Source organism: Silene latifolia, chromosome 1, assembly GCF_048544455.1.
Source record: "Silene latifolia isolate original U9 population chromosome 1, ASM4854445v1, whole genome shotgun sequence".
In the NCBI taxonomy this organism is placed as follows: Eukaryota; Viridiplantae; Streptophyta; class Magnoliopsida; order Caryophyllales; family Caryophyllaceae; genus Silene; species Silene latifolia.
The window spans coordinates 53,328,168-53,400,256 of NC_133526.1; the positions used below are offsets into that span (position 1 = coordinate 53,328,168).

The window sequence follows — 72,089 nt, forward strand, 5'->3', positions numbered from 1 at the left end:
TCATGTAACATGTCACATATGTCACAATTGACAAATGACAAAAATAAAATGGACCACCATTTTACATGGTAACCGAAATTAGGAGGGGCATTAAGGGTTTGTGTTGTTTAATTTATTTTATTCAACAAACACAATGATAACCCTAGGGCATAGCCTTACAACGCTAAACATCTTGAGAAGATCAACCTAATAATAGGGTTGCATGCCTAGTCTCTTGTGAAGAGCAAAAATGAAAAACATTGGGCATGTTACCCAAGGCCACAAATTCGGCCACCCATAAGAGAAAAGAAAGAGTTTTTTCTTTCTTAGTCTCAATTTTTATAAGATGAAAAATTATATATTCTCTCTAGTTTTGATGAAAGCTTAAGAGCAAAAAACTTACACATTACTCCCTCTTGAACCGAAATTTCAAGAGATAAATAACAATTTATTTGTGTCATTTTAAGGTAGCTTTAGTTAATACTAGTCTAATATTAATTAAAACTATTAAGGGTGTTGCCTTGGTACAATCCTTGGAGAGAGATTCCACGCTTGAATCTTGTTCATCCATAAGGAAAGCTCAAGAACTAAGTAAGGTAGGTGACCTTACTAGTGCCCAAATATCGGAAATATTAAATGTAAGGAACCGTTTTTCTCCTTACTCTTGTACTTGTTTTGCATGCATAAGATCCTTAAGTTTTATGACTAAAACTTTAAACTATCATATGGGATATGTAAAATATGATTTCTAACAATTTCTAGGTGTATGACGGCCTGGTTCGCCGTCAAACTTGATTTAGAGAAAGCCTTTGACCGCCTTGAATGAGATTTCATTCGCGATTGCCTATTAAGCTCTAGATTCGATAATCACCAGCTTCCTCGTCATGAATTATGTCACCAATGTTACCACTTCTGTCACTTTGAATGGTACTCCTACTCCTCCTTTTCGCCCCTCTAGAGGCCTCCTCCAAAACGACCCCCTTTTCTCCTATCTGTTCATTCTATGCATAGAAGCTCTCTCCAAATTCACCCACCTTTCTTGAGTCCAACTCTCAATGGGCCCCTTCCCTCTTGGTAAGAGGGGTGCCACCTTCTCCTACCTTCTTTTCGGTGATGACATTCTCCTCTTTGGGAGGGCTTCTGAGACAAACCTTTGCGCCTTTCGGGACTACGTTCTCCTTCAATTCTGCTCGTCTTCTATAGTAAAAACAAAAATCAACACTGTCAAGAGCAAATGTTAATTTTCTAAAAGAACTTGTCCTCGTAACATCTCTCTTTTTGAGAACTCCCTTGGCATTAAGAAGGCGTCCAACCTTAAAACCTAACTTGGTTTCCCTCTTCTCCCTAGAAAACCAAACAAATCCGACGTCCAACCTATCATCAACCAAGTTCAGTCCAAATTGCCCAATTGGAAGTCTTAATTCCTCTCCCGCCCCGCAAGACTTTGCCTCTTCAACTCTACTCTCAATGCCATCCCGTCCCACCTCATGAAATGCCTCGAATTACCCTCTTCCACGATTTCCCTCGTTAAAATTAATAGATCCTTTCTTTGGTGCAGTCTTTTCTCTCGTAAAACCGACTCAATGTGAATCGAGTTAAAACTGAACCAAATTCAATAGTAATCGAATGATATCCGAACGTGAATATATCTGAACCGATAAGAACTTAACTTATCGATCTAACGACAAGATATTTAATTTTTTTCATAAAAAACTCATATTTTAGTTGTTTTTTCATTGATCCATTATTTGTTAATGGTATCATGAATTATTATTACATTCAAATTGAAAAGCATGAGCTACATTTAAGCTAATTTTTTGACCCTGTACTGAAAAAAAGTAGGACTAGAAACTCAAACGAACGAATATTTTTTTTGGGTGTTGACCAGGAGAATCCGCTACCGACAGCTGGGGCTCTCCTTCGGGGTACTGAAGGCAATTTAATGGGTTGACCCCTCCCAAGTTTGGCTTTTTCATTCGTAAGAGTCAAGACGAACCCCTGACCACTTGTTTAAGAGATGAGAGCCCTTACCACTCACACAAGCCAACTTTGGTCAAACGAACGGATATTGATGTGCTCTAAAATGTACTTGACTCGAAATAGTCAAAACCGATTAAAGTGACTAAGCGAAATGAACCCGATCAAAATCAAACTAAACTCAAAACTAAAATTAACCCTAGTTAAATTGAACCGAGTTAACCTATCTAAACTCAATAACCTGATTACCAGATCTACTTTCATAGTTTCACTAGTGTTAGATCAATTTTAGTTACACAAGGGTAAATAAAAAAATAAGGGTAGAAATTTGAAAACACATAAAAAATCATTATCACTCCAACTGGCTTCACCTATAAAAAAACATCTCTCCTATTCCTCGTGGCATAATTTATTATTTTACTTATTCATCAATAATCATTCATATAATTAATAATTACCCTATTTATTATAAATATTTAAATATGACTTGAGTAGCAAAGATAAGTGAAACGTCATCCTCAATTCCTCATACATCTGCACACCTATGCTATGCTCTTTCTCCTTCCTGTCTGTCATCTAATCATTCCAAACAACTAACTTTATAAACTCCACAGATTTATTTGACATTTTGTCAGAAATAAAAACACCCAAATCAAAATCCCTAATCTTTTTGTTCAGATCAAAAACAGTATGTCTAAACAAACATACAGTGTATGTTTCTGTTGTAGAAGGAGGTTTAAATTGGCTGTATCAGAAGCTCCTCAAGAAATTAAGAGTTTATTTAGCAGATACTCTGAAAATGGTGTTATGACTGTTAATCATCTTCATAATTTCATGGTTAATGAACAGAAAGAAGACAAGTCAACTGTTGAAGATGCACAAATCCTTATTGATAGTCTTAGACATCTTAATGTCTTCCATAAGTCTGGTATTAACCTTGAAGGTTTCTTTAAATACCTTTTTGGTGATCTCAATCCTCCTCTTTCTCCTAAACTTGGGGTAATCTTTTTCTCTCTTTTTAACTTTTCTTTCAAAAAAAATTACTGGTTATCTGGGTTTGGTTTATTTTGGCTTCTAAATGCTTAGAATTTGTTGGTTAATGTTGTTGTAACTGGTAATTTTGTCGAGACCACCGTTTGTACTATAGTCACCGGAAAGTCAGGATTAGTAACATTGATCATAAATAACTGAGCATAATCTAAAGTAAAAATAGAGACTTTTCAATTGGCCAGGGTGTACACACGGAATACTTAATTTTAAATTTACCTAGTTTGTAAATTTGCCGTATTTGGAAACCCGGTATTAGAAGCTATGTTTTGGGACCCACACAGTTTATGTTTTGGATTCTATAGTTGTAAAAACAATCCCATAAGACTGGATTTTGTAACTGCAGTCTTTATTCTGGTAACTATGTTTGTCATTCTGCATTAGGCAAGTTGAGAACATTCTGTAACATCCCTTTTTAATTTGTAGTTTGGTGTGTTTGTTGGTCTTGTGCTGAAGATACTTAGGGAATCATAGGAATATTACTTAGGGAGGGGTATGAAATGGATGTTGTTTCAAGTTTTAATCTAGAAATATGGTATGTTGAAAACGCGTATAACTGTCATAAGGTATGGCCATTGTCTCTTTAAGACTTAAGCATGAGTTTTTCATGTTTGATGCGAGTGTTTCCTTTGTAAATTTCTACATCTTTCCTTAACAATCTGAAAGCAAGATGTGTGGAAGTTTATTATGAATTTGCCTGCATTTGCATTTCGAAAGATCAGATCTTTAGGAAATGACCTTATGTTCCTGTTTCAAGGTTAGAATGTCATGTTTTTGCTTTGCTTTTTCATGAACCTTTTGCTTTATTTTGAGGCGTGGAAAGAACATATGAAATATCCTGATGGTTTATAAAATGTCATTTTTTTCCGCAAAATATTCCGTAATGGTGAGTCCTGAAAAGGGTTTTCCAATTAGTGGTCCTGGTAGGAAGAGTGTCTATGCTGTCATCTTCCTTTATGTATTGCAAAAGAAGTGATCTAGGAATCTTCAGATATAGATTGTGTTTGGCCTCAGCACTTCTTTTAACGGATGCAGTCTGATGACTTTTGTACCTTACACTTCCATTTTAAAAAAAGCTTTATCTTTTAATGCCGGTTTTGATGCTACACGCCTAAGTCTTGTATGATACCGTCTAACACGTGAGGCAAACCCAAATGCTTGTGTATAATGCGAGTTGCGTTTTTGGCTTCGTTTCACATGTGAGTCCATCTTATATACAGTGGCGGAGCCAGGAATTGACCCCAGCGGGGGCGAATGGGTAATGGTGAAAGGGAGATTCGAAAAAAGTTGGACCATTGCTTATATAAGTTATTATGTTGATGCTAGTGTAGTACAAAACACGTGAAAGTTGGTCTAGTGCTTGTTGCAGGAATTACTGTATTGCAAAGACACAGCTTTACTATGTTTGCTCCACAATTTTTTATTTTTTATTTTTCGCAGCTTGTCCTTTGATTTTGTGTTAGTTTTCATATCAGCTATTTAACTTGCATTCCAAAATTTGGTGATAACTTAATCTCTATTTTACTTAAAGCCTAGAGTGAAAGGAGTACACAGAAGTCCAGTTTTTCACATTATGCTTCTCTTTTTTCATTAATTACCGTATTGGTATGGTTAACACCTGAATGAAATCAGCTCTATTGTGAGATTCTATATGATGTAGAGGGTTTCACTGCTCATATGCTTTCGTATTGGGGTTTGAACTCTGCCTTGTTGAGCCGAGTCCAAAAAGACAGTCCCTATAGCTAAGTTCTGATGATTATCTTACTGAGATTGTGGTGTGCTTCCGTCTTATTTTGAAATTCAGCTACTAATTTTTCCATATTAGCATATATCTTATCTATTTCCTCCGTGCGACTTAGCCTGACCATTTAAACTATTACTTCCTGTTATTTCAGGTTCACCAGGATATGGATTGTCCACTGTCTCATTATTTCATATACACAGGCCACAATTCTTATCTTACTGGAAATCAACTAACTAGTGACTGCAGTGATGTTCCTATCATACGTGCACTGGAGAAGGCAGTGAGAGTGATTGAATTGGATATATGGCCCAATTCTTCTAAAGACAATGTTGATGTTCTTCATGGAGGGTATATATTTAAAATTTAGTTGCCAAAATGGTTGTCATGTTAATATAATTTGAGATCAACTCATTTATCTACAAACTACAAACTATACCTATTAACCCAATCAGACCTGAATAACTACCCAATTCGTGGGCTAGTCTTACCGTGAGACAGTCTTGCGCAGGAACCTATTCTTATTCCTCGGTATTGCCTTGCTGATTCTTACTCACCTTGATTCGTTTGTAAAACTGGTAGCAAATAAGTTGCTTCCCTTAGTATAAAATTTTCTAATTTTGACATTCCTAAAGCTATTACCTAATAGTCAAGCTCAGCTTTCTTTTTTTGTTTCTCCCGTAATGTTTTCTCTATTTGTTTTATAGGACAATGACTTCTCCTGTCGAGCTTATTAGATGTTTAAAGTCAATTAAGGAGCACGCCTTTTCTGCATCTGAATACCCTGTAGTGATAACACTTGAGGACCACCTTACTGCTGATCTTCAAGCTAAAACTGCCGAGGTAATTCCCTGGTTTTATGATACTCGTGATGTTCTGTACATCAAGTTTTGGATCCTAGTCTCTTTGTTGATGATATCTTTTGCCAATAACCCTTTGGTGGGCTATGTTATGCACAAGGTTGCTTAATTCGTAATACCCCAATACAAACATATATTATGAATACGCGATTCACTGGACTATAACAATAGACATTATACGCGATTTTGTAATGTGTGAATTTGGTAAGCCTGGTTACTCAGACTCGGTTCAAAGCTTCCAATGTACTTGCGTGTCCAAGGGTTGGAGTCAGCTACTTTGATGTACTTCGTCATGATTTTGGCATAAAATGAAGTGTCACCTGTCATATTCTTGTACGACTGTCCAATGTCTGACTTGCGAATGCTAGCTCATTTGAAGTGTCAAGCGTAAAATAATAAATGAGGATCATTTTTGAGATTAAAGGGCTACTGTTTTTGTCCAGATGATCACTACCACATTCGGAGACATGCTGTTTTTACCAGACTCAGGCTGCTTTAAGGAACTTCCATCTCCTGGATCACTGAAAAAACATATTATGATATCAACAAAACCACCAAAAGAGTATGATGAAGCTAAACTTGCGAGTGATGAGTCTCAGAAGAGTATCAAGTATTCTGGAGATGAAGAAGCTTGGGGAAAGGAAGTTCCCAGTCTTAAACATCATATTGAAAGTGAGAAAGTAAGTACAGCTATTTGTTTCAGTTGTTTTTCTTTTTTTTTTTTTTTAAAAAAAAAAAATTGCTCAAAATGCTGTAACACGAGGATTGACGTATGTAGTTTCATGACTTTGACGATGGAGACAATACTGAGGACAAGGAAGAGGATGATGACATTTCTGAGTCCCACAAGTTTGATGCACCAGAGTACAAGCGTCTTATTGCTATTCATGCTGGAAAACCCAAGGGTGGCTTAACTGCTGCACTGAAGGTGGATCCTGATAAAGTGAGACGTCTTAGCTTGAGTGAACAGGAGCTTGAAAAGGCAGTGATTAAGTATGGAGAGGCGATTCTGAGGTACTTAAATGACAGTTGGATATGTTCTTTTACACTCTACTCTCTAGTAAACTTTTAAATCGTGAAACAAATTTGTATACTCGGGCAACCAATTCTTTACATTTGGTTATATCTTTATTTTGTCAATAAAAAACTGAGAGAATATGTTGGTTGCTATGGTGGTACTGATTGATGAGCTTTGGTCATAGTGACCATCTTACTTGCTGAGGGATCATTAACAGAGTACTGCTTGAGACAGTTGATACTGAGTCCATTTTAATGCAGAGGCTGCTTCATTTTCTGGCTGATTCTTCCCTTTGTTTCTTTTCTTATCTTTTCCCTTTAATAAGTTTCAACCTTTGGAGGGGGAGCTACAAGATGGTATCATATTGATACCGGTGCTTCGTATGGGGATTATATAATACACACTCATCTCTTATGTTTGCCGGATGTTCATGTTATCTTATGTAAAACTTAACACTCCCACAATGATGTAGGACTTGGACACTTTATTTTGAGCCAAAAACATTAGGATTTTTATAAAATAGTTGAGCCCAACACTTGAACACAGCCTGTGTTGAATTTATCTTACCGAGTCAGAGTTATATGGCTTATTTCAAACTCAGATGAAGCTGGTTGGCTAATAACCATGCACTTCAGCGGCTCATAGTATATTAGCATGACACCTAGATTCTTAACAAGGTTTTCTTGGTAACAAAGGCTGGGTTAGGTGTGCCAAATTTAGAGAATTATGAGGCAATGATTTGCAAACCAAAGTGTTTCAGTAGGTTTCATGATAAAAGGATGCCTATGCAGATGTCGTAGGTAAGTGATGAAGTCATTGAGCAGTGGTATTCGTGACTTAATTTGAAACCTGTCAACCTCAAATCCTTTTGACTTAGTAGATTCGAGTTTATTTCCTTTCGACAATGCATAGTTGCACCTGTAAAGTGTGAAGACTATGAACCTCTTTTAATCATACATAAAATACTCACGCTTTTGAATTTTCAGGTTCACGCAGAAAAATATGCTTAGAATTTATCCCAAGGGTACAAGAATCAACTCATCAAATTACAATCCCCTCATTGCATGGACGCATGGAGCTCAGATGGTTGCATTCAACATGCAGGTTTGTCTTCCCGACCTATATTAACTATTAAGAGAAAGTGAATCCGTAACTATTTGTTGAGAAAGTGTACAAAAAAATAATTAATTTTTCTTTTGGTGACAGGGATATGGAAGATCCCTATGGTTGATGCAGGGGATGTTCAGAGCTAATGGTGGATGTGGATATGTTAAGAAACCAGATTTTCTCTTAAAGAGTGCTCCAAATGGTCAAGTATTTGATCCAAAAGCTAAACTCTCAATTAAGAAGACCTTGAAGGTGAGTAGCTTATTCTATAATTAACACTTTTGCATTTGAGACATTCCTCAGGTTGTTTGTCTTGATGAGGTGACTTTCATTATCATTTTGATATTTTGCAGGTAACAGTATATATGGGTGAAGGGTGGTATTATGATTTCAAACACACACACTTTGACCAGTTTTCTCCTCCGGATTTTTATGTCAGGGTAAGCTACATAACTTTGGTTATTATAATCTCCTTCTAGTTTTCTTTCTTTCTCCCCATCATACCCTATATCTTTATCATTTGCAATTTTGCATGGTAGTATTAAATTTAAGGTTTGACTCGACATTGTGACTTCTTTACAAAGGGTTTGCATGTTACGGCAACCGTATTTAGAGGATGTATCGACCACACATATGGCACAACAACCAATATTAGCGGGTGACAACCGATTGCGTGATCAAGAATGAAGCCGATATTTGTTATTTAATACCATGAATCTGTGATCATATCGGATCTATCTATTTACCCCCCTCTAAAGTCCTCACTTTCTGCATCCAAAATCCAACAAAGTTAGGCTAAATTTAGAGTTCTGTTGTCTATTTACCCCATCACTCTCTGTTGAGAATAAGTTCCAACCCATATGAGTTACACATGTTAGGATCCCACATTGGAGAATTAGAGAAGAGTATTCCAGTATATAAGGCAAGGGGCTACTCCCTCTAGTGGGACCTACTTGAGCAATTTCGTACTTATTTATGGTCTAAAGGGAATGTCCTCTACATTTCTTTGGTCTCCTAGAGTAGATTGAGAGGATTGTAGCATGAAAACGACGACAAACCCCATTAGATATCAGCACTATTTTATATACGTAGTAAGATTTATAATTTGCGTTTGTTTTTCCTTCTTGTATGGAGGTATTAGTATTTATTTGATTTTGTGCCTTCACAGATTGGGATAGCAGGAGTTGAAGGTGACACCGTAATGAAGAAAACAAAAACACTGGAAGATAACTGGATACCAGCCTGGAATGAAGTGTTTGAGTTCCCATTGACAGTTCCGGAACTAGCCCTGCTCCGAATAGAAGTTCATGAGTATGACATGTCTGAAAAAGATGACTTTGGAGGTCAAACATGTTTACCTGTTTGGGAGCTGAAGGAAGGTATCCGGTCTGTGCCTCTTTACAGTCGCGAGGGAATTAAGTACAGTTCGGTCAAGCTTCTTATGCACTTTCAGTTTGTTTCTCCCTGAAATTTTGAGCTCTGAGAATTCATTGTACCAGTCAGAGACGTGTTCTTTGTTTATAATGCGTTACAGCGGTGTGTGAATTTGGATTTGCAAACTGCAATTGTGGTTGTCACTGTAAATATGTTTCTCTGAAGTGAGGATTATGTTTTGAGAGTGCCGCCTTCATGCTCGGATCACGTTTGTTCTTATTTATAATCCTTGTATCCCAACTGTGGTTTTGCAAGTGCGAATAGTCTTATCTGAATTATCATGTTTGGTCTTATTTTTCTACTATTTATCTACGTTTACCGATCCACTTTAGCTTTATGTGGCATGTATACAACTATACATGATGATACAACATGTCGACGCTCTTGTGCTGGAAAATTAATCAGTGCAACAAAATAGCGGTGTCTGATACAACAGATAGATACTTGACATGCATCCGACTCTTGCATTTGCACCCAAGTTTGAGTGACACGGGTGAAACACTTGCCAGCGAAACTATACCTATCTTCTCCACTTGATTCACCATCCTTGTTCTAATCTTCCAATTCAAGTTTTTTTCCTCGAAAACTCATACTTGAACTGAAAAGAAAACCGACAACCTTTCAAATGTTTTGCCTAAAAACAAACTAAACCAATAGAATTTAAGTTGACACTTTATAATATGCCTAGATCGGTAGACACCATACTTGTACACTTTATTTAAGTTGAAATATGATCAGATCATTTCACCATAAAACCGATCTCAAGTCTCGATAATTCACACACATCTGTGTTCAACACTCGAAATAATCATACAAATACTCCGTTACAATTTCCTACTTTTTTTGTTACCCTTTTTATTGTTAGGGATGGAATTTTAATCAAGACCAAATAAATGATTGAAACGAAGACAGGAGTCTAGTTGTTAAAACTTGGGTGAAATTTCCAACCCTTCTCAAGAGCAAAATCTTGTGGAACATTCTTGGCATGAGTCACTCATGCCTAATAGAATTCGAGAGTGTCACCCTCGGGTGACTTACCTGTTATACGTATAGTTTTACAGGCTATTACGTACACCCGAGGGTTTACCTATTGCGCACCGAAAATAGTGGCTACGGATTTTCTCGTTAAAAAAAAAAAATAACAAGATTGGATCGGCACAGTCCCTCCTCTGTTCTTCCTAACAAACATTTTACCCCAAAATCTCAAATACTGCAGCCATTTTGATTCAAATTCCAGAATTCACACAAATTTGCACACAATTCATTCAACCCTCCAATTCTCTCCATCAAAAAATCCCCAAAATGACCTCGATCATGCACCCTTCACAACCCCTCTCCTCAGACACCTCAGATTACGATTCCGACAACACCACCAACACCACGCGCCGCCACGTGGACCTATCAAACACCATCTTCAAAGCATACCTTGAGATCCACGCTCATGATTCATCCACGTCATCACCCCATGATCTCTCTAAGATCCAATCTTTCCTCAATTCTTCAACTTCCGGAGCACTCTCTTGCCTCATTTGCCTTGAACGCATCAAACCAGTGGACCCCACTTGGTCCTGTGGTGGGTCCTGTTTTGCTGTCTTCCATCTTCATTGCATTCAAAGTTGGGCTCAACAATCAACCTCATTGGCTGCCTCACGCGCCCTCACGCGCCTTCCTATATCGGCTGAGGTTGCGGCCGATACCTCGGTATGGAACTGTCCTAAGTGTAGATTTGAGTACCCAAAATGTGAAATTCCTAAAATTTATACTTGTTTTTGTGGTAAAGTAGATAACCCAATTCATGATCCTTGGGTTTTGCCCCATTCGTGTGGGGAGATATGTGGTAGGCCATTGAAGAATAATTGTGGGCATTATTGTCTTTTGTTATGTCACCCTGGCCCTTGCCCCTCATGCCCTAAATTGGTGAAATGTAGGTGTTTTTGCGGCGGTTTTGAGGATGTTAGAAGGTGTGGGTTTAAGGAGTATTCATGTGGTAACAAGTGTAATAAGGTTTTGGATTGTGGGATTCATAGGTGTAGTGAGATTTGCCATGATGGGGTTTGTCCGCCTTGTAGAGAGAAGGGTGTGTATAAGTGTCAATGTGGGAGGGTGAAGGAGGATAGGGAATGTTGTGATCGGGTTTTTAGGTGTGAGAATCCGTGTGGTCGTAGTTTGGAGTGTGGGAAGCACGTTTGTGAGCGAGGTTGCCATGGGGGTGATTGTGGTCAATGTCCGTTTCAAGGGAAGAGAACTTGTCCGTGTGGAAAGAGGGTTTATGAGGGGATGTCTTGTGATGCTGAGGTGCCCTTGTGCGGGTCGACTTGTGATAAGAAGTTGAGTTGTGGAATACATAGGTGCCCGGATAGATGCCATCGTAGGGCTTGTGAAGAGACTTGTAGGGTTGTGATCACAAAATCTTGTCGATGTGGGGGTTTGAAGAAACAGGTAAACACTCCTTTTCGTTTGTGTGTGTGGTTTTAGTCTCGATGGCATAGAACAGTGTGCACTAATTATGGTTTAGATGACTAGATTCCCTGCCATCAAGATTTGGTATGTGAAAGGAAGTGCACGAGGGAACGTGATTGTGGGCGTCATGCTTGCAGGAGACGCTGCTGTAATGGAGACTGTCCACAATGTGCAGAGGTACATTTGTTACCATGTAGCCATATGCTTATCTTTGGTTCTTTTTCAGACTCTTTACTATTTAAAAATATTGAAACAGGTGTGTGACCGGAAGCTACGCTGTAGGAATCACAAGTGTCCTTCTCCGTGTCATAGGTAAGATAATATATTAGGTGGAGTTCATACGAGTTTTGATTATGGTGCAAAGTCAATGAGAAGATGCTAATTGTTGAATTATTGCTCCTGTTTTTACTCGATCTGTAGTTCTGCTAGCTCCCATGACTGAGCTTTGGTGTGTATTGTGAATTTATGATAGATGATCCATAATGGACTGCATTGTGAATTTGCTGATTCAATGATGGTATCTTTATGACTTACTGATGTCAGATATAGATAGTGAAGTTTTTGATGATCACATACGAGAGCTTTTTTTCTAATGGAAGTATATTTCTGGTTTTGCTCATCTAATATAGACAAGAATGCATGGACTGTGATGCGTAGCATTATTTGAATTTGATAACTATGGGGTTGGAAGCAGTGTAGGGCTGTAGGCATCTAGCTTCGTTGTGGTATGAGTTCAAAAGAAGTAAGTGCTAATGTAGACTGAAACATACAGTGTTACATCTGTGGGCAAGCTGGCCTTTTACTCTTTTACAGCTAACAAGTGTAACCCATCCCTCCTATTTGTAATATCAAATCCCATTTTATGGACACCATGAATCTATTTGGATCTGATTAGCAAATGATAATGCGTTTTGTTTGTATAAAAAAGGTGCTGAAAATGATGTTTCTCTTGCTGTAGAGGTCCCTGTGCACCTTGCCCTCTCATGGTGACGATTTCATGTGCTTGCGGTTCAACTCATTTTGAGGTGAGAATCTGACCTAACTGAAGTGTGCAGTTGAGGTCTCTGAGACCTCTAGTCCTCCATCTTCTACTCTCAATAAAATATCCATCTTCGTTTCCTTTTTTTCCAACTTCTGTAGCCTTATATATCAATTTAATCTGGCATCTCTTGAACTATAGCTGATTGCTGGTAGATAACAACATATCTGCTTCCCCCTTTTACATCTCCTACTAGGGAGCTGATCCTCGCTTGTTGCAGTTGACTTTTTCTTTGGGAAATGAGTTTCTATGTTTTTTTCTTGTCATGTGCCACTAATTAACAAATTAATTGCAGTGTTTCTACTATAATTATCCGTTTGACCTCTACACAAAAAGTTGTGTAGGATGGAAAGATTGGAAACTACTTAACCTGCAGTACTTTGAACTCTTAATGGAACTCCTGAAAAAAAAAAAACTTCTTAGTCTTATCTACATTCTTGACAAGTGATAGTTTCACAATTTGTATTGTGATAAGCAAGAGATTATGTGTACAAACTAACCTTCTTACAGGAAGTGTAGTCAAAACTCAACAGGTCAAATTTGTGCCATGACTGCCATCAATTGATAGTGCAATGTCAGAGCGTGTCAAATGAATTCATGCATCTTAATAGCTAAATTTCCTTGGTTGAAATGTTTATAAGAATTTGTCTTCATGGAAACTATCGTGTTCTTGGCTAACCCTTTTAAAACTTGGTATGCATGGTGCATATACTGCATAACATGTTTTGTGCATTCGCCTTTTTAACAATTCTGTATACGTTGCCAGGTTCCTTGTGGTACAGAAAAGGAACAGAAGCCACCTCGTTGTCGTAAACTATGTCAGATAAATCCTTTATGTAGACACAGCACAACTTGTAAGGTGAATTTCAGTGCTTTTACTTGCCACTAGGAAATTTTCGCTTCTTTTTCTGCTTGGAGCTCTAGCTAGTTTTGAACATTGTATTTTCCTCTAACCCCATTTAGAGCTTGAACTGTACCTTTCATTCCTTGTTTCCAATTGCTTTTCTGTCCTTTGTGGCTTTGTCTCTACCCCTACATCTTTAAAATACATTTATTGTGTATGAATTTGAACCTAAAACCTAGTCGAATGAAATAGCCTATTATAACAATCTCTACACTGACCTCCAGTTATGAATTGTGTGTGTATGTATCAGATTTATGATTTCCATGCTAACACCAGACATTTGCCACTTTGCCAGAACTAAATTTGTATTTGTAATGTTTATGTAGCCACATAAATGTCATTATGGAGCCTGCCCACCTTGCAAACTTCCTTGTGGAGAGGAGTATCCATGTGGTCATGCCTGTAAACTAAGGTTGGTATTGTGCTATTTGTTTTGACCAAACAGATATAATTGCAGAAGAGACTCCTTAGTATGCAAAATGAGAGTAACATCATCTCTCTTTGTTGTTATTTTAAATTTGTGTAGGTGTCATGGTCCTCGGCCCCCTCCTAACCTAGAGTTCACTCTGAAGCCAAAGAAAAAGAAACAGAACTATCAGACTGAACCAACAGCTGGAATACCATGTCCACCATGTCCTGAGCTTGTTTGGAGATCCTGTGTTGGGCAACACTTTGCTGCAGAAAAAATGGTTGGATTTGATATTCTGCACTCTTCATTCTAGAAAAGCTAATTCAGTAGGGGGCATACCTGATAAGACCAGTGTTGTTGGTACATATCAGTTTTGAGGGTCTTGAGACCCCACAACTTCTTAGAAAAAAATATTTTGGTTTAACAACCCCAAACCTTCTTACCCGCAATTTGTGTAAACCCTTGACTCCTTGGGGTACTTGATGTTATAAGTTACTAAAAATTGGTGTATAACTTGTCCATTTGCTTCTCTTGTTCTTCTCAGATGATATGTTCAGATAATTCACAATATTCTTGTGACAACTTGTGTGGGAATCCTCTTGCTTGTGGCAATCATTATTGCACCAAGACTTGCCATGCACTTCAGCATTTATCATCCTCATCAGATCAACGTAAAAGAGGCGAGCCTTGTGAAGAGTGTACTCTTTCCTGTCAAAAGGTTTACGTTCTACTTGTTTTGGTTTGTTGACTTGTTATCTTTCTACTAAAGAATATTTATAATATTGTCTATGATCAGGAAAGGTCTCCTCCATGTCAACATCCTTGCCCACGGCGGTGCCACCCTGGAGACTGCCCTCCTTGCAAAGTTCTCTTAAAGCGTGCATGTCATTGTGGTGCAATGGTTCATGTCTTTGAATGTATATACTACAACACCTTATCTGAAAAGGAACAACTGAGAGTCCGTTCTTGTGGTGGACCTTGCCATCGGTAAAACCCAACTTCAATTACTATTCCCTTGAGAATTTATACACAGACCTGCATTTCTAGTTTTATCTTTGTTCTAATGGTCTTTGGGGGTATCCGAGTTTTGCTCAAAGGAACCTATATACAGTGGACATTTAGTTTACCCTCCTTGGGCGCTAAGTTATATATTCGCATGAACTATACCTGGTAGAAACAAAACTAAAAACAAAATTTGGTATATGGACTTGTGGTTAAGCTGGAATGTTGCAAGATCTTGGAAGCCTGACTACCTCTAATAGTGGCTCAAAACAAAGGAGAAAAGGAGGGGAAATGATGGTGATGAAGATAAGGTTGAAGGGTGATGGTGGAAATATTACTCCCACATGAGAGTAATACATTACACTATGGGGATGGTGTGTAACTATTAGTCCCTTGATGATGTAGTTATTTGACTATCTTCATCACTTGCCTCTATCCACCACTTTACCATCTACCTCCTACTTTCCTTTGTATATTTGCCGTCATTATTCATGTAACGATTACTCCCAACACAGGCTAGCCATAAGCGTGAAATTTGTACACGGACACTCTTTTTGATTGCAGTCAATGATGCCTAGAATATATGATAACTTCAACACTACTACAGTATATAAGAGGCTTTTGCCTTTAGTGGGGTAAGTGGGTATCGGATGAATGCAATGTCACAACCTTACCTTTGTGCTGAAAACGTTGAGAAGCTGTTTCTGGAATGCCCAATTTATAATGATTTCGTGTGAAAGGGTTTGTGCTCTTTGCATATGACTGAGCTTTGATTCCCTATTTATGACACGTCTCTTTTGCATGTGCAGAAAGTTACCTATGTGCACACATTTATGCCCAGAGATTTGTCATTCGGGTCTTTGTCCTTCACCAGAAAAATGCAGTAAAAAGGTGAACACTTGGGTTCGCTTCTGTTAATTTTCTTTCTAAAAGCCTATTACAGATTTACAGATGTGCTTTTACAGGTTATTTGTCTATGTCCCCAAACACATGTATTTTTCTAACGGAGGCGTTCCTTGATTCAAATTCCTTTGTAATGATATCGACTTGGGTATTTTAACCTGTTGTCTAACCAAATAACTTTTTTTGGAAAGGTCACTGTTCGTTGTGCGTGCCATAACTTGAAAAAGGAGTGGCTATGCCAAGATGTGCAGATAGCATATACAAATTCTGGGCGTGATTCGAAAGATATACCTAAAACCCAATATGGTCTTAGACTTCTCCCGTGTGATTCCAGTTGTAAAAGTAAAGCCCAGGCCATTGAGTCTGAATTACAGCTTCGAAAACCCAAAGCAGTAGAGGTAACTGTTTCTTATTCACATGCTTTTGCTGTCATGTTAAAACAAAAGTTGTTTCTTTCTATGCCCTTTTCTTCCAAGAATCTGGTCTATTGATGCTGGGCTTGGTAACCAAATATAACCTTCTAAATTGTAATGGTATGTGAGTCACTGACCAAGGCAGGTGTTGTATTTTCACAGCTAGTCTTACCGTAAGACTTGTGCCTAAGTCGTAACTCCCTTTGTTCCCGCCAATAATTTGCATCTTTTGATTTCTAACGTCTTATCTTTGGTTAGTTTAAATAACATAATGACAAAGGTAATATGTTTATCTATACGTGTAAATTCCTTCGGTCAAGAAGTGATTAATATGACCATTAGTCAAATGAGGTCAATTTAAGTGGAATGGAGGGAGGACTCTCTAATCATTACTTACTTCCTCAACAGAAGAAGGAAACTGAGAGCGTAACCCATGTCCCTAAGCGAAGAAAAAGGCGTGAACAAGCACAAGAAACGAGACAGGTTTCAAAACTGCAGGTGTGTTTAGTGGGTGCTGTATCTTGTACTCCCTCCATCTTATTTGTCTTGACCCTTTGCACATTGCCCGTCAACTTTGACCGCTATTTTCTCACAATATGCGATAGTTATAGTTTTTTAAAAGGTAATATGAAAATGATTATAATGGGAACCAACATGCATCTGAACAGAAATTCATCAAGAGCCTGCAAAGGTTTGTTCTTCTCGTCGTTCTTCTGGTATTGCTGGTCGCTGTAGCATACTTCGGTTACAAGGGCTTGCTGTTGCTCAATGACTGGATGAATGAAGTTGAAGAACGAAGAGCGAAAGGCAAGTACCGAAGGGTCTAACTGTTTGTCCATCAAGTCAGGTTGGTAAACAAGACTGAATTTTGTACGTTATACTTTTACAGGTTAGGAAATAGAAGTAATAAATTGCTTTTTCAAATTTAGCAATTTTTTTATACGGAATTTCTATTTTTTTGGGTTTTGTATCAAAGTAATAATACACTGGAACATAGGGTTGTAGCGCTTCTACATACTTGAGGTCTTGAGTCCTCCATTTTTTTGTTTTGATTTTTAGTACTGTCCGGTTTGGTTTAATCCGGTCTAGGGCAGTCCTGGACCGTTGTACATGATTGTTTGGTTGACATTTAAATGGTGAATTTTTAATAAAACTGGATGTTAGAGCTATATTCAATCAAAACTGCTTTGGTTTAATCCGGTCCAGTGTTTTTGATTGTGCTCATGGAGGCATTGGGTGGGAATCATCTTTACCGTACATGATGTTATTCACTAACAAGTAGACCTAAATGATTAAAGCATATTAACCTTTATAGTGGGTCGTTTGGTGGAGAGTCATTTCAATGTTCTTTGGAGAGAAACCGGTTAACATAATGTAATCATGTCACATTCTTGATGTTACATGCTCTTTTTCTTTTATATTATATGGTGCATTGATATAGAATATAGAATCAAAGGATTTTGATTTTTGAGCGGTCCAATTACATTATAAAGCCTTTTTAAGGTTCAACTCGTGTGGTTTGGCGTCATAACTAAGTTGAATCATCATGACACCATCCCATCCTCACCTAAATACCCAGCAATAAATTTACTTATTAAACATAAATTATAGGGAGTAGTACACGGTGGAGTTAGGGGGGCTAGTAGAGGCGCTTGCTTTCCTGATGGATTAAATTTTTGATAAACAAAATTGAGTGTATCTTATATGATTAGTCATTGCCTTCTCCCCCCTAAAATTTTTCGCCCTTCAAAGTTCAAATCCTGGCTTGCCACTGAGTACAAGAATACAATATCGTTTTACGGTGCGGTCACTCAAAAATTGGCCATTTAACCTTAAATAGTGATCATATTTTATTATAAAATGACCATTTTTTAAAAGTGGTCATCACTTTTTTAACATAAATGAGTTATTATTTTATTATAAAGTTGTCATTTTTTGTCTGTCATATCATACAACGGTCATATACAATAGAACTACCTATTAAATGGTCCTTGTGTGCGAGTATTATAAGCTAGGTGTACTTGTACAATAATTTTATTTGAGTTTTTTAATTCTTATTAAAATCTTTATTAAAGTAAGAATAATCATTATTCATAAACATAGGAAAAATCTAAACCCGAAAATCGATCGAAAATATCTGAATTGATAATCGATCTAACATCTGATATCAGGAAGTTGAATAGTACTAGAAACCCTGATTCAATCTTAATCAAACTGAAACTGAAGTGAATTCAATAATAATTTTGCTTTATATTTTGGTCCAAACATAACTTAGTCGTTTATTATATGTCATTTGCATATTTTTTTTATTTACCTATTCAATTATTTATTATTCTTATAGGTAATTCGGAACGGACAAAAGAGAGAAAAGAGTATAAAATGGATGTTGGAAAAGGAAAACGGGTGGTAAGGAGTCGTAAGTCGTAAATTGCCCAAGTCCAAGTGCAAGAGAAAGGAAGGCAAAAGAATCATGGTACCGGACCGGAAATGGAGTCATGTCTAATTTCCCCTTTTAACGACAAACATATGTTGAGCTTTCTTATTTGATTTAAAATGTGTGCCCAATCACTTTGCATGTAAAAAAAATATAAAGTATTCACGACCACTTTCACATTCTTCTTTTCTAAAATTGATTGCTACTAAATCAATGACATAAACCACTCTTTACTAGAATAGAGAATCAACTACGAATTGACTGACTCATGCTCATTACTCACATTTGCTAATTATAAACATATTTCCTTTGTGTTACTAATTTTATAACATATATACTCTTTTTTATTTAGGAAAAATTGTGAAGAACTATTTACGAAATTTGTCCTTTTTTTTTTAGATACGGGATTCAAAATTATAAGATTTAGGCGTAAATTCCAAATGTTTCATTTTTGTGCATGCAATGAGCCAGTGACCAAAACCGTTGATTTCATTAACTCATGTTAATATCATATTACTAATGCTTTGTTAATAAGGAAATATTCATTATGATCTTGTGAAATATCTCCTTACAAGAAAAGTAAGTTAGTGTGTACACAATATCCCTTGAGTTTATCATTTTCCACAAAATATCCCCTAATCTTTTACAAATTTTAAATTTTTTATTTACGTGATTAAATATCATATATTTTAAAGGGAAAATGCACATGGTGTCCTTGAATTTTGCCATTTTACACGATATACCCAAACTTTTGATCCGGAAAACTTTAAGAGTTCATAATACGTGTTTACGAGACGACAATGTGACGATTTGTTTTTTCAAATAAATCGTCTTTTCGAAAACTACGATTTGAAAAAAAAAATCCGAGTTTGGAATTCGTGACTAAGAGATATGGTCACTCAAAGTTTGTTCGGACAAAAAAATTGTGACATATAAAACTCCTAGTTACAGGATCCAAATACGACAATTTTTTTTCCAAATCGTAGTTCTCGAAAGCATGATCGATTTGAAAAAAAACCGTCATATTCCGATCTCGTAATTACGAGTTATGGCTTATTAAAAATTTTCGGATCAAAATTTTGGGTATTTCGTGCAAAATAGCAAACCTCAAGCGCACCGTGGGTATTTTCCATATTTTAAAATATTTCTATTTTAAAATTAATTTCAATTAAATAATTATATTTAAATATTTAATACTTCTTGTTTCGAGTATAAATACACTATTCTTAGAGTATACAATTATACAAGACTAATAATGATTAATGGTGCGTTAAGTTAATCTGATTGGTTGGTTTTGGTGCGGGTGTGAGTCCTTGTTGTGCTTCTCCACTTCTTGCTATCACCCGAAAATAGTTAACAAACCTATCCTTGGAGGTTTCCGAGGAAAACGTCTTCGTTGCTTAATTCAGTTCCTTACTTCACACTTAGGTCAGCTGAGTTGCTTGTGGGGAGTTACTTATGCAGACAAACTACAGTGAGACAAAGTAATAACTTAGAGAGTTGGAGATTAGATCCTTTCTCCATTCAACTCCACAAAGTAATAACTTAGAGAGTTGGAGATTAGATACTTTCTCCATTCATCTCCAGATTACCATTGTTTTATTCACAAGTTTTAAGAAAAAAATAAAATAGTTATAAGAGTACAAATACTTAGAAGATATTTACTTTATTATATCTGAATGTGTGGGGTATTAGCCACAAGATTAGGGCCTAAAATTCCCACCAAAAATTTCCACTATTCAAAAATCCCACCAAATGAACACTGTTACAGATTTCTCACCAAATTACATCAAATCAAAGGACATAAATTATCCCCAATACAGCTTTACATAGCCATAAATTACACAAATTTTCTCTCTAAAAAATTACAGTCCTCATTCAATAACAAAACAACAAAGAGAACCTTTACACAACCATAAATTACAAAGTCCAAAAACCAGAAACTTGACAATAAATTACGCACCCAAAAATAACAGTCTTCATTCAGAAATGGGAGCCAAGTGCATGTTAGAAGATGGAAGGAATGAAGTGGCCATTTACTTTCTTCAACAATCAAAAGATGGCAAGCTTTCTCGTGGTGCTAACAAAGATGCAACTGTAAGGTAAAATGTCAAGATAGAACTATCTGTAACATTTGGAGACTTGCCAAAAAACCAAAAATAGTAGGCGAAACATTAGATGTCAAGAGTGGCATAATATGCAACAAAAATAGGAAAATAATTCTACCAAATGTTGAGCATATTAAATCACTTCATTTTTCTCTTAGAGATAACATGGAGAGGGTTGCAAAACATACTGGAGTTTTAGTGGGAACATTCCACTCATGAGTGAAAAAAGGTTGACTTAAACCCCATTCAAGCCCACTACATCCTAAATTCACAGATTTATACAAGAACCAGAGATTACTCCATTCACTCAAGTCATTAGTGGTTAAACAAGTACTAGAAGAATTTTTTGATCTCAATGCAATGTCGGCCGCTGAAATAATATTTTATGAGATGAGCAACACAATCGACATGGATGAGAAGTGGTTTTACATAACAGATGACAACCACAAGTATTATGTGGTGGACGGGGAGGAGCTGCCATATTGAAGCTGTCAATCAAAGAGGTACATCACAAAAGTTATGTTCATGTGTGCAGTTAGTAGGCCAATATATTTAGCAGATGGGGAGTTAATCTTTGGTGGGAAAATTAGTGTATTTCCCTTCACACAAAAACTACCAGCAGCTAGGGGTAGCATAATTAGGCGAATTGAAGACAAAGCCCATTGATTCTATCAGAAAACAAGTTATAAAAGCATGCCTTATTGAGCAAGTTATAGGAGCTATTAATACAACAAGACAATGTCAGCCCTCACATCAAGAATGATGATTCTGACTTTATGGTTGTTGCAAACTCAGATGGATTTAAGATTGAGTTAGTTTTCCAGCTTCCTAACTCACCAGACACCTTGGCTATTTCAGGGCATTACAGTCATTACAATCAGAAAAGGCAGCAAAAAAAGTAATGAACTAGTAAATGCAGTTGTGCAAACTTTTGTGCATGGATTATATTCCAAGCAAATTCAATAATATTTTCTTAACATTACAATCAGTAATGGTCAAGATTATGAAAACTAAGGGTCATAATAATTTTGCAATCCTCCATATGAAGAAGGGTCATCTTGCTTCCACTAGCATGTTACCAATAAATTTAATGGTCAATGAAGAGTTGGTAAGGGAATGCATTGAATATTTGCAGGGAATAGGCCAAACACAAGCTTTAGAGTAGCTAATGAATAAACTAGGATACAATGTTGAAGCTTTAGTTGTTCAGTTAAATGGTTTGTAATGCATTGTAACTCTAACACCTTCATTCATTAGAAAACCTTCAGCAAGTCCTTCTAGCAAATAAGAGAGTCACCATCTCGGTTTCCCGAGTTAGTAAGCACCAAATGATTATTTAGAAAGGCTTTTATTGTAATTAGGTTTAGATTTAGTGAAATGTAAATACAAGTCCAACTAACTTCCAAAATCTATATATAATAATTAAAATACAAATTAAACACTTATTTAATTGCCACATCAACATATCTAGCCTACTAAGCCACACTATTACCATTTATTATTTAAAAAGAAAATAGAAAAAGTCAATTATATTTGTAGCATTAAATACAAATTAGAGTATAATAAAAAATAATTTCAATTTTAAAATAGATTATACAATATCAAAATAAAAATTAAAATTAATTTTTTGTGGTGTTATTGTCAAAATCAATTGTATGACAAATAAAAATCATATTACATTACTCTATATTTTACGTTGTTTGTCAATGTTATCCCCTCTTTTGTTGTATACCTTCTTAATTTTAATAAATTGGATGTATAGAACTTAAAAATTAATGTCTTAACATAAGTTTTAATATAACGTCCTAAAATATTATAATAGTGTAAGAAAATAAGTATATCGTACTATAAGGACAATGTAAAATACGCCATATAACTCTTCTAAAGTCATCTTATATAACAATTTAAATAAAATGCATTGCAATGAGAATAAAACAAATTAAAGCCAAAAAAGCACGTGCTACAACAAGTGAGGAAAAAAAACTCCAGAAATACATCATCGATTAAAATAAACATGCGTGAACAAAATAATATACTCCTTCCGTCCCGATCATTTGTTATCTATTTCCATTTTGGGGTGTATCAGTGAATTGTTATCTATTTCTATTTTTGGTAAGTTTATATGTAAAAGGTAGTGTGCAAGTGGATAAAATAATAATATTATATTACTTTGTTAGACATCCACTTGCATTTCCCTTATCTCTGTGCTAAATACAATAGATAACAAATGACTAGGACGGAGGGAGTATAAAGAAATAGAGAGAATTGAATAAATCATGCACTATATAGAGTTTTTTTTTTAGAAAAATAAACAAAAACACATTACTCCACCACCAATACGCGCACCATCTTCTAGCCCATCACGAACCTATCAACTCCTTCCAAGCCACCATCACCCTACTCTGCCCCTCCTAGAAACATCGAAGTACGATCCCTCTCGCCCATTGACCAATTGTTCACCATCACTGTACCCTTTTCTCCAACATGCCTTTAACCCCTGACTTCAACACAACCACTGTCAATGAAAGTAAACCTTAAAAAACGCAGTGCCTAAATAAATTGGACATGAATACTTAAAACGGAGAAGAAAAACACTAATATGATCAATAGCTTCTAATAAAAAAATCAAATACATTTTCTATAATCATATTAGGTTTTAGTGAATTGGGTTTATTTTATTTTTTAAAAAGGTAAAAGTTTGGAAATGAAAAGTGTACTAGATAGGTAAAAACATACATTACGTTATTAATTGATAGCTTAGTCTCCTTAAATAAGGTTTAGGAAAGTTCTAGAGAGTCTTTGAGAGGTTTAGGGTTCAAAGAGAGAGAGAGAGAGAGAGAGAGAGAGAGAGAGAGAGAGAGAGAGAGAGAGAGAGAGAGAGAGAGAGAGAGAACACTGTTCTTGGGCTTATATAGCACACCCCCAAAAACACGGAACCGGATCCCGCGTTTTATGGCCTAAACCGGAGTATTCTATCGAGTACTCGGGAGCACTCGGTCGAGTGCACTGCACTCGGTCGAATACACCATCTACTCGGGCTAGTGCCACCTAGTTAGAACCTGGGTTAAACCAAGAACACACTTGGCCAACAATACTTGGTCGAGTTCTCTGCCTTACTCGGCCGAGTGCGCTACTTAGAAATCAAAGGTATTACATTAACACATTCTTATACAATGTAAGACAGTTTAATGATATGCTATGCCATGCTATAGTTAAAGTTAAGTTCAATTTAATGCAACATTACATCAACTCTCAGGCCTATTTTTTCCTCATTGAGTTGAATAAAGCACTAAGGCCTCCTACAAAGCACTGTAACACCCCCTCTTACTCGACCAAGGTAATCAGGAGTGTCACCATCTCGGTTTCCTGAGGCAGTGAATCAAAACTCCAACTAAGCAACATTTTATAAGGAACGTATTTAATGAATTACTTAAATGAATAACATAATATACAAAGTCTCAACTACTACAACCTTTCTAATGAAATCTATGTCGACTAACATGTGACAACTCGAACAGGCACAAATGCTTGTGTCTCGGCCCATGTCCCGCTCATTACCAAGTCTAAACCTGTACTCCAAATTGCTCCCCATATGATCGAAAATATCATATAGATCATCACATGCCACCCCAATTAGAGATGACAATTTACACATAGCCAACACACGTCAATTTTAATAATACAAACACTCACGATATGACATGTGAATATGAATATGTAATGTAACAATGAAGTACACGAGTCACAAGCCTCCTACAATCACAACTCTACATCCATTTCAACCCGGTGACGACATCGCAACACCACCACTAACAGCTGGACCGCAGCCCGTAAAACAGGTATGCGGGACGCACCCGTGGTACCAAGTCGGGGTACTAATCAGACCCCTGCCGAACGTCATGACACCACACGAGTCCCTCCATCCGCAAGCCATAAACGTGTACGTTCTCCTTAGAGTGGGAAACTCTAAGGAGCGATCCGATCTTAAGACGGTCTCCCGAACCGCCTTATATCTCCTCAGCGCCATAGTCACAAACACAACTCCACCAACAACCTCCACCAACATCCACCACCATCTACTAACATCCACATGAAATCAATGTACATCACAATATGCTAAGTAAGACATCTTCACAACAACATGAACCTCATTATACCATGAATGCTTACAGGGCTGTCGTATACCTATCAATAATAACTAACTAAACTAACTATATAGCTAGGGAAGTCAGGTCGATCTCCACAGGGAGATGGGAAAATGTCGGCTTTGTCTAAGTTCGTCATGGTGACCAAAATGGGAGGTTGTATTTGATTATTTTAGACTAAAAAGACTAATAAAGAGAGGAAAAGCAAGAGAATAAAGATTAAGCAAATATGGAGAAAGCAGCTAAGACAGTCGGTTCACCATGATCATTCAGTCAAGAAATCTAGGTCTCGGGTCAATGCAAGTATGGTCTGAGGAGCAGTGAATATCTCCTTCCGGTCTCAATTCGCCCTAAAGCACAAATAGCTTAGCTTCCGCCCTCACTATAGTGCCCTAATGTTCACTACGAGTCTCACTCCTTCCAACCTTCCGGTCCAGGTCGAGGTTTACTATAATTTAAATGCCTAATTGCGTCGACTCAATTAGATAGATATAAATAAGTGCAGCGATTAACAACAGAGACCACACAAGCACAAGACCTAATATGGCAATTGCTATTCCGTCATAATCATGGATTCCCTAGTCTTAGCAAAGGGAAATTAGCTGCACATGACTATCCAATCAACAACAATAACATATAGATAATAGGAATTAAACATAATAATAACAGAAATGGAGAATCGAGTAAACAGTAATAAAAGCAACAAAAGAAAGATAGAAACAAAATGATAATTGCGATTAAGAAATAAAAAGGAGAAATAATACCATTTACAAAACCGAATCCGAGTAGAAAGGAGTAGAAGAAGAGTAAAATGAAGAAGCAGTAGAAAAGGGATAAAGTTGAAGTGAATGTGAATGAGGAAGAGTTACGCAGTCTACTGTATTTAGTAGCATACGAAAATCTCCCCCTTAAACCTAATCCATAGCCTAATTACAAAAGCCCATACGAAAATAGGCGAAAAAACTTTATTACAGGCCAAACCACTCGATCGAGTGGAAATAAACCACTCGATCGAGCAACTAAGCGACAAACCCTTCGATCGAGTGGAAATAAACCACTCGATCGAGTAACTCATTGTATTGTCTTCTCGATTAGATACTGGAACTGCTCGATCGAGTAACCTTCAGTATATAAAGCATTCGATCGACTAGAAAATTAGTCGATCGAGCTATTTTGGCATGTTAGACACTATGACACCTTCCGAAACCAGCTCACGCGTCTTCAAAGTGATAGATTCCAAGCTCCGGCTCCTTGTTCTCCATAAATGCATGCAAATGGAATGAGTTTAGGCTCGATTTATCTCCTCTTTGGTTTATTCCTGCAATTTACACAAAACGAACCAAAGTAGAATATTCGGGGGTATTTGTAGCTAACTGCCACGTAATAGTACAGAAATGCGTGTAAAAATGAGGTAAAAGTCTTATATAAAATACACGCATCAAATTCATGTACCAACAATTACTCCACCTCTTTAAGGCACAATTCTTCATTATCATGTTATAATGCAATTCTAACAACAATATAAGACCAACAACAATTATACACATCCTTAGCAATTGTATGAGTCCAATATCAACTACTCAATATCATGTTATAATGCAATTCCAACAACCATACAAGACATATAAACATCTATATTATTGAAACCTAGTAGGGAAAACTCTATGTTTTAGCAATCTTCCAAATAGCACAAGCAAGCATAAGAATCCTCCTGTAAGAAGTTACATCCTACAATTAATCAAAAAATCTCTATCACAATCATGTCCTATAACAATATAGTACATATAATTACTTACTACAACTATCTAATTACTCAAAACCCCCAATTAATATACCCAAATAATAAAAACCCCCAATTTCCCCCAAATTCTAGGGTTTGAGTAACAAGAAAAGAGATTAAAAGAGTAGATCTTGACTCACAATATGAAATATGCAAAGAAAAGATGAAAGATAATGTTGAATCTTCAATTTCCAAGCCAAATCCTCTTGAAATGCGATAGGGGATGTTTAGAGAGGGTTTAAGAGAGTTTAGGGTTTGTAAAAATGGAGAGAAAATGTTGAGGTATATATAGTAAGGCCCAAAACATGGAGTCCAATTCTCGTGATTCTGGGTCTGAGCCGATTCACTCGGTCGAGTGCACCAGCCAGATGACCGAGTGCCATCTAATCCAGGTTTGGGTTAAACCCAAACATACTCGGTCCACTCTACTCGCTCGAATGAGTGCTACTCGATCGAGTACTCTGCTTTACTTGACCGAGTGACTCGGCTCATATCCAGAATCGTGAGAATTGGGCTCCGTGTTTTGGGCCTTACTATATATACCCTTGTTCAATAATATGGATGTTTATATGTCTTGTATTTGGTTGTTGGGATTGCATTAAAACATGATATTTGGTAGTTGGTATTGGACTCTTACTATTTGTAACACCCTTGTACACCAAGGTGACTTACCAAGGACCACCCCATTGTATGAAGGTGTTACCATCTCGGTTACCCGAGGTAGTAGATCAAATAAACAATAAAAGAACATTTACTAATTAACTTTATGTCTTTACAACATAGAACGACATGCCAAGATACAACAGTGATAACTATAAAGACTACTAAGCTTGATTGTCAAAGACCTCTATTCCTGTAGCGTGGTGACTCGATTCCCTTCCAAGCCCACAAGCAACAAGACCAACTGTACCTGTTAAACCAACTGCTCACCATCCCCGAATGGATCACCACAGTTTTGAAAACATAACACGGGGTCAGTTTACTGTATAACAAAAATAAGATAATTACGAAAAGACAAATAACTGATCATCATCCACCTCCAACTCCCAATCACAACATGTAACTGACTACACAATAAAGTGTGTAGCTCTGTAAGATTACCCATCGCAACAGATAATCCTCACCGCCAGTGGGGGACCGCAGCCTTGCCCACCTAAGCCCCGCTCATCAAGGAGTGATAACCCTGTACATTAATGTGCACATCCCCTTCTGTGGCGGGTTCCACAGAGGGCAAAACTTGGGCGTGAAGCCACTCCCGCAAGTAACTCCACTCGGCCGAGGACGCACCTCGCAAACATCATCATCATCATCATCAACCATCACAACACCAACACCAAGTCCAACATACCAACAACGACCAACATGCAATCAAACGTACAACAAATACCACATAATATTATAGCAATTAAACAGTAAACCGAGTAGGGAAACCCTACCTTATCGCTAATTCATGAAAATGCATCCAACAACTAGCCAGGCAAGACTCCGAGACGAAACCTACAAACAGTAACCACGTCCTATTACGAAACTACCCCAAAGGTCTACTGAAAGACAACAACGAAACGACGACTTACCTTGAGACATAGACCGAAGTCGACAACGATGACATCCTTACTCGCATATAAGCCAATCCCCATCCTTGGTTAGTGTCTAGGCTAGATGAGAGTGTATAGAGGATTGGGTGAGAGGTGAGAGAGAGATATATATTAGGGTTAGATAGATAGGGAACCGTCGAAATTGAATTAAGACTTACGAACTCGCGTTTTACAGTAACGCATCAACAACGGCTATACTTGGTCGAGTACTCTCATACTCGGTCGAGTGTTACCACTAATCGACTAAGTAACCCCTACTAGGTTGAGTAAACCATTACATAGATCCTTTATCCTCTTGCCTATCCCCTCCTATGGTCTTTTGTGGTCAAACGGTCGGTCAAAGGGTCCTTAAACAGGGCGGGTATTACAGTCTTCCCCCCTTAAAAGGAACTTCATCCTCGAAGTTCAACTCATACCTCCAAAACGCAACGATAGCACACCTAAGACAAGACCTATCGTTTCACAACAAGTAACGCCACTCCAAAGTTTGGGATACATAAGACACCTATGAAGTTAAGGTTTTTGATAAGACTCTGACAACTCCAAAGCGTCACCACTACCCAATTATAGCATCAATTACATAAGTTAAGTTCACGGCGACTTATAACATAAAAGTTAAGCGAAGATAACATGAAGGAAAAGGTGAAACATAGAGGGACTTTGGTCAACTCGTTAGAACTTTTAGAACTTTCATATCGCGATGTTATCTACCCCTCTAAAAAGGAACTTCGTCCCCGAAGTTCATTATACCCATCCAGCAAGGTCAACCATATGCAAGATGACAACCATTATAGAACATATACTCTCGAGTAAGACACGACCTTATGTAAACAACCACCTTATGTGTGCAATTCAAAGAGACAAGACATGCAACATAAATAGAGAAATGCAAGAAGTATGAAGGCATTATTGCCCTTAATGAACTCTGACTACCGCTAATGCCCATAACCACATCTCCTATTACTACTACCGTCGCACTTCAGACTCAAACATACGTCACGATCATATATACAAGGTGCATCTTATAAAATCCGAACACATTACTAAGGTATAGAAACATACACGTATCAAAAGAGTTATCCCTTTAAGTTTATAACAATTTCAAATAACGAAGAGTGTATTATCCGGATGCTCGGCCGAGTATATTAGTGTACTCGGTCGAGTAGGCGATACTCGGCCGAGTATGCCATTATACTAGGTCGAGTTTTCCAGGTCAGAACACAATAATTCGACACCAAACACTAATTCATCAAGGCTCATACCTGCAACCATCACCAACTAAAAGTTTATGTTTAAAGGTCCCAAACAAAGTACGTGAAAGCAAGTAGCGGCCTTATGGCCAGTTACAATCATCCAAAAGAAAAGAGTACGATAAAAAAACAATAAGTATCCAACAACAAACCGAAAAACAAATCCAGAAATACAACGAAAATCACATATCAGCACCCTCTTCTATCTCCTCACCACCTCCGGTGCCTGATGTACCTGCCCCCTGAAGTACCTGCTCCCTGAAAAGCTCCAGCTGAGTAGCCTCCACCGCCTAGCTGACTACCGTAGTTGGCTCCCCACGGTCCCGCGAGGCAGCGAAACTATGTCTCCTTTGGTGGTCTCCAAAAGCCAGGGTCCACGTCATAATTATGGAAGACTCCCGTATCCACTCCGGGTCCCCTCCACCAAACGGGTTTTTGCCAGCTGTGTCCCTATGCCCTGGTTGAGGGTCATCTCATGCGTGTTCCGGAGTACCAAGGTAGTGGAGATCCACTCAGTCAGGTCACTAACCTGCATCCTAGGGTCATGGACGGGGGCTCAGGTCTAAGTCCCTCACTCCCCGGGTCATACTCAGCCAAATGGTCAATCACAGGTAGGCGCTTGGGATCGGGAAGCACCATCCACATGGATCCTCTCACTCTCCATGCATACAACCCATTATCTAACTTCCTAAGCCACCTAATATGACACCAATACTTCTCATTCATCGTAGGGACGACCTCAAACAACTCGGTACCCATTGGAGGTGGAGCCTCAAAGTCAGTCAGCCTCTGAGTCAAGCGGGTCACTATGGTCCCATACGAGATGTGACGGTTTGGAGACCGCACCATATGGTCCAAACTAGAGCATACAACCCCGGGAGCACTATAGTAAAAAGGCTTACCCCAACGAATGTTAAGGTAAGACATCAAAAACATGACCTCATGAGAATTCAGCTTACTCACATCCTCCCTTGCGAACAAAAGGCAAGTCATCATCTTAAGAAACATACAGAGGGACACATGTTGAACGTCATTGATCAACATGGCACTAGCACTAGGAATGGGTCGACCAGTCAGGTAGGGTAGGTAGTGGGGTGCCCCACTGTTATTTGCCACATCACTAATATATCCCTCCTCCTCCGCCTCTAGACCAAGGTGACCGGCGAACTCATCAAGGGTTAGGTCATGGTCCTTATTCATGAGGCAAAAAGAGACAGTCTTCCCCTTCACATCATACACAAGGGAGCTCAAAAACTCTAAGGTCAGATACGAGTAGGATTTCTTGTGCAAGTGGTAAAGTCCCTCCATCCCCAAGATCTCAAAGATGTGCACTATATCCCCATTAACTCCCAAGGTCTCTAAGATGTCGGGGTTCACACACCGTGTCGGTCTCATGGTCCGACTCATCAAAGCCACAAAAGCATTAAGCTGCTTAAAGTCAAAGAATATTACCTATGGATATTCTTCCACCGGAGGAACAATGGGTTCTTGGCTAGATTGACCCGTTTCCATATGAACATTGCCGCGAGTCTGCTTCTTAGCCGGGGCTCTAGTTTTCGGCATGCTGCAAAGAGATGGATTTTAACAAGGATATTTCCAAAAAAATTGACATAGTACGGACTGTTTTTCGAATTATACACTTTTAAGATGAAGTTTTAAGACGGATTTTTCTCACAAAACACAAGGCATACTAACCAAAAGGAGCATTTTGGCCACTAACAAACTCTTTAAGAAACATCTTAAGGCAATCTAAGGGACCAAATATCAAACTTAAAGCAAACCCTGGGAAAATTTTGTAACATAAGGTGAGCGATTTCAAGCATAAAATTGTTGTAGGGGATGCATAGGCGATGTTTAAGAGTAATTAGAACCCAAAATATCAAAATAGAAACATCAAATTCGGATTGTAAAAGCTAGGGATTCGAATTTTTGGGCAATTTCTATCATAAATTGATAATAAGTTTGAAGGAATTGATTCAATACTTTACCTTGATTGAGGTTTTGAGCAAGCAAGAACGAAATCCACAAGCAATTACCACCAAGAATCGCCCAAGTGTTTTAAGAGAGAGAGTTTTGAAAGTTTATGAGGAGGAGAAAGAGTTATGAGGCGGAATTAAAAGAAGAAGAGGAGTTATAGGGTTTTTAGAATAAACCGAGCTAAGACGCGATAAATGGGTAGTCGGTCGAGTATCGGGTTTACTCGGCCTAGTATGGACTACTCGGTCGAGTATTTGGTCTGCTTGGTCGAGTATCCAAAGATCAGTAGCACTTACAATCTGTCATTCTGGATACTCGGCCGAGTTCCTATTTACTCGGACGAGTGTGGCCTACTCGGTCGAGTATAAACTCTACTCGGCCGAGTTCAACAGAACAGGAACGAAGTCTCAAGTTATCAACCTGCAAAACAATAATGACGTTTGGAGTCTCACATATTCGAGCTCGTCACCATTAGGCTCTAATTCTATCATACAAGCACCTCACAAATCATAGACGTTATTAAGCTATTTACGAGTAATACATATTTCTTGCACAAAACCGTAGTAAACAATTCACGTCACAACTAATGCACTCGACTAGTCTTGACTACACAATAGTTGGGATCGAGCTATGAACTTTCATCAACATACCTTATCATGCAATTCTATACACATTCGATACCCCATTGTCCCTATGGAAATCACGTACAAACACATCTCATGCACGAGGTCTATCATACTCAACTATGAAGTTTCCTTGTCACATATTACCTTGCTCAATTTATGCCATCGTTTTATCATTTCATCCAACAACTCACAAAATTCACCATTCACAAGTACTACACCTCTAGTATTAAGCACACATTACCACACAAGCTACTGCAAACATGCACATAAAACGCACACACTGAACATAGACCACTCCTATACATCTACCCTTCCATGGTGGCTGGCTTAAGTATGAGTGGGGCCGGGGTTCTGAGATGAGGGCACCTTCTCACCCAAAACCATCATAAGGGGCTCCCAACACACATACACCAGGTTCATTTTAATTTGACGCCCTATATTCATTTGGTTCAAGTTCCAAAATCGTTGCTCTGATACCACATTGTAACACCCCCGTACACCAAGGTGCCTTACCAAGGACCACCCAGTGTATGGAGGTGTTACCATCTCGGTTCCTCGACGTAGTAAATTAAATAAATAATAAAAGAACATTTATTAATTAACTTTAAGTCTTTACAACGGAGAACCACGTGGCAAGATACAACAGTGATAACTATAAAGACTACTAAGCTTGATTATCAAAGACCTATATTCCTGTAGCGTGGTGACTCGATTCCCTTCCAAGCCCGTAAGAAACAAGACCAACTGTACATGTTAAACCAACTGCTCACCATCCCCGAATGGATCACCACAATTTTGAAAACACAACACAGGGGCAGTTTACTGTATAACAAAAATAAGATAAGTACGAAAAGACAAACAACTGATCATCATCCACCTCCAACTCCCAATCACAACATGTAACTGACTACACACTAAAGTGTGTAGCCCTGTAAGATTACCCATCGCAACAGATAATCCTCACCGCCAACAGGAGACCGCAGCCTTGCCCACCTAAGCCTCGCTCATCAAGGAGCGACAACCCTGTTCATTAATGTGCACATCCCCTTCTGTGGCGGGTTCCATAGAGGGCGAAACTAGGGCGTGAAACCAATCCCGCAAGTGACTCCACTCAGTCGAGGACGCACCTCGCGAACATCATCATCATCATCAACCATCACAACACCAAGACCAACTCCAACATACCAACAACGATCAGCAGACAATCAAACGTACAACAAATACCACATAATCTTATAGAAATTAAACAGTAAACCGAGTAGGAAAACCCTACCTTATCGCTAATCCATGAAAATGCATCCAACAACTAGCCAGACAAGACTCCGAGACGAAACCTACAAACAGTAACCACGTCCTATTACGAAACTACCCCAAAGGTCTACTGAAAGACAACAACGAAACGGCGACTTATGTTGAGACATAGACCGAAGTCAACAACAATGACATCCTTACTCGCATATAAGCCAACCCCCATCCTTGGTTACTGTCTAGGCTAGATGAGAGTGTATAAGGAATTGGGAGAGAGGTGAGAGAGATATTTTAGGGTTAGAGAGATAGGGAACCGTCGATGATGCTGTTGGAATATGTGTCCTCCGACAATAATGCGATCACAATTGTCGATCATGATGATCACATGTTTAAGTCTCATTTTAAGAATATATGTGGGAAGTAATATTTTACAGTCAACTGGTCCACACATATCGGTAATGATTGGCTGACTAGTGTTTGACATTACTATCGTGCGACGGTGGTGATCAGTTGATCCCCTTAGGTCATACCTAAAGGGTAACACTCTTAATTGATTATTTAATTGATCGTATGTCGATACGGGTTAATTAAATTACTTAAAATTGACGGACGATTTTGGAAGTAATATTTACGTGTCTCATTGTAATTTGATTAAATAAGATACGGTCTAAGTGATCGAATTGTTTTATTGCTTAGATGAAATTATTGTTTACGAAAACAATTGAAACGGAATGAATAAATTATTATAAATACAGAATGTTGTAGTTTATAATTCGGAAACACTTTTTGGTACAAGTAATTATGAATTACTATGTTAATTTTTATAAGTGACATATTTTATTAATATGTTGATTTTTAATTGTTAAAAATACATTTTATATATAAGATGTCATGTAATGTGTTACATATGACAAATTGACAAAATAATATGTAAAATAGACTTCCCATTTTACACAAAATGTACCGAAAAAAGGGGTGAATTAAGGTTTAAAGTGTGCTTTATATTTTATTTAAATGTGTAATCATCACACTAATACCTACTCTTACATACCTACATTTTATGGGTAGAAGAAAGTGTCATGCATTGGCCTTGTTTCCCACCCCTACCCGGTTTTGTCATAGAGAAAAGACCAAGGGTTTTTTCCTCTATTTTTCCTAATATACACTATAATCACAAGTGTGTAACATTCATTCTTTTTCAACATCTAAAAACTTATAGAAATTTTAGAGAGAAAAAAATTACTCCTTCTTCCCTCCTCTCTTGACCGAAAAGCAAGAGACCAAAATAATATTTTGGGTCAATTTTTATTAAGATTAATATTGTTTTAGTATTAATAATATTAGTCTTTTAAGAGGTTATCTTGGGTATACATCTTTGGGAGGGATTCTAAGCTTGAATCTTTGTTCTTCCATATAAGGAAAGCTCAAGAACAATTAAGAAGGAGATCTTACTTGTACCCTTTAATCCGAAAATCTATTGTAAGAATAACGATTTCTTCTCTATTTCTATTTATGTTTGCATGCATAAGATCTAGATTTAATTTTATGACTAAATTAAATGTCACATATATGAATATGTTAAATAATGAGATTAATAATTTCTTACAAGCGGTATCATGAGCCTTAGGTTATTTGCATGCAAATCGGTTATTGTTTTTCCGAGTTATAAGATTAACAAACAAAACTTATAAATTTGTGTTTATTATGACATATCACGAAATTTATTTGCATGTTAAAGTTTCTGGTCCTAAAATGTATTTAGGATTTTTTGGGTTTATTTATGGATTTTATTGTTCATTTTATATAATAATGGCATTAAAATGTGATTTTTATGATAAAAAATGTCATTTTTGGACTAAAAATAGCTAAAATTCGATTTTTCCAGTGTTTTATGGATATGTTTTCACATATATTATACTGATGGCCTGTAAAATTTCATAATAAAATGAGTTGTTATGCTCGAAATATGGATTTTTTAAGTTAAAATCGTATTTAAATGGGAAAATAGGTTAATATGAGTTATATTTCGAATATGGTCATGGAAATTTAGTATGTTGTCACATGCAATTTTACAAGATGCGTGTAAAATATTTGGTTATAATGAAGTCTTTATGCATAATTTATGAATTTTTGATGAAAAATCACATAAATAGTGACTTTAATTAGTAAAAAAATGCTAAAACATACTTCATGACTAAGGAAAAACGTCACATGTTGCATTTTATCATATATTTCAGATCTAAAAGTGAAAATTTAATAAAAATAATTTTTCTCATATTTTTATGGTAATAATTGATAAATCCGATAAACCGCAACATTGTTTTTCTCGATAAATTTTCAAAATTTTTAACCTATGTTTTTTGAGCATTATGAGTGTCATGGTATTTTTGCAGAATGTTCATAAGTTTAAATTTCAAATTTTGAAATTATTTGAAATTTTGATTTAATTTGAAGTTTATGGCAAAATTTTGTATTTTAAGTCCATTTATGAATAATATTAAGAAATATAGAAGTTAATTATAGTCAATATGTTAGTGGAGACTAATTTTGAGTCCTAAGTTGGTTAGGGTAATTAACTTGTACATAAATATGAATTTATGTAATTATTGTGATTTTAAAAGGTTAAATCACGCAAATCCGTAAAAACCGATTAATATACGATATTGGCTCCTTAAAGGCGATTTAGCATAAAATTGGGCATGTTCATACATATTATAATGCTGTATTTTATTTATGATTGTCATTTTTAATTTTATGTAATTTTGAATTATGTAATTTTACTTAGTATGACCTTAGTTTTAATTGGTATTACCCGAAATGTATGGGAATATCGATTCGGTTGTAATTTATTATGATCTCGTATCACCGTTTTGTGATTTAATAGATTTTTTTTATTTTTAATTACAAATGTATAATAGGAAATTATGTAATTTATTTATTCCGGAGTTCCTTGAAGACGGTGCCACTCGAGAAGGCGATTCATTAAAGAAAGTATTGCCTTGAAATGCGTGCCAAGACCAAAGTTCAAGGGACCAAAGGAGTTGGTTTCCGAATTTGTAATAGTTTATTAGATTTACTATTTTAGGTAGGCCATACTAGGATTTTATTTATGCTTTGCATTTTATTTATATGTTGCATGTATCGCTAAATCGCCATAACTAAAACATGCATTATCATTTTATCGAGTTTATCGACCGTGTCAATTACAATTATCGTAGTTCACCGCTTTAGTTCACTTAAAACGTGATAGATAATAACTTGACATGACCTCTCGCTAAAATAAACAAGTGAGACTTAGCCTTACCAAAAAGTAGAAACCATGAAAACTTATTTCGCGAGGAAGTGCACTCGGCCACCCCGGGGTACAAACCTTGTTACGTAGGGGAAGTGGGTGATAAATGTCTATCCACCGAATTCATGTTGATGAAGGATGAATCGGCTACCCCGTGCCCAAGTTAATGTGAATTTGGATCATGGACACATTTATTTGAAATTTGGATTGAGCTCAACGGAAGTATTCGTGACCGTAGTGATAAGTGCATATTTTATATACTTTCATCCCCTATGTTAGCTTCATTTTAATAGTTATTTAGCACTTATCATAGTGTCTTAAGCTAATATTTGTTGTTCTAGTGTATTTGCTTGTCTTAACATGTTTTTGTAGGAATCTAAGCATTTAGAGGCTTTTTCCTATCATTCCATACACTAAGTTTATTAAGCTAAACAAGACCAAGTGTTGGACTAAGCATGGAGCATTGGATTGGGTGTTTGCATGAAGATTTGTTGGATTGAAGTGAGAATTGCAAATGTTGCCAACAATCAAAGTCAAGCCCAACTTCAAAGTCCAAGTCAAGGTGGAAAAGATAGGATTCCAAGCTACCTAGGATGCCAAGAATTAAGGTCTTAACCGGGTGATTAATCGCACAATTAATCACCAACATAGGATTCTCCAAGCAATTAAGAGGAGAATTAAGGCAAAGGAGCTGGAAACACACGACCCCGATCGGGGTTGCATGCCTCTTGGCTTTTACGTTATGCTCTCCTCTCCTATAAATAGGAGAGGTGTTCCAAAGCTTTTGGCATCCAATCTTTACGTCTCATTTTCACTTTACAATAGCCTTAAGCTTTATATTTCTCACATTAGTCTTCTCATTTTAGTTTACAAGTTGTTAAGCTTTCTTTAGTTTAATCTTTCAACATTTGGTACTCTAGTTATTGTTCAAGCATTTGGTTATTATACATTTCTCCTTTACAAGTTCTTCCTTATTGAGGTATTCTTATTTCTAGTTTGCAAATTTACATTTCTATCTTAGCTTACACATAGTTTATAATTAAAGTACTTAATTTAGATTACATTAGCATTATTTCTTATACATGTTATATCATCTAGTTCTTATAAATCATTTAATCATGTTTATCATTTCTCTTAATATAACTTACAATTTACACTTTAACATGAGTAGCTAAATCTCTTAGTCTAAGGGCTAGGGGAGCCATGCATAAATCAAATATATAACATGATAAGATAGGTTAAAAATAATATTGTCTAAATTGCTTCTATCACATGCTTGTGCCATATTGTTTAATCTTTGTTTAAGGCCTTATTCAAATGATTAAGTTTGTTCATTCGTTCTATAAGTCGAGAGGCACGGAATTGAATTAAACTAAGCATGTATAGTAGGACGACCTAGTCATGGACGAGAGTTTCTCTAGGACCCGGTCTATGGTTGACACTAATATCGTAAGGTGGGTGTCTCTAAGCCTAAGCAATTGACAATGTCATTAGTACTGAATTTATCATAATCATATGTTTACTTTTGCATGTGTGACCCGAACCCCTTAGACTCTCTTTTAATTATATAGTTTACATCACAATTTTTATTAATCATCAAACAACCAAATCAAACCAAAAACGAAATCGACCTTGATAAAAATCTACTCATAGCAATTCACAACGTAATTCCCGTTTCCTTGTGGTTCGACCCCTATTACTACATTTACTTGTGTTTAGGGAATTTATCTTTGCATAGGCACGCGACAAGCCTATCAAATTTTGGCGCCGTTGTCGGGGAAACGGTTTTATTGCTTTTTGAATTGTCGATTTTTATCTTGTTTTCCTTTGTCTTGGGGAACACTTGTTCCTTGAGACCGTTACTTATCACTTCTCTAGAAATTGTTGTCTTATGCCCAGGTCCTCTCGTAGTGGAGAATTGCTTTCACCGGATTCCGATCTCGAGAAAACATTTAGGAGAAGACGACGTTTTTGGAGGGAAGTGAAAGAAGCCACTTCTCCCATACAAATTGAAAGTGCTAGAAAGTCTTAATTAGACGATCTATAAGCCCTTGAAGAGGAGGAGGTTTCTTGCTCATCATCTCCACCACCATCACCATCTACTACCAAAAAGATGGTGAGACTTTCCGATCACTCAAAGCCCACCGCGGCTATGCTTCCGGCCGGAATCACAACCACTCAAATCACCGCGCCGGACTTCGAGATCAAACCGGCTTTTATTAGCCTTGTGGAGAAAAAGCAATTTGGAGGAAGTCCTTTGGAGGATCCCAATTTGCATGTGCAAAACTTTTGTGACTATTGCTCCATGATCCGTCAAACGGGCGTCACCCAAGCCCAAATAAGGGAAATACTTTTCCCTTTCTCTTTGAAGGACAAGGCCAAGCTTTGGATCAATAGCCTTGACCGCACTACCTTGGGAATCACTAATTGGGAGACATTGGCTCTTGCTTTTTATCAAAAGTTTTTTCCACCGGAGAAAACTCAAAATTTGAGGAGCCAAATCACCGGATTCTGTCAACAAGGTCTTGAGAGCTTATATGAGGCTTGGGAGAGGTACAAAGAGCTTCAAAGGCAATGCCCACATCATGGGCTAGATGATTGGTTTCTAGCAATAACATTCTATAATGGATGTTGTGCCGAATCCCGAAGGATTCTTGATTCCGCCAACAATGGGCGGTTTGATCAAATTGACACCGATCTTGCTCATTCCACGATCGAATCTATGGCGATCCATGATGCCCAATATGTCAATTCCCGAGTTGTGCCATCCAAAGGTAAAGAAGAATCCTCTAACAACTCCGTTTTGCTAGCTCAAATTGCCTTGCTCCAACAACAATTGGCGGAGAGAGATGCTAAGGATTCCATTCAACAACTCAATGTTGTGTCTTCAACGAGCCAAATCATCGTTTGTGATGGATGTATAGGTGCGGGTCATTATGCCGCTCATTGCCGAGCTCCTATGGAAGAGGTAAATGCTTTTCAAGCTCTAAGACAAAGTTCATATCCACCGGGTACATTTTCCAACACATATAACCCGAATTCAAAATTTCATCCAAACTTGTCTTACAATAGCAACAATGTGCTTAACCCTCAACCTCCACCACAACAAAATGCCTATGTTCCTCAACAACAAAAGTATATCCCTTCACCGGGGTATCAAAATCAACAAAGGCCCCCACAAAACAATTACCAACAAAATCCACCACCAAATGGCCAACAAAACAATCAAGGAGTTGGTAAGCTCGAGGGCATGATAATCCAAATGCAAAGGGACTTGTTGGCTCAAATTCAAAAGAATGATCAAGCTCATAGTGCCGCGGTCAAGATGTTGGAACAACAAGTGGCTCAACTAGCCGCTTCTAGCTCTCAAAGGAAGAACGGCCAACTACCTCCCCAAGGTGAGCAACCACATGAAACCGCGAATTCTATTTCCTTGAGAAGTGGTTCAAGCTATGATGGGCCATCCATGACTTTGGATGAAGAGGTGGTTGTTAAAAAGGCTAAGCTTGGGGGAAATGACAAAAAGAAGGCTAGTGAAGAGCCTATTGTTCAAGATCGTGTGCCATTTCCTCATCGATTGTTGATGCTGAAAAGGAAGAGCAAGCTTGATGCCAAAGATGTTGGGTCTCCTATGCCAAAAGAAAGTGATGAGGTGGTTGTTGAAGAAATATCTCCTAATGCTAAGGAGAGTGATGCCGTTTCAAAGAAAGTGGATGCTCCTAAGGAGAATGAGAAAGAGATAGTGAAAGATGTGGAGGATGCTCCTCCCAAAGAAGTTGTTCAAATACCATTTCCTCATCGTCTAGCAAAGCACAAGGAGGAAGGTAAGTTTGCTAAATTTTTGGAAGTTTGTAAGAATTTGCAAGTCACCGTCCCGTTTATGGAATTGATTACCCAAGTCCCTTCTTATGCAAAGTTTATGAAGGAAATCCTCTCAAAGAAGCGATCCTTCAATGAGGTTGAGACCATTGCTTTCACCGAAGAGTGTAGTGCACTCTTACAAAACAAGTCTCCCCCGAAACTTAAGGACCCCGGTAGCTATTCTATTCCTTGCACTATAGGCACATATACCATTGATAAAGCCCTTTGCGACCTAGGTGCTAGTGTGAGTGTCATGCCTTACTCCCTTTGTGAAAAACTTAACATGGGTGCTTTAAAATGCACAAGTACAACATTACAAATGGCGGACCGTTCTTTAAAGCGACCCTTAGGTGTCTTAGAAGATGTACCCGTCAAAGTTGGTAAGTTTTTCATGCCCGTTGACTTCCTCATACTCGATATGGCCGAGGACTCACAAACCCCAATTATATTGGGTAGGCCATTTTTACGCACCGCGGGTGCGCTAATTGATGTGAAAAATGGGAGGTTGACATTGGAAGTGGGTGATGACCGGGTTTCCTTTAGCAAAAACAATACCATTAGAAGCCCAATGTTACAAGAGTCTTCTTATTTACTTAGCACTGTGGACTCTTCTTATGCCTCTACTACGCTTGGATCCTCACTAACGGATCCGTTGGAGGACGATATGGGTGTTGTTTTCTTTGTAGGTGATGATGCTAAGGTCGCTATTGCTAAAAGTGGAAAAAGGAAGAAAGAGAAATTTTATTTGAAGAATTTCAAATGGTTGAGAAATGCAAAGATAGCCATGAAATGGAGCTTGGTTGGTGGCGAGCTCAATGACAAAACTTGAATCAAATAGCTTCTTACGTCGTGCGGGACGTTAAACCAGCGCTTCTTGGGAGGCAACCCAAGCTTTTTATTGCTTTTATTTTTGTTTTTAATTTTCTGCAATTTATTGTTTTTCGTAGATTAGTAATAAAATGTTCGACTTGACGATGTTTCTTTTTGTGATTTTTAGGTGAAGATGAAGAAATGAGGTTTAGAAGTGAATATGGCACGCTTCCCTATGCAACAACCCCGTTCGGGGACGTGGTTTTCGAAAAAGAGAAGGAAATTACATCAACGCGGAAAAGAGGCAAAACCTGAAGAGGAGGTCAACCCCGATCGGGGTTGGTGGCCCCGATCGGGGTCGTGGTTCTGTGAAATTTTGGCCTTTCTTCCTTATGCGGGTAAAGAGTGAATCGTTTTATCATTCTTATATAAACCCGATGGTACCTCCATTCTCTTTCTCTACCATTTTTCTTCACTATTTTTAACTTTGGTCACAAAGAAACATCTACATCTCCCTCCGAATTCATGCTAGCTTGGGGGAGATTAGCAAGTTGAGTAAGTTTTTCATTGCTTTGCATATTAGTTTAGATCTTGCAACCCATTAAACATAACCTCTAGTCCTTCCTGTTTTGTGCTTTGAGCCATTATTATGGTTTGATTGGGTGATTTGGATAGTTGGCACATTGAGGACAATGTGATGTTTAGCTTGGGGGAATATATTGCATTTGCATATAGTATAGTTGCATATAGTGTAGAAATTTTGAAAATTTTTGAGAGAAATTTTTTCTTTGTGCTTGCTTGTTACCTACTTTCCTCTTTGCTTATCCTAATATTGGCTTATTGCTAATGATTTATTCTTTTATGTTGGGATATTAGCTACATGGGGATGTCTTGACATAGTAGGTGGGAGATGAAGAATGAACCGAATGGGCTTGATCTTGACTTGTGGCGAGCTACAAAATGGTAAGGTAGAGCCTCTTTTTGACCAATGCATCCATATCCGGTCTCTCGGTGAGTGTAGGTGTCTCCTTATAATGTGTGTTTCATCAAAACGCACAAGTGTGGTTCTCATGTCATCTCTTAGTAAGCATGCATTCACTTGTTATAGCATTTTGGAGCCATTCACATGAATATAATTGCCTTCTTGACCCCTTCACAAACAATTTTCCCTAGCTACATTATAACTTGCCTACCTTGTTGAGCTAGTAGCTTTGTTTTGTTTTGTTTGGGTGCTCAATTGAGATTTGTTTCAAATTTTGAATATCATGTGAGCTTGGTCTTAATGCTCTTGAAGAAGAAATGAGAAAACAAGGAAAAAATGAAAGAAAAAAAAGTGAAAATGAAAAATGATGAAAAAATGAGAATGAAAAGAAAAATGAAAAAAGCATGGAAAAAAGAAATATGATTTGGAAAAGAAAGAAAAGAGAAGAAGTAAAGATGCGAGAAATTCTCAAGCATTATTCATATATTTTGGAGGATTTTCTCATGGTTTGAATTGCAAAATTGGGTTGGAATTGGGATTGAGCATCCTTACAATTTGGTAGTTGCTAGCTCGACATTAGCTCCACAATCCATAATTCATTTGTTCCCCTTTCTTACCCATGTTTATTTGTCTTCTTCCTACCCATTTGGCTTCTTTATCATGCTTACATTTGATTTTCTTTGCTTGCTAGTTTTGACATGTTTACCATATTAGATTGCGGGCACATTGTTATAAGTTGAGGATAGTTGAGTGTTTATTCACAAAATTGTCCTTTCACATAAAAAGAATTCGAGTGCCCCGTGAGAGTCCATAAGTCAAAAGATCATGCAAGAGCTTAAAGGTTCATTCAAAGTTTTCTATACTACGTCGTCGTGTAAATCTCATCCATGTCTTGCTTTATTCCTTGCCCATGTTGTTTCGGGTTTTTAAATCATTATGCTTAGCTTGTTTGGATATTGCAATTGATGGGATTTGGTTTCTTGCTTGGGGATAAGCAAGGGTTTAGCTTGGGGGAGTTTGATAAGTGCATATTTTATATACTTTCATCCCCTATGTTAGCTTCATTTTAATAGTTATTTAGCACTTATCATAGTGTCTTAAGCTAATATTTGTTGTTCTAGTGTATTTGCTTGTCTTAACATGTTTTTGTAGGAATCTAAGCATTTAGAGGCTTTTTCCTATCATTCCATACACTAAGTTTATTAAGCTAAACAAGACCAAGTGTTGGACTAAGCATGGAGCATTGGATTGGGTGTTTGCATGAAGATTTGTTGGATTGAAGTGAGAATTGCAAATGTTGCCAACAATCAAAGTCAAGCCCAACTTCAAAGTCCAAGTCAAGGTGGAAAAGATAGGATTCCAAGCTACCTAGGATGCCAAGAATTAAGGTCTTAACCGGGTGATTAATCGCACAATTAATCACCAACATAGGATTCTCCAAGCAATTAAGAGGAGAATTAAGGCAAAGGAGCTGGAAACACACGACCCCGATCGGGGTTGCATGCCTCTTGGCTTTTACGTTATGCTCTCCTCTCCTATAAATAGGAGAGGTGTTCCAAAGCTTTTGGCATCCAATATTTACGTCTCATTTTCACTTTACAATAGCCTTAAGCTTTATATTTCTCACATTAGTCTTCTCATTTTAGTTTACAAGTTGTTAAGCTTTCTTTAGTTTAATCTTTCAACATTTGGTACTCAAGTTATTGTTCAAGCATTTTGTTATTCAAGCATTTGGTTATTATACATTTCTCCTTTACAAGTTCTTCCTTATTGAGGTATTCTTATTTCTAGTTTGCAAATTTACATTTCTATCTTAGCTTACACATAGTTTATAACTAAAGTGCTTAATTTAGATTACATTAGCATTATTTCTTATACATGTTATATCATCTTGTTCTTATAAATCATTTAATCATGTTTATCATTTCTCTTAATATAACTTACAATTTACACTTTAACATGAGTAGCTAAATCTCTTAGTCTAAGGGCTAGGGGAGCCATGCATAAATCAAATATATAACATGACAAGATAGGTTAAAAATAATATTGTCTAAATTGCTTCTATCACATGCTTGTGCCATATTGTTTAATCTTTGTTTAAGGCCTTATTCAAATGATTAAGTTTGTTCATTCGTTCTATAAGTCGAGAGGCACGGAATTGAATTAGACTAAGCATGTATAGTAGGACGACCTAGTCATGGACGAGAGTTTCTCTAGGACCCGGTCTATGGTTGACACTAATATCATAAGGTGGGTGTCTCTAAGCCTAAGCAATTGACAATGTTATTAGTACTGAATTTATCATAATCATATGTTTACTTTTGCATGTGTGACCCGAACCCCTTAGACTCTCTTTTAATTATATAGTTTACATCACAATTTTTATTAATCATCAAACAACCAAATCAAACCAAAAACGAAATCGACCTTGATAAAAATCTACCCATAGCAATTCACAACGTAATTCCCGTTTCCTTGTGGTTCGACCCCTATTACTACATTTACTTGTGTTTAGGGAATTTATCTTTGCATAGGCACGCGACAAGCCTATCACGTAGTCGCATGTGTTCCGGGCTATAGATAAATATTAGTGTAATTTATCGACCAAGAGTTCTAAAAGTAGAATCGATTAAAGAGTTAATCCACCGAGTTATATTGATAAGGGATGAATCGGCTACCCCGTGCCCAAGTTAATATGAATTTGTGTCTTGGAATCATTTATCAAGTTGGGTAGAGGTCACTAGATAAATGCAATAAAACTTGTTTAAATTAAATTTACAAGTATTATTATTATTATTTTGAAAACGACAAATGTTTTATTCCTTCTATTTTCGTTTTGTAGACCACTTTTATTTCTCATAACAAATGGCCGCACCAAACACCAACGCCACACCTCTCACTAATGCTTCATGGCTCCGATCCTTCATGGATCGTTGTAAACTTGAAAAGAATGGGTCAAATTTCTCCGATTGGGATGCCCAACTCAAATTAGCCGCCCAAGGTGACGACAAGCTTCGTTACCTCACCGAGGCCTCTCCACCCGAACCTAATGCTAGGTCGAGTGCCGCCACTAGGGAAGCATATGAGGCTTACCACAAAGAGTCCGCCACAATGAAAAATGTGTTGATTTTTGCGATGGAGGCGGATCTCCAAAGGAGAGCCTGTTAAATGGGCACTGCTAATGAAATCTATTCCAAACTTGTGACAATGTTTTCACAAACTCCGAGGATCCTCTAATATGAGGCGGCCTCGGCATTCTTTGATCTCGATTTCAAGGAGGGCCAAAAGGTTAGCCCTCACGTGCTCAAATTGTTGGAGCTAGTCGAGACTTTGAAGATTCAAAAAGTTGAAATCCCCAAAGAGCTCATTGTAGATAGGATTCTACACTCCTTATCCAAAGTCAAAGCGTATGTTCAATTCCGAGTGAATTTTAATATGTAAGATAGGGACGTGTCTCTTGAAGAGTTGCACAAGTTACTTGTGCAAGCCGAAAGAGACATGGGGTTAAATGTTAACCCACCTAAGGATGTGCTTAATATAAGCACCAAGAGCAAAGGGAAGTTCAAAAAGAATGGGAAAAAGGGTATGAGGCAAGCTCCCATGTCCACCAAGGCTAAGACTTTTGAAGCTAGCACTTCCAAGATCAAGAAGGGTCCTCTTGATAAATGCCATTATTGTAATGGTGTTGGACATTGGAAAAGGAATTGTTCCAAGTATCTTGGTGACATCAAAGCTGGAAAGATCACTCCAGTAGGTAAATGACTATCCTTTCTTTTATGTTTCTAATTCAACTATGGTATTTTGATACAAAGTTGTGATAATGTATCCCCTTTTTATTGTAAATAGGGCCTCCTCCAAGCAAAGACAAGGGAAAAGAAAAGCAAGCTTGAGAAATCATCAAGGAGCTAGGAGTAGCTTCCAATGAAGCTTGACTTTTTTATTATTGTCTTATTTTAAGTTATGTTTCGGATTTTTAGAACTATTTTGATTTCCGTGTTTGACATGGAAGTGGATTTTGGATCCTTTCTAAACAATGGTTGTATTTTGGATAATGGAGGCTTGGTTTGCAACCCAAGTCACCCCTTTTATCGTATTTCTTTGTTCTAAAAATTCGTCGTTATATGCTTGCACATAGAAACATATGATCATCTACTTAAAGTGATCCAATAGACAACTATAATGATGAGATTCATTATATGTCCACAAGCTTAAGGCTTGTGTACGATCAATTATAAAGTGATGTTGAGTTAATGAACTCTCCTAAAGGAATGTCAACTACCAAGTACACTCATCAAATCTAAAACTATTAGTCAATCTATGAGATAGTCCTCCTTCTACTTCGAAATCATCACTTGTGGCTCATAAACTATCTTTGAATATTTAGTGTATTTATTCTAAAGATAGAGTGGGAGAAAAATGAAGACACAAAAAATACAAAGATAATTTGTATACTTGAGTAAATGAGATCTATGAAAGAAAGAATGATTTGTATACCTAAATAGAAAGTATACACGAATAGATAAGATCTATGGTCTCGAATAGATGAGATATACATGACAAAAGAGACTAAGTGAAGTAATCAAAAGAATATGTTCTCAAGATAACTACACGAGAAGACCAAAAGAAAGTTTTGAAAGAAAATGACTAAAGAAAAGTCTTAACAAGAGATTTGGCTAGTTTATGAACAACATTTGACCAAGAGTTTCAATATTGATATTTACTTAAGAGCCTAAATAAAACAAAGTTGTATCCTTGAAAATAAATGAGATTTATGACTAAAAGTTGCAAAGAAAGATATGCCGATATCTATAAGAGCTAAGTTAAATGTTAACCATGCTAGTGTCATTACTTAACCTCATTTATGAAAATGAAATGGTTAAACCTCCTTCCTGAAAAGGGTATTTTGAGAAGGACGTGTATTAAATGAAATTCACATTTAAATAATGACATTGCTACGCATCATTATAAAATGAATGAGTTAGAGATTAAAAATATATTTCCATAAGTTTAAGATTGAAACCTTTTCTAAATAGGTATTTTGAAAAGATATGTTGGGAACATATTGGTTTTATCTGAATAACTTGGCAAAGCAAAATGTATTTCAATTCTTGAAATGTTTCGATTGAGTAGTCAATTGCGAAACATGTGGAATTGAGTGGGAGTTTGAAATTATCATGTGAAGACATGGAATTTAGTGGGAGCAATCATCTTGTAAAATTTATAACTCATTACTCATTGAGAATGACGAGCTAGTACTATCTTTCACAAAGAAGTGTTTGAGTTTTCAATTCTGGATGAAAATGGACTATGATGAATCCAATCACATCAGGGGATGTTGGATAGATATTGAGATATACATATCAAATCAACGAGAAACGTAGGTTATTCATATCGATGAAAATGAAATTACCATAACCAGTCATGGTCATTCATTGAACCTAAAAATGGTTGATCACATGATTAAAGATTACTAATGTTTCCGCCATTAGAATAATCATGCACATGTCCAATAATGAATCATATGCTTAAGATCGAGCATGATGAGTCATTGGCAAGCCATAGAAGAATCATCATGAATTCTCGAGGAGAACTAATGAGCTATTCTAGTGTTTGACAGAACACTCTGTTATGTGACAAGAAGTTGCACATATTGAAGTTCGAACACACGTAAGGATTTATGAAAATCCTAAGCTATTCAAGCTAAAAGGAGAAGTAAGAAGTTTGAAAAGATACTTGTTATAGTAAGAAGTTACTCAAAACTAGTATTTTCTAATATGCTAGGACTTATGAGAAGTGCTAGGCTAATCATCTTGACAATTGTTGCAAGACCCTACAAAACGTATATCTAGTGCATTGCGAGTTGGTAGAACACTTGACCAGTGCAAGTTATATCATCCACCATAATTCGTTGGTTATGTGATAAACAACAAGAAAGTTCTTTCAAGATAAAGAACCTAAACCTAGGTTGGGAACCTAGATGTGCACTTGGTAAGGTTCATGCTATGAGAGATAACATGAATATAAAGGAAAATGCAATACAAGAAGTATGAACACATGGACACATGGTATGTTAAACTTCTATTGCAATCGACTAGTGTTTACACACACTTACGATATACATCACAAGGTTGTAATATGGTATTGACTACCCGAATGTGATGTCGACATTCGTCGTTTGAGTTATTATTAACTCATCTTATACTTTGTTACATCCAAACGAGTTGTAGTGACAATTGAACCCCGTTAAAGTGAACACGGATTAACATAGTATTCGCCCATAGTCACTTACATGAGGTGACATCTCGAAGTGACTAGAGTGTGATGCGATTGATGGCAAGTTCAAGTGCCATGAAGTCATGTGAGATGACTAGTCGATCACATAAGCAGACTGTTAAGAACACTTTGTTGGGCCTTATGACCGCTTATAGAGTTCTGGCAAATTTATATAGCCTAGTCGTGGCGAGAGCTACTATAGTATTCTAATGAGTCGATTCTTTTGACTAAAGACTGTTCACCTAAGGTGGCACAGTTTCAGATTAACTTTGATTTATGTTACTACGACCTTCGTAAATGGGGTCAAATGGGCATATTTTGGGTTATGATGGTTGTGGCTAGTCGAAGGGAATAAGTGCGATAGGAATTGTCCACCCCTTGTCAGGGTTATAACAATATCTCAGGGCCACTCGAGGAGTAATGAACTGGAAATGCGTGGCCACGCTCGGAAGGTATCCATGGTGGATAATTCCGGTCAATCGATTATTCTCCCGGATCGAGGAAACCACTCTCGATATGATCACTTGCAAGTACGACCTGAAAGACACCTTGCATTGAGTGGGAGATAGTAATAGGACAAGAGAATTGGTGACGCACACTTGTCGAGGACAAGTGGGAGATTGTTGGAATATGTGTCCTCCGACAATAATGCGATCACAATTGTCGATCATGATGATCACATCTTTAAGTCTCATTTTAAGAATATATGTGGGAAGTAATATTTTTCAGTCAACTGGTCCACACATATTGGTAATGATTGGCTGACTAGAGTTTGACATTACTATCGTGCGACGGTGGTGATCAGTTGATCCCCTTAGGTCATACCTAAAAGGTAACACTCTTAATTGATTATTTAATTGATCGTATGTCGATACGGGTTAATTAAATTACTTAAAATTGACGGACGATTTTGGAAGTAATATTTACGTGTCTCATTGTAATTTGATTAAATAAGATACGGTCTAAGTGATCAAATTGTTTTATTGCTTAGATGAAATTATTGTTTACGGAAACAATTGAAACAGAATGAATAAATTATTATAAATACAGAATGTTGTAGTTTATAATTCGGAAACACTTTTTGGTACAAGTAATTATGAATTACTATGTTATTTTTTATAAGTGACATATTTTATTAATATGTTGATTTTTAATTGTTAAAAATACATTTTATATATAAGATGTCATGTCATGTGTTACATATGACAAATTGACAAAATAATGTGTAAAATGGACTTTCCATTTTACACAAAATGTACCGAAAAAAGGGGTGGATTAGGGTTTAAAGTATGCTTTATATTTTATTTAAAAGTGTAATCATCACACTAATACCTACTCTTACATACCTACATTTTATGGGTAGAAGAAAAGGTCATGCATTGGCCTTGTTTCCCACCCCCTACCCGGTTTTGTCATAGAGAAAAGACCAAGGGTTTTTTCCTCTATTTTTCCTAATATACACTATAATCACAAGTGTGTAACATTCATTATTTTTCAACATCTAAAAACTTATAGAAATTTTAGAGAGAAAAAAATTACTCCTTCTTCCCTCCTCTCTTGACCGAAAAAGCAAGAGACCAAAATAATATTTTGGGTCAATTTTTATTAAGATTAATATTGTTCTAGTATTAATAATATTAGTCTTTTAAGAGGTTATCTTGGGTATACATCTTTGGGAGGGATTCTAAGCTTGAATCTTTGTTCTTCCATATAAGGAAATCTCAAGAACAAGTAAGAAGGAGATCTTACTTGTGCCCTTTAATCCGAAAATCTATAGTAAGAATAACGATGTCTTCTCTATTTCTATTTATGTTTGCATGCATAAGATCTAGATTTAATTTTATGACTAAATTAAATGTCACATATATGAATATGTTAAATAAGAGATTAATAATTTCTTACAGATGCGTGCATTTTATATAGGTATTTTGTATTTTATTTGTGCGCATTCTAGTGCATATTGTGTAGTGTTTAGCTACAAATGTCCCCCGGATTGTCTACTTTGGTTTGTCTTGCATTATCTGCAGGTATGAACTGGAAATGAGCGTAATCAGGCCTAAAACATATCCCTATGCATGTATTTAATAGATGAGTTGAGTCAGAGCTTGGAAACTACTAATTATGATGCGCAAAGAAGTAAGATAGCTAGGCGAGCAAAGGAAGAAATTCAAATTACTAGTGCCTATTTTGAAGAGCCATATATAGAGTTATACAACTGATTTTCAGATGATTAAAATTGGAGATGAAATCCTGTCCTCTTATCTTTCCAACGCCACCGAAAACTCTCTGTTTGCCCAAGTAACGAAGAAATGGCTGCTGTTTGAAGTTCAGTGCGCAAAGCAGGAATTGTGCGCGGGAAAGTACTCGATCAAGTACTATAGTATTCGATCGACTCCTTTTTCTACTCGATCGAATGCGCCTTTTTGATAAGTGTTCGATCGAGTACCTAAAGTACTCGATCAAGAGGTTTTAGCTTGGATTTGTTCGATCGAGTGATATAAAGTTACTCGATCGAGTGACTAGCTTATATACTCCGGATTTCTATTCCGTGTTAGGTTTATTTTATGCTAATAATGACTTCCCTATATAAAGGAAGTCGGGATTAGGTCATAAAGACACTTTTTACATCTCTTATCACTTCTTAATTATGTTTTGCACACTCTTAATCTCTGGAGCTTTTCTCTGCCTCTTTTCTCTCCGGATTCAAACCTTGTAATCATTCTTTTCCCTTTAATCTTAATTCTTTGTTTGCTCCTATTAATTGTTCTCTTAATTTAGTTTATGATTTGTTCTTATTCCTTTATCATGTCTTTTATTAGCAAGTCTTTTGTTGTTATTGTTGACAGCCTTAATAACATGAGTAGCTAATTCTCTTTATGTTAGGACTAGGGAATCCTCGGTAGAATTGTGACGACGTAGTGAATAGACTAGACGATTTACATGTGAGAATCTGTCCCCATAGCAATATAACTGTAACATCAATTTAGTTGAATGCATGCTTCTAAATTATATTAATTTGGTTAACTTTGTTCCTGGATCCGAAGATTGGAATAAACAGACCTGCTATGAACAGTAGAGTACCCTAATGAGGACGGAAGTTAAGTTAGTGGAATTCTAGGGTGGATAGCGGACCGAAAGGACCTTTCCCATACCCTTCTCACAGTAGATTCTCTAGGCTATTTGCAACTGAGTCGATAAACTGCCATGGTGAACCAAAATCATGACATACTCTTTTTTTTCTGATCGCTTATATCTTATTTTCTCACTTTGTTGCTCTTACTTTATTTCTCTTACCTTTAAACCTTTAGTAGTTTAGGAAACCAAACTAAAACCCCTCATTTGTGACTTAGATAGACGGACTTCAGATAGATACCTTGCCTCCCTGTGGAGATCGACCCTACTTATCACTAGCTTCCGTTAGTATATTCATGTTATTAAGGCTGTCAACAATAACAACAAAAGACTTGCTAATAAAAGACATGATAAAGGAATAAGAACAAATCATAAACTAAATTAAGAGAACAAGTTAATAGGAGCAAACAAAGAATTAAGATTAAAGGGAAAAGAATGATTACAAGGTTTGAATCCGGAGAGAAAAGAGGCAGAGAAAAGCTCCAAAGATTAAGAGTGTGCAAAACGTAATTAAGAAGTGATAAGAGATGTAAAAAGTGTCTTTATGACCTAATCCCGACTTCCTTTATATAGGGAAGTCATTATTAGCATAAAATAAACCTAACACGGAATAGAAATCCCGAGTATATAAGCTAGTCACTCGATCGAGTAACTTTATATCACTTGATCGAACAAATCCAAGCTAAAACCTCTCGATCAAGTACTTTAGGTACTCGATCGAACACTTATCAAAAAGGCACATTCGATCGAGTAGAAAAAGGAGTCGATCGAACACTATAGTACTCGATCGAGTACTTTCCAGCGCACAATTCCTGCTTTGCACATTGAACTTCAAGTGGCTGCCATTTCTTCGTTACTTGGGAAAATAGAGTGTTTACGGTGGCGTTGGAAAGCTAAGAGGACAAGCTTTTATATCCAATTAGAATCACATGAAAATCAGTTGTAGAACTATAGATATGGCTCTTCAAAATAGGCACTAGTAATTTGAATTTCTTCCTTTGCTCGCCTAGCTATCTTACTTCTTTGCGCATCATAATTAGTAGTTTCCAAGCTCCAACTCAACTCATCTCCTAAATGCATGTATAGGGACATGTTTTAGGCCTGATTGCGCTCCTTTCTGGTTCATACCTGCAGATAATGCAAGACAAACCAAAGTAGACAATCCGGGGGACATTTGTAGCTAAACACTACACAATATGCATTAGAATGCGCACAAATGAAGTACAAAATACCTATATAAAATGCACGCATCAAATGTCCCCAAACCAAACCTTTGCTTGTCCCCAAGCAAATTAAATGCAAACTAATGGAACGGATATGAAAACTCAGAGCTAGCTATAACTTGTCTACTTGAACCAATTTAATGCAATCGAAAATTAACAGTCATAGCTACAACAGTCAATACGCAAACGAGTTGTATGACGTCCATAAATAGAGCTGACCTATCGACCTTACAAGACCAACAAAATTGGACTCTCACGGGTCACTCTTCTCTCATGAAGAAAAGGGTGAATATAAATGTGTAAGAGAGAAAGAGAGAACAGTCACTCACCTAAACTAAGACCTACATAACATGCATGCAACAAAAATGATAGACGATTCAAATACCATACACACATTCCAACCAACAATGTCCGTCACAACCGAGTGCTTACAAATGATATGGGAAATTGAGGTTACAAGTGAGAAAGGCAAAATAGATTATGGAAATGTGGAGGTAAAGCGTCATGCTAGCACCCAAACAGGACCAAATAAGACTATCCGAATCTCATCTGTCTAGAAAATAAAGCACAAGTGCCCTTATTTGGTACTAAACTCACTACCCAATACACTATCTCCTAAAAAAGATATAAATAAGAACATGGGAGTAGACCATCACAAACTTCCCTTTTCTAATACGGTCTCATTTTTTTATTTCCAATCAACTAACTTCTTTTTTTTTCTCCTTCTGTATCACGTTTTTTCTTTTTTTTTCTTTCTTTCCACGTCTCTTTCTTTTTTTCTTTTCCTCATTCTATCCTTTCTTACCAACTCCGTACAAATAACAAACGAGCCAAACTCGCAACAATGATAAATATACCACAAAAGTCACATTAAACTAGCTTGACTGGCAGGCTAAATTCTGGGTGTAGCTAATGGGTCAAAAAGGCTATATTTGGCTAAGGTGGAGCTAAATGGGTGAAAATGAAATAAAGGTAAATTGTAAGCACCTCCCTGCATGTGACATCGACCACAAACCCGAATGTATGCAAGTGACAAGCAATCGAATTTCATAAAAGTGCAAAAGTGATGAAACATGTTATGCAAGGAGTACTACTCTCAATTCCTACATGAACCGGTCATGAATGTCACCAGTTATACGGCTCTAAAACTTAGAAATTGTAAAGTAGGTTGCCAATTTATCAGGTCAAGTCTCAGCTATATTTTCAACATTAACTCGTAGATATGCGCATGACTAAACTAATAACTGTCAATTAGATGCAAAGCTCAAGTAAAAATGACAAGTTAAAGTGCAGTTTCATCATGGAAATCTACCGTTCCGACTCAACCTATATGCAAAATGAAACGTGAATATTTTTTTGATTTTTTGAAATTTTCTATTTTTTGAGATTTTTGATTTTTTATAAAAATAAACAACAATGCATACAGTAATTAAATGTGATAACAGAAATGATATAAAAGCAACATGCAGACACAAATATGGATGCATAACCTCTCCAAACCAAACCGTACAATGCCCTCATTGTACCCAAAAATAAGGATAGGAAATGCAAACTGAAAATAAGAGAGTGAAGCTGCGGAAAACTTACAAGATAACGCGAAGTAGGGACCTCCCCAAACTAGCCAACAACAAGGGAGGTCGCAAATAACATCACAAGGCTTAAGTCACAACAACAATATTCGATCGAGGTACAAAATCACTCGATCGAATTAAATGGCCTGCAGAAGTTGCTCGGTCGATAACAAGAAGTACTCAATCGAGTGATCCTCGTGAGTTACCTGCAAATACGCAATAAACGCCCAAAGAACTGATGAAACAAGTCTAAGCGTTCCAGTCTATCGTCTAAAAACCCATTATTACAAGTCCAAAAAAATTAAAATGTTTGAAAAATTAACTAAAAAGTTTAAAACTCCGGGTTGCCTCCCGGACAGCGCTAGTTTCAGATAGGTCCCAGCTCAACCTTCTTCTTATCATCCACCTACAGAAATTAATGGCCCACGACAAGGTTGTTGACTGAATGAGGTCCCCTCAGCGTCCAACAGCTTGACCTTAGGCTTTCATCCCATCACATCAACAGAAGAACAACAACTTATTGCAGCATAATAGACGTCACTATTAGCCTTCTCTCGCGCCTTCCTCTTACACGGGATAAATCCTTCAAATCCTCCTCCCGGGTCTTCTAACCTGTCAAGACCTATATAAGAAGAAACACAACGACATTCCTCCAACTTGCTCCCAAACTGGGGCGGAGGCGTTAAATCAACAGCAGTAAATGATTTTAACGGAAGGAATAGAAAGAATCTTATCGGAATCAACTAAAGGAATAGCAATACCTCTAGTCGGATAGGATTGATCTTCATTTACCTTCTTAACGTCATACGGAATAGGCATAAATGACGAATCAACACTGTCCATAGCTAATAAATTAAGACTTACAAACTCGCGTTTTATAGTAACGCGTCAACAGCGGCTATACTCGGTCGAGTACTCTCATACTCGGACGAGTAACCCCTACTAGGTCGCGTAAACCATTACATAGATCCTTTATCCTCTCGCTTATCCCATTCTATGGTCTTCTGTGGTCAAACGGTCGGTCAAAGGGTCCTTAAACAGGGCGGGTATTACACTATTACTTGAGTTGCTTTATAACATGAGGATGTATAATTGTTGTTGGTCTTATATTTTTGTTAGAATTGCATTATAACTTGATAATGAAGAATTGTGCCTTAAAGAGATGGAGTACTTGTTGGTACATGCATTCATGGTATAATGAGGTTGATGTTGTTGTGAAGGTTTCTTACTTGACATATTGTAATGTACATTTATTTTTTGTGGATGAAGGTGGATGTTGGTGGAGGTTGTTGATGGAGTTGTATATGTGTATATGGCGTTGAGGAGACGTAAGGTGGTTTGGGAGACCGTCTTATGCTAGGGTTGCTCCTTGGAGTTTTCCATTCCAAGGAGGACGTGCACGTTTATGGCTTGAGGATGGAGGGACTCGTATGGTGTCACGAAATCTGGCAGGGGTTCGGTTGCGCCTGAGCTCGGTACCACGAATGCATCTTGCGTACCTGTTTTACGAGTTGCGGCCTGGCTTTTAGTGGCTTTGTTGCGATGTCGTCACCGGGTTGAGATGGATGTGGAGTTGTAATTGGTGGAGGCTTACGACTAGTGTGCTTCATTGTTGCGTTGCATATTTATACTCATATGTCATATCGTGAGTGTTTGTATTATTGAAACAGACGTGTGTTAGCTATGTGTAAATTGTCACCTTTAATTGAGGTGGTATGTGACGATGATCTATATGATATTTCCGATCATATGGAGAGCAGTTTGGAATACAGGTTTAGACTAGGTGATGAGCGGGATATGGGCTGAGCCACAAGCATTTGTGTCTGTTCGAGTTGTCACATGTTACTCGACATAGATTTCATTAGAAATGTTGTAGTAGTTGAGACTTTTTATATTGTATTATTCATTTATGTAATTCATTAAATACGCTCCTTGATAAAATGTTGCTTAATTTGATTTTTGATCCACTGCCTCGGGAAACTGAGATGGTGACACTCCCGATTACCTTGGCCGAGTAAGAGGGGGTGTTACAAATCCAGCAACAATAGAAAACCTATCACCAACAACAGCGACCTACAGAAACTAAAAATCCAAAACAACTGTAAACAAACAACAGTGACCTACAGAAACTAAACTAAAACATCTTTAAATAAACAACAATAAACCAGAATATTAAACCTCTAAACCCCAACAATAGTTACCTTCATAAACTAAAAAAAAACATCTGTAAATTAACAATAATAAACCAGAATATCAAATCTCTAAACCCTAACAACAGTGACCAACATAAATTAAACGAAGACAACTGTAAACAAACTACAATAAACCAGAAAAAAAAATCTCTAAAACTTAACCCTAACAACACATATCTACAGTAACTGAACCCAAACAAATGTAATTCGATAGTAATAAAGCAGAAAAAAAAAAAAACAATACAACTCAACAACAATGTAACGAGCAGTCAAAATAACAACAACAGTAGAGCATAACTAAAGCTAAATAAAAGGATGAGTTCAGAAATTAAGCTCCCTATTTTGACGATTTAGTGCGTTTGGCAAAGAATCTTAAGGCATAATTTTTGAACTTCTTTGAGATTGTGATTTAGGCTCAAAACCCACATGTTTATAGGCTCCTCAAGGCTTGGATTCTCAGTGGGCATGTCATCACACTCAGAGGTATTAGGAACATATGAAGAGGAAGCATCATCGTACTCAGTTTCTATAACCTGAGTGCCTAAATCCGACGGATCTAGTGAGTCAGGTACAATCATGTTAGGAGGTGGTGTGATTGGGACAAACTCTTTTTCTTATTCTTCTTCATCTTCAGATGACCCAAGTCTATACCAATCAAGAACACATTTAAGACATTCCTTGCCACAGTTTGCATGTGGAGGATCCATGAAGATTCACAATAAACAACAAAGACATGCGTAAAAAGAAAATGAAGATTTACACAAAACAACAAAGACGGTGTTTGAAAGAGGGTGAAGCTTTTAGGAAATGAAAATCTAAAAAATGGCGAGATCAAAAGTGAAGCAAAAGAGATTAACAATGGATGCAGCGTTAGAGAGAGATGATGAGGAAGTTAAGGTTTCAGAAGAATCTAGAGATTTTAGAGAGAAAGAGAGAGATAGGTATGAGGAGAGTAAATGATGGGTTGGTGAGGGGAAGTCTCAATATTTGAACGATTTTTTGGGCTGGGTGCAATTTTTGTTTTGAGAGAGTCAGTAGTAGTTTGAGTTGGGTTTATGATTATTAAGTGGCCCAAAATATAATTAGGGTGGGTTTTGAAGGAAATTTATAGTGGGCTATGAGTGGAAATATATGTAAATAAGATGTTCTAATTAGGACACAATGATCATTTATCATTCCTTTTTTTAAAAAGTGGTAGTGTGGAGTTGAATAGATGAAAATGGAATAGTGGTAGTGCGGAGTTGAATGGAGTAAGTACCTCTTAGGGTGGACATTATTCTCTATTGATAAGGAATACATGCATGGTTAAGGGTATCCACGTGGCTGACTGTTGACCTGCCTTGAGCCAATCATCCTTGTTGTTGAGAAATTGATTTTTAAGGTTAAGCTGCTGCTCTTTTTATATTATCGTGAATCTGATTTTTTTTTGCTACAACCAGTTTGTATTTTGCCTTTAAATAGGCCTCATAGAGAATTCTTAGAGCTACCCTAGCAACTAGAAATACAACTCAAAACTTATATTTCTAAGGACGCATTAAATGAGACTCAAAAAATTATTTGAAATCTAGTAAACCCTAGAACCTTCCAGAATATGATATTTCATAAGCAATACTGAAAATACAATTTATCTCACAATTCCCCCTTTAATTTGTAATTTTCAGCTGCCCTATAAACTTCAGAACCTTTTCTGTTGTAATTGACTTAGTAAGCATGTTTGCTGGCTGATCATTGGTGTTAATGAACTTGAATTGGATTGCTCCTTTGTTGACCAAGTCACAAATGAAATGATGACGAATTACGATGTGCTTTATCTTTGCATGAAATGCAAGATTCTTAACAAGGGCAATAGTTGACCTATTATCACAAAGTATTATTGTAGGACCATTTTGATTTTGGCTCAAATCTGCCAACATTCTTCTTAACCAAACCACTTCACAAGCAGCTTCTATAGCTGCTACATACTCAGCTTCTGTGGATGACAATGCCACAGTATGATGCTTCTTTGAACTCCACGAAATCACCTTCGAACCTAAGAAAATAACATATGCTAAAGCGATTTTCCTGTCATCTAATGACCTTGCCCACTCACTATCAGTATAGCCCACTAAAAAAATTATCTTTTTCCTTAGTATACTTTAAGTATCTCAATATCCGTTTTGCTGCCGCAAAATGAAGCTTACTAGTGGACTGTAGTTAGGGAGTGGATTAAACCAAAATTACAGGACAAACTTATAAATCTCATAAATAGTTACTCGGGTGCAGTGAAATGTTTAATTTGATTAAAAATATCAAATGACCTAAAATCATGAAAATTGGTGACAATTTATGTACCACTCCATTCTTACCCGCCAAGGTAATTGGTAGATGTTACCATCTCGATTTCCCGAGGCGGTGAAATCAGAGTTGCAATTAAGAAACAATTAATATAAATAAAGTATTTAAGAGGTGTTTGGTTGGAGGTCTATAAGAAAGGGAAAGGAAAACAAAGTTATTGATTTCTTTTGTTGGTGTTTGTTTGACACAACTAAAGAGAATGAAATTCCCTTCCTTACTCCTCAATCCATCTAATTCTTTATCCCCCCCCCCAAAGGTATGAGATTTCATTACCCTTGTTACCCTTCAACCACCTTATTTACCTACCACCACACTTGCGACTCCCACCACACCAGTCACCATGAAGACGTCATCGCCGCCACCACCACCACAGCCGCCCCACATAAACCACCACCATAACACCACCGCCACAACTACCATGACGCCACCACCACCATTACTACCACCACATCCACTCCTATGGCACCGCCGCCACCACCACCACTACCATAACCACCCCACCTAAACCACCACCCGCACATCAAAACAAACCACAACCCACCACACTTTATTTTCTTGATGTAACCAAACAACTAGTTAAGTTTTAGGTAATCTCTTACCTTTCCCCCTCTTACCCTTTCTAATTTCCTTTCCCTTTCCCTTTCTCTAACCAAATGCCCCCTTAGTGAATTACATACCCATAAACGAATAAATGAAATAAATGATGCAACTCATGACTACTATACTTTTCTAATGAAGTGACACACGGCTCCAAGTCCATGGCTCGTCCCGTTTCCCACGCGACACCAACTCAATCTGTACTCAACCTTCTCCCCATATGATCGGAAATATCATATTGGATCGACACAGGCCACCCCGGAAATAGGTGACAATTACATAGACACATAACACGTCAGTTTCAATAATTTAATATGAGACACAACATAATAAATATGCAATATGCTAATAATGTAAATGCGATACAATTACCATGCCGGTACCGGGACACGCCCAGACATACCCATAACCACAGGTGTCAGGGGCACGCCCACAACACCACATCTCACCACAAGGTATCGGGGCACGCCCAGACGTACCGGGTTCAGAAGCCAACCGGATCCCTTGCCAGACGTCGTGTCTCACCCACACGAGTCCCTTCTAACTCAAGCCATTAATGTGCACATCCCTCTTGCAGTGGGAAGTTCCAAGAGGCGACTCAAGCGTAAGACGGTCTCCCACCGTCTTACGTCTCCTCAACAACAAGAACCACCACCAACAATTACCAACCATAACATATATCACTAATGCATGACAATATGCCAATATGCCCATCTCATAATGAATATGCAAACTCTTACCAACTTACCTTTTTCTCATAAATCATGCATGCTAATTAAACCACAAGATATAATACAAATCCAACAACATAAGAGACTCACCAAGATCCTCAAACATTGCCACATGATACAAATTCGACTCGTATTATGCAAATGATGCAAAAGACATAAATATATACACACACGTTATTGAAACCGAGTAGGATTTAACCTACCTTTTAGCAATATTCGTAAGCTACTCGAATCCGACCCGATTTCATCTCATGAAACCGTCTCATCCTATCCAAACCACACAATACTATCGCAATTATATCCTACACTATCATACACTATAAAACCCCTTATCATCACCCATTAATTACCCATAAAACATAACTTAATCACTAATTAGTTAACCATCACAAAACCTCCAAAAGATTTGAGTTTATACTTATTAAAGAAGGGTAGATCTAAACTTACAAAGTAAGAAGAAGGAAGGAAGAGGATGAAAAATCCACCAAGTCAAGCTTAAATCCCATGAGACTGTGTTTGTGAGGGTTTTACAGAGAAGGGGGAGAGTTTAGAGTAAGAAGGAAGAGAGAGGAAATGATTTGGATAAGATAAGGTAAAATCTCGAAATTGTGTTTATCGGGTGCTGCACAGTGGCACTCGGTCGAGTGCTCGCCCACTCGACCGAGTGTCAGCTACTTGGTCAAGTAAACACCCTACTCGGTCAAGTAAACATCTTACTCGGTCTACTGCAGCCCCACTAGGTTTAGTCTAGGTCACACTAGGTCTAGTGTATGGTCATTCCTTGCTTCCGAGTAGTTCCACCAATTCTGAGGTCTCCTCACGCATCCCAAGGTACGTTTTCGGGTCCCAAAGAATCCGGGTATTACAATTTAATTCAATGTATAGACTAAAAACTGACGAAATTTAGTAATTTTTAGAGGGTTCCACCTATTTTTAATAATTGACACAAACAGGCTGTTCTGACAGATTTCCTGGAAATGTTCTAAGGAATGTGAAATTCATAGTACCCTATTCAAAGAACTAAGCTAATGAATTACGGGTATGAACCAAACCCCAGCACACAGCAAAGGGTCTGTATTCACTAACCCAGCACTAAGCAAATGTTTAATCTCCAGCACGGCCAAGAGAGTATTTCAGAAACAATGTTTCAGAAATTCAGGTTTTGGTTTTCAAAAGTAGTTATCCTCTTTCATTGATGTTGATTGGCTTATATAAGCCAAGTAAAACAGGTTACACCGTCTATAATTGAGCATTCAATGGCTAATAATGGATCTCATCTACTTATAGAACATTACAAAAGATATTAAACTGGAATAAGACAATAGGGGACCAAAAAGTAATAAAGCATAAAGTAGAATTCAGAGTTTTTGTTTGCTGGTGTGGACTTTATGCTGCCTTGGCTGCTGATCTGAGTTTGTTGGTTGAGATTTGTTGTTCAAGAAGTGGATATGAGCTTCCTCACAAGGTATGTAGCTCAGATGTAGACAAACCAAGCTCAAATGATGCAAACTTGATCATGTGAACCTCAAAAAATTGCTGAACTCTTTTGAATGATATCCCTTCTATCTTAATTTAGGTTATGGAATTAAAATGTGGCTAATTAAACAAGTTAAGACCTTTTTAATGTTGGCCTACTTGATTATTTACACTGAAAATTGACAGACTGATGCTGGCCTTAATCTGATCTTGAAAATGGAACCGAGTGAGACTGAAAATGTAACACCCCAAGAGTTTGAGAGAAAAAGTTGTCCCACATCGGGAAAGTAGGAGGCTTGTGATATGTTTATAAAGGATTCCACCCACCACTTAGTAACAAGGCCTTGTGCTTTTGGGCTTAAGTGAGGACAAATATGGACCCAAAGGTGCACACCCATCTTATTGGGGTTGTGTTACGACGGTGGCGGGTCGGGTTGTTATAAATGGTATCAGAGCAACCCTGCGACCGTGTGGTGAGCCTGTGGTCGGGATTACCCGGGTCACACACCTAGCGGGGGAGGATTCTGGGCTTGGTTGTGGTTAGCCTTCGGACACAACGAGGACATTGTGTTATTTAAGTGGGGGAGTTTGTAACACCCCAAGAGTTTGAGAGAAAAAGTTGTCCCACATCGGGAAAGTAGGAGGCTTGTGATATGTTTATAAAGGATTCCACCCACCACTTAGTAACAAGGCCTTGTGCTTTTGGGCTTATGTGAGGACAAATATGGGCCCAAAAGTGCACACCCATCTTATTGGGGTTGTGTTACAACGGTGGCAGGTCGGGTTGTTATAGAAAACCTTGAACTATGGTCCTGGACCTGGTCCTGACTAAGGTTAGTTGCTGAGTAGTTGAGGTGGGACTAGCCTGGTTTGTCATCCTTACCTGGGACCTGGTCAAAGCTGGGTTAGAGCTAGGGGTTGCCTGCTGAGCTCCTGCCCCAACCTCCCCTTCTTGATTTAGATTTGGTCTCAAATCCTCATCATCTGCTTCCTCATCAGAGCCCTCATAGTATGGTTGTAGATCAACTATGTTGAAAGTACCATGAACACCGTACTCTTCAGCAAGTTCAGCTTATAATCATTAGGCCCAATCTTTTTAGCCACCTCAAATGGATAATCTGCCCTAGGCATCAGCTTATTCTTTCTCTTATCAAGAAACCTTTCCTTCCTGAAATTCAGCCAATCCAGATCACCAACTTCAAATTCTCTTGCTTTCTTAAGACCCTTTCTTTCCTTGTACCCATCATTAGCTTTCTCAATTGTTTTCTAACCTGTGAATGGATTTGCTGCATCTGTTCCACCCTCTTATTTTCATCATAGTCAACTGAACCCCTCCTGACTGGTGCCAGATTAATTGGCATCAAAGGACTTTCACCATAGACAACCTCAAAAGGACTTTGACAAGTGATGCTTGATGGTACCCTGTTGAATGTAAATTCTACAACAGCTAATTTCAAATCCCAATCTCGTAGTGATTTAGCAATAGTGCATCTCGGAATCCTTCCCAGAGTTTTTTTTGGTTGTCTTAGTCTAACCATCTTTTTGAGGGTGGTGAGAAGTGCTAAATATATAACACCCCCATACTCCAAGTGTCTTACCAGGACCACTTAGAGCATGAGAATGCTACCATCTCGGTTACCCGAGGCAATGATAATCATAAGACAATAATGAAACATACTTACAAGCAAAATACGGTTTAAAGTGATTACATGACAACTCCAAAACTGTTAAACCGAAATACAATGTACTCAAAATGGTCTACTGGTAAATCTATCAAAACTACAAAACATCGTCTGGCACAGCGGAAGACTCTTCTAACTGCCAAATGATGACTCATCCCAGCAATCCCATATGCGTCATATCATACCTGCTCAATAACTGCTCACCATCCCCGAATGGATCACCACAGTTTTTAAAACATTTAAACGGGGTCAGTACTAATTACACAAAACAAAGCCACAACGAAAAAAATGCCAAACAGCTCAATCAACACAAAATTCTCCAGTCTCCATAACCAATCTCCACACAACTGACTACACACTAAAGTGTGTAGTCCTGCCGGAGTACCCATCGCAACAAGTACTCCACACCGCCAGTGGGGGACCGCAGACGTACCCACCAAATCCCCGCTCATCAAACAATGAGCGATAAACCCAAGTTTCCTTAATGTGCACATCCCCTCCTGTGGGGGTTCCACAGAGGGTGAACCAAGGGCGTGAAGCCACTCCCGCAAGTGACTCCACTCAGCCAGGGACACGCCCCGAAGATCATAGACAGTTATACAACAATAATTATACAACACTACCAACAATCACCAAATCAGAATTCAATGCCACAATGATATACAACAACAACATTAATCACCAACCACACTTATGTAATTAATACTGAGTAGGGAAAACCCTACCTGAAAAGCAACACGAAAACAGACGATCAAGGAGCTGTCTCAGAATCTCTCCTCAACGAACCCTCCTCCTATACATACATACATATTATCACTACCATAACCACATCATCACCAAAAATACCCCAAATCCCCAAATTAGGGTTTAACCAAACTTAACAAAATGATAAGAAAATTATATGTAGAACTTACCGACGACACAAGGATCACAAAGGTATAAAGAACGACGAAAACCGACACCTCTAGCTCCGGGATTTGTTAATAATGCGAAGGGAATAGGCAACGTAACTTGAAACTTCTCCTTGATTGTGATTTAGGTTTTGTAAAAGTGTTTTATGAAACGATGACGAAAGTATATATATTAATCCGCATTATTAACAAACCCGTCGCATATCACCCATAACCCGACTTACTCGATCGAGTAAGTCACTTACTCGATCGAGTGACCCTTCTCGATCAAGTGCCAAGCTTACTCGATCGAGTACCCTACAGGCAGACTACTGTTTTGCATAAAATCAAATTTACTCGACAGAGTAAGCCCCACTCGATAGAGTACCCCAAGACACATAAAACCGTAGTATTACAGTCTTCCGTCCTTAAAAAGAACTTCATCCCCGAAGTTCAAACCACAACCAAAACAAAAGCACACTAACATCCTCCCGACACAACAACATAAACAAAACTCAACATAAAACTCCAAAACATACTTCCCAAATCAACTCAACCCGACTCAAAACAACTACTAACTATATCAAAACCAACATAAAACATATAAAAACTCTATGCGACCATCTCCTACCCCCCTAAAAGAAACAAGGTTACGTCCCCGTAACCATACATACCTGATAAAAAAGATACGGGTACCGCTCCCTCATAGCCTCTTCCGCCTCCCATGTAGCCTCCTCAACGTCATGGTTAGACCAAAGAGCCTTAAGCAACACTGTCTCACCATGTCTAGTTTTCCTAACCTTTCGATCAAGAATCTGTTTAGGCACCTCAAGATAAGACAAGGACTCATCTAGCTCTATGTTCTCTACCTCTAACACATGTGACGGATCACTAACATACTTTTGCAGCTGAGATACATGAAACACATTATGCACTCTATCCAAAGTAGACGGTAAAGCTAATCGATAAGCAACCTCACCCACACGATCCAAGATCTCATATGGTCCTATAAAATTTTGGCTCAGCTTCCCTTTCTTACCAAATATCATGACCCCACGCATAGGAGACACTTTCAAAAGAACCTTGTCCCCAACTTGAAAATCTATATCCCGGCGATGCAGATCTGCATAACTCTTTTGTCGATCCTGGGCCGCTCTCATCCTCTGTTTGATCAACTTAATCTGTTCCACCATCTCATGCACCAACTCTGGTCCTAAAACCACTGCCTCAGTACTATCGTCCCAACAAATCGGACTCCTACACCTCCTCCCATATAAAGCCTCAAATGGCTCCATGCCAATAATGGTGTGATAGCTGATATTGTAGGAAAACACAATCAAATCCAACCTCTGCTCCCAACTACCACCAAAATCCATAACACAAGCTCGCAACATATCCTCTAAAGTCTTGATGGTCCTCTCCGTCTGGCCATCTGTCGCAGGATGAAATGCTGTACTCATCTCCAAGGTAGTTTCCATAGACTCCTGCAACTCTTTCCAAAACCGTGAGATGAATCTCGAATCTCTATCAGACACTATGTCCTTAGGCACCCCATGCAGTCGAACCACGTTTTTCCGATAAGCCATAGCTAACTGTATCTTAGTCCATGTATCTTTCATTGGCACAAAAAGAGCTGCCTTGGTCAGTCGATCCACTATAACTCATATCATGTTGTTATCCCGTTGACTCTTCGGTAAACCCACTATAAAATCCATAGAAATGGACTCCCACTTCCACTCAGGTACCTCAAGAGGCTGAATCTTGCCTTGTGGTCATCGCTGCTCCCCTTTCACTCACTAACAAGTCAAACAACGAGCCACGAACTCAATTGTTTCTTTCTTCATCCCAGGCCACCAGAAAGTCTTCTTCAAGTCTTTGTATAGCTTGTCACCTCGTGGATGTACCGAGTATGGTGTGCAATGAGCCTCTGTCATGATTATCTTTTTCAACTCCTCATCATTAGGAACACACCACCTCCCATCAAATCTCACATACCATCTGTATGAATAGAGAATCTAGACACTGTCCCTTTCTCTACTCCAGCTCTTCACTCCTTAATCTTGGGATCCAACGCCTGTTTGCTGCGGTTATCATCATAAAGGTCTGGCTCCACAGTCAAATCTCTCATAGCATCCCCTTTTTGGATCATATGTATCCCGAACTTCCCCACCTCATCTCTCAATCTCATCAAAGATACAGCCGTGCAAAGAGAATGCACGCTCTTCTTGCTCAAAGCATCTGCAACCACATTGGCTTTCCCTTCATGGTATATAATATCCATGTCATAGTCCCCAATCAACTTCATCCACCACCTCTGCCTCATGTTCAACTCCTTTTGAGTGAAGATGTATTTGAGACTCTTGTGATCTGAAAACACCTTAAAGGTCGCCCCATACAGGTAATGTCTCCAAATATTAAGAGCAAACACAACTGCACCCAACTCTAGATCATGTGTAGGGTAGTTCTCCTCATAAGGCTTCAATTGCCTAGAAGCATAGGCAATCACTTTCCCATTCTGCATCAACACACAACCCAACCCATTCTTTGAAGCATCTGTATACACCTCAAAGTTCTCACTCCCTTCAGGCAATGCTAGGATTGGAGCTGTGGTCAAACGCTCCTTTAATGTCTGGAACGCCGTCTCACAACTGTCATCCCAATGAAACCTGTTCTCTTTCCTCATTAAATCTGTCATAGATCTAGCTATCTTGGAGAAATTCTTAACGAACCGTCGATAATACCCTGCTAAACCCAAGAAACTCCTGATCTCTGCCACATTCTTTGGTGCTTCCCACTTGGTGACTGCTTCAATATTTGCAGGATCCACAACTACCCCTTTCTTTGAAATCACATACCCTAGAAAAGCTACCTCCTCTAACCAGAACTCACAATTGGACAACTTTGCATACAGCTGATGTTCACTCAAGGTCTGCAACACAATCCTCAAATGCTCCTCATGCTCCTCTTTAGTCTTAGAAAAGACTAAGATATCATCTATAAAAACCACCACAAACCGATCCAAGAACTGACTGAAGACCCGACTCATCAAACACTGAGCGATAAACCAAGTTTCCTTAATGTGCACATCCCCTCTCGTGGCGGGTTCCACGGAGGGCAAACTAAGGGCGTGAAGCCACTCCCGCAAGTGACTCCACCCAGCCAGGGACGCGCCCCGAAGATCACAGACAGTTATACATCAATAATTATACAACACTACCAACAATCACCAAATCAGAATTCAATGCCACAATGATATACAACAACAACAGTAATCACCAACCACACTTATGTAATTAATACCGAGTAGGGAAAACCCTACCTGGAAAGCAACACGAAAACAGATGATCAAGCAGCTATCTCGGAATCTCTCCTCAACGAACCCTCCTCATATACATACATACATACATACATATTATCACTACCATAACCACATCATCACCAAAAACCCCCCAAATCCCCAAATTAGGGTTTAACCAAACTTAACGAAACGATAAGAAAATTATATGTAGAACTTACCCACGACGCAAGGATCACAAAGGTATAAAGAACGATGAAAACCGACACCTCTAGCTACGGGATTTGCTAATAATGCGAAGAAAATAGGCTACGTAACTTGAAATTTCTCCTTGATTGTGATTTAGGTTTTGTAAAAGTGTTTTATGAAAAGATGACGAAAGTATATATATTAATCCGCATTATTAACAAATCCTTCGCAAATCACCCGTAACCTGACTTACTCGATCGAGTAAGTCACTTACTCGATCAAGTGACCCTTACTCGATCGAGTGCCAAGCTTACTCGATCGAGTACCCTACAGTCAGACTACTGTTTTGCATAAAATCAAACTTACTCGACAAAGTAAGCCCCACTTGATAGAGTACCCCAAGACACATAAAACCGTAGTATTACAGTCTTCCCTCATTAAAAAGAACTTTGTCCCCGAAGTTCAAACCATAACCAAAACAAAAGCACACTAACATCCTCCCGACACAACAACATAAACAAAACTCAACATAAAACTCCGAAACATACTTCCCAAACCAACTCAACCCGACTCAAAACAACTACTAACTATATCAAAACCAACATAAAACATGTAAAAACTCCCAAGACACATAAAACCGTAGTATTACAAAATAGCAGCTTTGTTTTGAGTAATTTCCACAAAGTCCTCCAGAAATGCCCCATTAACTTGACATCCCTATTTTAAATAATGGTATTTGGGACCCCATGAAGTTTCACAATCTCTTTGAAGTACATATCAGCAACACTCACTGCATCCTCAGTCTTGGTGCAGGTAATGAAGTATGCCATCTTACTAAACCTGTCCACTACTACCATGATTGAATCTTTGCCTCTCTATATCCTTGGAAAAGCCATGATAAAGTCCATGATGATATCTTCCAAAGGCCTACTGTGTGTGACTGGCAATGGTGTATAAGGACCAGTTTGAAAATAGGACTTAGATTGCTAGCATGGTGCACACCTCCAGATAACATCTTGCACATCACCAAGCATCTTAGGCCACTAGAATTGATCCAGTAAAATCTCATAAGTCTTCCAAAGTGCCCAGCAAGACCTCCTGAGTGAGCTTCTTTGATCAACAACTCTCTATAAGCCCCCTTTGGAGTGCACAACCTATTTTCCAAGAACAGGAATTGATTTTGAACCAAATATTTGCTCCCCTTCTTTATCTGGCTTGATTGCTGTAAATTCCACTCTTCTTTAAAATCAAGATCTTCAGGATAGAAATCTTTCATATATTCAAACCCCAGTACTCTTTGCTCCATGAAACTGAGCATGATATACCTTCTAGACAAAGCATCAGCAACTATATTTTCTTTTCCCTAGATAAATTTGCTGGAAAAGGAGAATTAATGAGTGCAGAAACTCCACCCACTTAGCATGCCTTGGATTCAACTTATGCTGACCATTGATGTATTTGAGAGCTTTATGATTTGAATATAAAACAATTTGCCTTGGTTTTAAATAGTGGCTCCAGTGGTTCGAAGCCCTAACAATTGCATAGAATTCCTTATCATAAGTTGAATAATTCAGCTTTACTCCATTTAATTTCTCACTGAAAAATGCCACAGGTTTTGTGCCCTTGCATCAGTACAACACCAATTCTCACTTCACTTGCATCACAATTCACTTCAAATAATTTATTTAAATCTGGTAAAATAAGAACTAGTGAATGACACAACAACTTCTTAATTTCTACAAAGGACTTCTCAGCTTTATCATTCCCCTTAAATTCACTTTTCTTCATGCACTCAGTGACTGGTGCCATGATTGAGCTGAATCCCTGAATAAATATTCTATAAAAAGAAGCTAAGTCATGGAAACTTCTGACTTCTGTAATGTTCTTATGAGTTGGCCAAGTCTTTATGGCCTCAATTTTTGAAAGATCAAAAGATATTCCTTCATCAGAAATGACAAAGCCTAAGAATTGAACCTCAGATTCCATGAAAGAACATTTATCCAATTTACCATAAAACTTGTTTGCCCTGAGTGTCTCAAATAACTGTTTCAGATGTTGCAAATGCTCATCCTTCGTTGGACTGTAAACCAAGATGTCATCAAAATAAACCACAATAAATTTGCCCAAGTGAGCTTTCATAACTTCTATCATTAGTCTCATAAATGTATTATGAGCATTGGACAGACCAAATGGCATGACTAGCCACTCATGCAAACCATGTTTGGTCTTGAATGCTTTCTTCCACTCATCCCTTTCTCTGATTCTAACTCGGTGATAACCCTGTCTCAAATCTATCTTTGAAAATATCATGGCTCCACTGAGCTCATCCAGAATATCATCAAGCCTTGGAATAGGGAATTTATACTTGGCAGTAATATTGTTGATTGCCCTACTGTCAGTACACATTCTCCATGTCCCATCTTTCTTTGGAACAAGAAGTGCAGGGACTGCACATGGACTCAATGATTCCCTGGCAAACCCCTTGTTCATCAACTTGCCAACCTACTTATACAATTCCTGAGTTGCCTTTGGATCATTTCTGTAAGCTGCCTTGTTTGGTAGCACAGCTCCTGGGATGAGATCCCCCTCATTAGGGGTAAACCACTAGGAAGCTCATCAGGAAACACATCCTCATAATTCTTCAGTATTTGTTTAACCTCAGCAGGCAATGCGAGCCATGCTTCTTTTGCTATCCCCTTAGCAAGGAGAACAAGAACAATCTCATTGTTGTTCAACTCTTGAACCATTTATGTTTTTCCAATCATCAAAACCTCCTTGGAATGCGCAACAAGACTGGGTAGGACAGTATACTTCAAAGCTGGTGGCAATGGTGTCAGTGTAATTTTTTTTCCCAACTTGAATGAATAAGTATTCTCCCTTCCTTGATGCACACAGTCCCAATCAAACTCTCATGATCTTCCCAATAACAGATGACATGCATTAATTGGCAACACATCACACATAACTTCAACTGAATAATCCTTTCTAATAGAGAAAGGAACCAAGCATTTATTATCAACCTTAACTTTATCTCCTTTGTTTAACCACCTCAGTTTATAAGGTTGAGGGTGATCCACAGTAGGCAAGCTCAGCTTCTCAATCAAGGTCTTGGAGGCAAAATTTATGCAGCTTCCCCCATCAATTATCAAGTTACAGACTCTTTCCCTGATGGTGCACCTGGTCCTGAATATTTGCTGCCTCTGATCCAACTCAAGTGGTTGTGGTTGTGCATGCATAACTCTCGAGGTAACCAGAGTTAAGCATGAGTCAGGCATCACTACCATCTAGTCTCTTCAACCTCCACAATTGCCTCAGTTTCAGGCTCCTCTTCATTATCATAGACCAAGATCTCATCATCCCCCCATTGCACCACTTTAAGAGTACTCAAATCTCTTTTGGTAGGACATTCTTTGGCAAAGTGACCATATCCCTGGCACTGGAAACATTTTTTCATGGGAATGGTTTTCCTTTGACCAAGATCGGTGGCCTTCTCCTTATCAACAACGGGTGGCTTAGGAGTGGTGGCAGGCTCCTCAATTCTAACCCCAATAGGTGGTTTATAGAAGCGTGTTCTTGTTGGAGGTTTGGGCACAACAGTCTTCCCCTTCCCCAGCTTTCAACCCTCAAGACCCAGTTAACAGCTTCATTAAAAGGCCAAACTTGTTGTAATCTTACTTTGCTAGAGATTTTCTCACTTAAACCCTCAATGAACCTAGCAATATTTTGCTTAGGTTTCTCAGTGATTTCACATTGTAAAGTGAGCTGCTCAAACTCTCTAAGGTAGGCTTCTAAGCTTGTTGTGGCTCTTGTTTGAGTTAGGTCAGTTTAATGAACATATCATGGGTGTAATCTTTGGCTATGAACTTTTCCTTTAATTTTTTTTTTCAATTTAAGCCAAAATTTAATTGGTTCTTTACCTTCTCTAATCCTCTGATTTTTCATGCATGTTTTCATACCAAAGAGAGGCATAACCCTTAAGTTTCATGATAGATACCTTGAAAGCTTTCCTATCAGTGTACCCTTTAAATTTAAAAAGTCTCTCAACAGATCTAAGTCAATCTAATAAATCCTCAGGGATTAAACTACCATGAAAATCAGGAATT

The 72,089-nt window shown here is 37.8% G+C and overlaps 2 protein-coding genes and 1 non-coding gene across 5 annotated transcripts; 2 read left to right on the forward strand and 1 right to left on the reverse strand.

The window, feature by feature from the left end:
* Positions 1-2,307: 2,307 nt before the first annotated feature.
* Positions 2,308-9,456, forward strand: LOC141605505 (phosphoinositide phospholipase C 2). Of its 2 annotated transcripts, none has more exons than XM_074424315.1 (9): positions 2,308-2,955; positions 4,899-5,095; positions 5,452-5,587; positions 6,048-6,284; positions 6,383-6,618; positions 7,609-7,726; positions 7,829-7,981; positions 8,083-8,169; positions 8,898-9,456. In XM_074424315.1, the coding sequence occupies exons 1-9, from the start codon at positions 2,647-2,649 to the stop codon at positions 9,195-9,197; spliced, it is 1,773 nt and encodes a 590-aa protein (XP_074280416.1). In that variant the 5' UTR covers positions 2,308-2,646; the 3' UTR covers positions 9,198-9,456. The 2 variants fall into 2 exon arrangements, with proteins under 2 accessions (XP_074280416.1, XP_074280423.1); XM_074424322.1 differs by lacking the exon at positions 2,308-2,955 and adding an exon at positions 4,054-4,778.
* Positions 9,457-9,914: 458 nt separating this feature from the next.
* On the forward strand, positions 9,915-19,044 carry LOC141605517 (NF-X1-type zinc finger protein NFXL2). Of its 2 annotated transcripts, XM_074424341.1 has the most exons (14): positions 9,915-11,602; positions 11,687-11,800; positions 11,880-11,935; positions 12,582-12,648; positions 13,429-13,521; positions 13,893-13,978; positions 14,093-14,255; positions 14,520-14,693; positions 14,772-14,962; positions 15,787-15,868; positions 16,072-16,278; positions 16,702-16,791; positions 16,962-17,140; positions 18,635-19,044. In XM_074424341.1, the coding sequence occupies exons 1-13, from the start codon at positions 10,466-10,468 to the stop codon at positions 17,118-17,120; spliced, it is 2,619 nt and encodes an 872-aa protein (XP_074280442.1). In that variant the 5' UTR covers positions 9,915-10,465; the 3' UTR covers positions 17,121-17,140; positions 18,635-19,044. The 2 variants fall into 2 exon arrangements, with proteins under 2 accessions (XP_074280442.1, XP_074280434.1); XM_074424333.1 differs by lacking the exon at positions 18,635-19,044 and having other exon boundaries at positions 16,962-17,475.
* Positions 19,045-39,233: 20,189 nt separating this feature from the next.
* Positions 39,234-39,340, reverse strand: LOC141619236 (small nucleolar RNA R71). Its single transcript, XR_012531639.1, has one exon. It is a non-coding gene; the product is annotated as a small nucleolar RNA R71 (small nucleolar RNA).
* Positions 39,341-72,089: the final 32,749 nt, after the last annotated feature.

Bases quoted from the DNA above. Each gene is read 5' to 3' on its own strand.
- LOC141605517 (XM_074424341.1), top strand. From the start codon at position 10,466: ATGACCTCGATCATGCACCCTTCACAACCCCTCTCCTCAGACACCTCA. The intron at 14,694-14,771 runs GTTTACGTTCTA...GTCTATGATCAG, and splicing joins GTACTCTTTCCTGTCAAAAG to GAAAGGTCTCCTCCATGTCA. The intron at 14,963-15,786 runs GTAAAACCCAAC...TTGCATGTGCAG, and splicing joins TGTGGTGGACCTTGCCATCG to AAAGTTACCTATGTGCACAC.
- LOC141605505 (XM_074424315.1), top strand. From the start codon at position 2,647: ATGTCTAAACAAACATACAGTGTATGTTTCTGTTGTAGAAGGAGGTTT. The intron at 7,727-7,828 runs GTTTGTCTTCCC...TTTTGGTGACAG, and splicing joins TGGTTGCATTCAACATGCAG to GGATATGGAAGATCCCTATG. The intron at 7,982-8,082 runs GTGAGTAGCTTA...GATATTTTGCAG, and splicing joins CAATTAAGAAGACCTTGAAG to GTAACAGTATATATGGGTGA.